The following is a 72,089-nucleotide window of genomic DNA, read 5'->3' as shown; positions in this document are numbered from 1 at the left end:
ATCTTAGAAGTGTTTTTAACAGGTTTTGAAATTTCTGGCTTAGTCCATTTTCAGGGGAGCTTCTGCCGAATTTTCGGTAGGATTTTCCTTGATTTTGAATTCCCGCAGGACCTCTCCGGGTTTTAGGGTAGAATCCGGGGGCGGTCCTGTCAATTTTAATCTCTTGTTCAAGTAATCTAGGTTTTTGACCTTAGTGGTCTAGATTGGTCAAAGAAAATAGGGTTTTAAAGTCAATTTTGCAACCCTTGGTATTTCTAGTTGTCAAATTCTATTTCTAAACAAATATATGTCAGTACTAGACCTGGTAAACGGGTCGTTTTTTCCGGTTTGGGTCAAACACGACACGACCCGTTAAGCAACAGGTGACAAAAACCTCAACACGAACACGACACGACCCGTTGAACCAGTTAAAAATTACTATTTTTAAACACACTTATAATTAATATATATCTTACAATAAATCAAAAATTATAGTCTAACATTCAATCCAAAATTCCAAAATAAATAATAGGCTTAATAGCCCAAAATTCAAAACAAAGTTCCAAAATAAATAACAACCCAAACTTTAATACAAATTATACAATGTTCCAAAATTATAGCAAAAGGAAAAACAAACAAGTAAATGAAATTATGAAATATCTGATGCACATGAACTCATGAGTCATGAAGACTCAAAATGTTCCAGGCTTCCAGCCATAATAGAAATATCTTCCAAACTTCCATACCAAAAACTACTTCTCTAATTCTTCCCTAAAACAGAACACATATGAGATGAGATACAATACCTTTCAATTGCATCAATCATCAATAGAAATATTACAACCACAACAATAGAAATGCAAGCTATACAGCACCTTTCATCAATCAATAGAAATGCTATTAGAGCATTGTCCAGATCTGCTTCCATTATCCTCATTAGTCAAATTGAAAACATCTTCAGTAAGTTGTTCCAAGTCAGCACATTCTTTATCTAAAACTAAGCATAAAAAAAAAAAAAACCAATTACAAATATTACTTTATGAGAATAAAAAATAAACATACTAGTATAATTATACATAAAATTTACCTCCCGTGCTGAAAATCCAATCTCGAGTACATAATAAAGCTTGAACAGTTTCAAATAATAATGAACTGCGATATTGATCTAGTACTCTACCACCAATACTAAAGGCTGATTCGGATGCAACAGTGGAAATATGAATTGTTAGCACATCGCGAGCTAAATGAGAAAGAATAGGATAACGAAATTGTATTTGCCACCAAGAAAGAACATCCAACTCTGCTTTCTGTCTAGCCTTTCTTCATCAAAATACTTATCCAATTCAGTTTTTGTACTTGAAGCTACACCATTGTTATAACTATTATCAAAATCCTACAAAGGTTTATAAAAAACATGAAATTATTAAACAAGCACTTATAAAAAAAAGACAAATAATTATCAAACAAGCAATTATATAAAGAAAACAAGCAATTACCTCAAAAATGATGTCTCCATCTTCTGTGTGACTAGCTGTCTCATTCCTTGGACGATTTGAATTAACAAGATGAGGTAGATTTTGTACGTACAAATAAAAAAGAGAAGACAATGTGTCACTAACACTTTTGAATTCATAAGAATCTTGACCATAAAGCTTGGTATAAGCCCATTCTACAAACTGCAATTTATAACGAGGATCCAAAATAATTGCAATTGCAAGAATAAAACTGTAATCTGACCAATACTTTTCAAACTTTAAGTTCATAAAAGTTCCCAGCCTTCTCATGAAATTATCCCTATATTCCATGGCTGATTTAATACTGTGTTGGATTATGAACACTTTAGGGAAGAATAAATTTGATGTAAGGTACTTTGTTCCACAAAATAAGCAAGTAACTTCATAAAAATATCCAAAAATTTTGAAATCTTCCCTACTTTATCCCACTCTTGTATAGAAGGGCAAAAAATGAAACTTGAATCACTTAACCTTAGTGACAGGACCGCCCCCGGATTCCACCCTGAAAACCCGAAAAGGTCCTGCGGGAATCCAAATTCAAGGAAAATCCTACCGAAATTTCGACAGAACCTCCCCTGAAATTGGACTAACCCAGAATTCGAAACCTGTTAAATAGCACTTCTATACAGCAACCCCCCTCTACCACAACCAAAATAGGGTCTCAGACCCAGCAATTTCACAGATATCCAACTTAAAATTTGTAGAATGGTTATCAGAGCTCCTATCCTATTACAAGAAAATTTTATATAATAAAGTGTCGCCTACAGAGTCCGACTAGGGAGATGGACGCGAATGCCTCGACGTTATTGGCTCGACCTCCACCAAAGCCACTACCTGGGGGACAATTTAAGACAAAACAAGAAAATGGTGAGATAGGCTCAGTGAGTGGACAAATTTATGGAAACAAAAACAAAAGTAAATTTCTTTTTCAGAAATTCCTTCAAAACCACGTGTAGTTCAAAGACCTCACGTCACTCTTGAAATTCCCCAGTTTTAAAATCATTTCCAAACTTTAAGAGTGTTATAAACTATTGGAACTCAAATAAGAGACAAATCAAGATACATTTCTCAATGGTCAACCATTTAAATTAACAAAGTCATAAAAATAATAAAGATCAGAATCACTATAAAACTCGAAGGGTATTTCTCATTTAAAATCCATACTTAAACCCTTGAAAATACCAATTTCATTTCCCACCATGCTATATACCCTGAATAACCTGGCCATACACCTGTGCGGAATTCCTGCATCGCACAGGCAGGCAATATCCTGGCCATACACACGCGTGGAGTAAATCCAACACGTGCAGGCAATATCCTGGCCATACACACGTGTGAATAAAATCAGCACGTGCAGGCAAATCCTGGTCGTACGTGCACGCAGAGCAGCCCCCAAAGGGCGAAGCATCCCGACACACGGCCCAAAGCCTATATGTGTGCCGTGATGGGTCCCAAAGACCTATGTATCTAATAATCTGGAGGGTACTGCAAAGGGTGGTTTAAAAACCATTTTTCCATAACCCAAATAAATCATTTTTCCACCAAGAATAGAATAATTGTACTTTTCCAAGAAACTTTAAATCCATAAACTTATTGCATAAATTCCAACTTCAAAATAAGTTATCCTCCACAACGAAAACTCCCAAATTAACAAAGTCAATACTCAACATGGAAATCTCATTTACAAACTTTCAAAGCTAAATAAAATCTCATATTTGGTTTTCCAATAATTAAATGTGCAAATAAAGCATTTCAAACCGATAATTCAATTAAAATCAAGGTCAATTTCACAAGTCATCATATTTAGATAAAATCATTATAAAAATCATGACTTAAATCTTGAAGTTCATGAAAATCATTTTGAAGAGAAACAAAATTCAACTCACTACTCAGAAATCAATTACTCAAGATATTAAACATGAACAAATCCATGAATTTATAAAAACGTTCAAGAAACCAAGTCCACTCACAGTGAGAATCCTAGCTCCGATCCTCCGCCGAATCGTTCCGAGCCGCGATCGTCTCGCCAAAAATAGGGATGAAATGGGCTGAGATTTGGCCGGAAATCCGGCGAGCAGTGGCGGCGGGCTGGGCTTCCTCTGGCCTCGTTCTCGCGCGTATGGGAGCTGGGCTGACTGGAGGAGGGTCGGGCCGAGCTGATCGGCCGACGGGGGAGGTCGCCGGTGGTCGGGGTCGATGGAACAGCCGCCGAAAGTGGCTGGGTTGGCTGGGTTGGCCGCGCGCAGAGGAGAGAGAAGAGAGAGAGAACTCGGGGAGAGAGGAGGCCGGGGGGTGTTCGGCGTCTAGGGGGAGCTCGCCGGAGCCAGAGGCCAGGTCGGCGAGTGGTGGTCGACGGCAAGGTGAGTGGGGGTGGCTGGGGCTGGTGCGCACAGGGGAGAGGGTGCGGGGGAGGAGTGAAGACAGGGAGAGAGAGAGATATAAAGGAGAGAGAGAAAGTTCTAGAGAGAGAGAGAAATGTCTAGAAAATCTGATTTTTAAACCCTAATTTGTCATTTTACGAAATTGCCCCTCGCTTCAAACGCCCATATCTTTCAAACTGTAACTCGGATCGAAGCGTGCTACGTGTCTATGAACTCGGGGGATCGAAACCTATTTAACGGACCCAAAGTCAAAATCGAAAACTCATTTATTTTAAAAGTCAACTTTGGGTCAAGCTTAAATTAAAACAAAATAAATAAATCAAAACCCTTTTTTTTTATTTTCCAAATAAATCTCAAAATCTTTAAAATACAACCCAACATCTTTTATAAACCTCTTAAAAACATAGTTAAATAAAAATTTAATTCTCTAGTGAGAATTTGGGTCGGGTCGTTACACTTAGATTGATAAAAGCACGCTGATAAAAAAGTGCACTATCAAGCATGGTATAGGTTGAGTTCCACCTAGTAGGCACATCTTGTCTTAAGCCTCTCCTATTACCTGCTATCCCTACTTGTGCAACACAATCAAAAAACTTTTGTTTCCTCCAGCTGAACCCTTTTTGTATTTGATGCACTCACAAATCTTTATCACAAAGGGATCAATTTCTTTAAATCCCTCTTGGACAATCAAGTTTAAAATGTGAGCACAACAACAAACATGAAAGAATTTACCATTCATTAATAGTAGATCTCTAAAGTTCAATTGATTCTTCAAATGTTCAACAAAACAGTTATTTGCAGAAGTATTATCCAAAGTAATAGAAAATAATTTCTTCTCAATCCCCCAATCAGTCAATAATGAATTAATTTTTTCACACAAAGCAACACCAGTATGTGGAGGGGGGCATACAACAAAAGTTTAAAATCCTTTTATGCAATCTCCATTCATGATCAACAAAGTAGGCTGTAAGAGTTAGGTACCCATTGGTCACAGAGGTCCATAAATCAGATGTTAAGCAAATCTTTCCTGGAACCATACTTAACAAATTATCAAGTTTAAGTTTTTCCCTTTTGAACATCCTTAAAACACATGCCTTAACAATATTTCTACAAGGCAGCTTGATATCAGGGAATATATATGCAAACAAAGCTCTAATGCCCTCATATTCAACAAAGCTAAAAGGCAAATTATGTTTGATAATTGCTTCTATCAGTAAATCCCTAAATTTCTCATGCTCAAATTTTGGGGATCACAATCCAGATTGTGATAGCATTAATTGCTGCAAATCACCATGTGTTTTCTTAGGACAATTTTTCATGTGACTCAACATATTACTCGTCTCACATTGACTATCACAGATATATATATCACACCACATTGTCTACATTTAGCACGCTTCTTTTTATCTGGACTCAAAGGCAATAGGTCAAACAAAGTCCAAGTAGGAGATCTTAATTTAAGCTTACTTACTGCCATGCCTCTACCCCTTTTGTTTGTAGGGCTTGTATCTGCTGTTGTATCATCTACATTTGCAACACTTTCATCCACATTGTTTCTCACTGAAACTTCACCAGACTCCTCATCAATATTACTTGTGGGATTCATCTGCATTGAACATTTAATAGTTATATATAAAAACAAAAATATCAAGCTAAGCAATATTACTTGTGGGTTCAGAGTACCTTTGACTCTTTGAAGGATTGAGTCTTTGATTTGCAACGAGAGAAATGAGAAACCAAATGATGTTGCTGAGAGCTTGAGGGATTGACTGAGACAGAGGGAATCGAGACTCCAGAGATCAGTGAGAGCTTGAGAGGCTGAGAGCTTGAGAGTTGAGAGACTGACTAAGAATCAAAAAGGGTTTATGCCTTATGATGTCGAGATCGAGAGAGAGAGAGAGAGAGAGAGAGAGAGAGAGAGAGAGAGTGAGTGAGTGAGTGAGTGACTGAGTGAGACAGTCACAGAGAGTGATTCTGGGTTTAAGGGTTTCTGCCTTCTGATTTTGGATTTGTCGAGATCGAGAGAGAGTGAGTGAGACACAGAGTGATTCTGGCCTGGGTTTGACCGTTTGAGGGTTTCTGCCTTCTGGTTCGCCGACGGCTCGACTCGAAGGCCTTCGACGCGACGATGGCTCGTTCTTCTTCTCCGATGATCGCTCCAGACCTTCGACACCCGAAGCCTCTGATCCGAGCTCCAGTGAGAGGCTGAGACTGAGAGCTTGGCGAGTTTGTGCTTGTACTGAGAATGAGTGAGAATGACTGTGAGATTGTGATTTGTGAGAGAAAGATAGAGAGAGATCAGACTTCAGAGATGAGAGATTGGTTGAGTGAGTGTGAGTTGATATGCTCATAAATTCACATCCTTTTATATTCCTCTTACTTAGTTTTTGTAAGTTCATTTGATTAAAAGCTTTAAATTTCATTTAGTTTTGTGTTTTTGGCTTCCGAGCAATAAAATGAAAAATTTCACCATTTATTTAATAGATTTTGACATGAATCCAATTGGAGATAGAAGGTAACACCTTGAAGTTATTCCAGGTTAAATTTCATGACATTTGAAGACTTGTAAGGTGTTTATTTTGAATTTCAAAGTCAGCCCAAAACTGCACCCAAGGAGAACTGAGTCAGCTGCATTGTGTGGGGCATAACTTTTTAGTCCGAGCTTGGATTGAGACATATAATATATGGTTTTAAAGAAGACATCCAGAGATTTCTATTGATATATAAAACGTAAATTTCTGAGTTGCTTAAGACCTCCAAATGGTTCTCCAAAGACAGCTCAGAAATCCTGTCAGCAAAAGGGTAAAGTGGTCCTAAGGCATCTTTTCATTTTGGGTAATTGCCTCTCACATGCTCTCTTTCCTTCCCCTTTGTTCGCTCATTCTAAGCAAAATTCAAAAATCACAATATGAAGGCTCTAAATGAGGCAAAGAGAATATCTACCTATCTCAACATCCTTCAAGGATCATCCATTGAGGAATAAGATGAAATATTATCAGTTTTGAATTAACCAAACCTTATCTCTTCATTTTCTTTTAATTCTAGCCACATATTCTAGACATAACAACTCACCCAAACCATAAAACACTCTCTAAATTTCTAGCTTCCCCCTCCATTCTCTCTAATTTCACTCATTTCATCATTCATTCCATCATCTCATCTTAAAAACACACATCTCATCTTCCATCTTCCAAAACTCTAGCTTTTTCTCATCTCTCTTCATCATTTCTTTTCTCCATCTTCCCTCCATTAACTCTTCCTCTCCAAAAAGTCAAACATCATCACAACACCTATTTACCATATTCACCACCATTATTGCAAGAGGAGTTTGGAGGCACTTGGGACAAGAAGCTATTTTGGGCATCCTTGGAGGAGTGACACCCCTTGGGAGCTTGGCTTCAACATCTAGATTTTTCTTTTTTCCTTCTTGTTTCCGTTTATATTTCAATTTGTGATGTTGTTTGTAACTTTTATGGCTAGTGAGTAGTTTCTTGATTTGGGGCTAGGGATGTAGCCCTAGTCCAACCATGTAATGACTTTGTGATTTGTGATATAAATGCCCTTTTGGATATATATGCTCTTATGCTAGTTTAAAGATCATGACTTGTATGTGTGAATTTACCACTTGTGCATATGAGAAATATTGTCATGTAGAAATTGGAGATTGGTAACCTTTAGTTTCTAAAGCTTGTTGCATAAGAACATGGTAATTTAAAAGCATCTTGGTTGGATTGTTTTAATTGCTTGGATTCTTCATCTTTAGAACTTTATGCACCTAGGGTTTTCTATGACATTAATCTTAGGTAGTTACCTATCACCTTGGTTGGGATAGTTGATAACATGAAAGATGATGTGCCATAATTTACCTTGATCGGGGGTTATGAGGGAATCTAATCTATCTAATTTGGCATAATCACTAATTGCATTGTTTGTTACATGGGAGGGTTAGTGTGAACCCCTAATAACCTCAAATCCTTCATCATCATTAAAATTAATTTGTACTTGAATTTGCTTGCATTTCCATTTGTTAGTTTCAAATTCTAGTGTTACTTATCATCAATCAACCAAACAACAACTCAACACTACACATTTGCACATACCATTATGTTTAGGCTTGGCTTTGCATAGTACATAGTAGGTTGTTTGTTAGTTTTATATCCCTAAAATCAATCTAGCTTGTGGTTGAAATCTCAATCCAATCTCTTGGGTACGACAACTTCCTACTTCCATTTTCATACTAAAACTTGACAATCTTGCACTTGAGGTAGGACAACAACATGAGTCGGGGGGGGGGGGGGGGTGGGAGGCGACTTAGTGCTGATTTAGTGATTCTGCTGAATGAGTGATTGAATTAGGTTTAGCTGAACTTTAGTTTTGTTAGGTGTCTAAAATTACTTAAATGCCCTTATTCTTAACGGCTGTAACGGGTTTCGCGGGTTGGCACTGACACGACCCGTTCTCTTAACGGGTTGTTATTGAGTCAACATGATTTGACACGACCCGCTAACCTCCAACCCAAACCCGCAAATTTAAGGATCGTTCCGGGTCGTGTTAATGGGTCGTAGGGTATTTTGACAAGTCTATATGTCACAAACACATATTTGTACAAGCAAGAGTGTGTGTGTGTGTGTGTGTGATCCGAAATGATCATTTAAGTATCTAATTAATTATTTAAAAACATGTTATTTAAAATAAGTGCCTTAAAACAATTTTTTTGGATGAAATTAAAACATACAAGCTCTTGGCATTCCTTTGAAATTCGAAATTACCAAATTAGTAAACAAAGTCATGTTTATAATCCAATTAACCAAGTATAAGTAATTAAGTCAAAGTGTTGTGCATAATTGGTCATTTAGTCAATTTAGGCAAGTATAAGTGTTTATATGCCTTAAATCTGAAATCACCACAAATATGTGAAAATAAATATGGTTCAAGCAAGTGACATAATTTTAAATAAAGCATTTAGATAAATGAAATTCCATAAACTTGTCTATGTGGAATAAATCCACATTTGTGTTTCAAAAGAAGTAACAATTAGTTTCTAACTAATTTCAATTAGCTAGTCTAGTAACACTAAGGAATAAAATTTCGGGTTTCGAGGAAATTTCGACGGAAATTTAGAAGATTTTTAAATTTCAACAGAAATTAGACGGAAACGACGGAAATTGCTATCAAAATACATAAATTTTGAATGAAACTTTACAATATGTTTATTTAACATATTATTTACTACATTGATAAAAAATATTGAAAAAACCAAATTATATAGTAAGTTTCATGTGATATAAGATGAATATAATGCGCGCTGAAGGCAAATACTGTTAAATGAATTAGTATAATGAATAAATGAAATTAGTATATTCTTTATATTCTATAATCTATACACTAAATCTTAATACTAAACTCTATATACCCTAATACTTTTTATATTCTATAATATATATATTAAACCCTATATACTTTATAATTTATACTCTATATTGTTTAAGAAATCGTATATGATATTATTTTTAATTATTTTTTATATAAAAATATATTAGAGTTTATTAGTTTAAGGTTTAAAAACAATTAAACAAAACCCCAAAACGGCCAAACGAAATCCCAAACCATTTTTTTTCTTTTCAATTGCCCAAAAGTCCTAAACCCCAATCAAAGAAAACCTTTTATTTTATTTTATTTTTTCTTTTCTTTTCTCTTTTTTTTTTTCTTTTTTTTTTCCTTTCCTTCCTTTTCTTTCCCTGTGACTCTCCTTTTCTCCTTTTCTTTCCTTCCTCCCCTTTCTTCTCATTTCTACTTCTTTCCTCCTTCCGCCTATGCAGCACTGCAGATTCTCTATCTCTCACTTTTATTCCTTTATCTCTCTCTCTCTCTCTACATCACCATCACCAACTCACCCTCACCCTCACCCTCATCTCTTTCTCCCTCATCTCCCCCTGCCGCCGCTCACTGCAGCCGAAACCCACCGAAAAGCAACTGCTTCCAAGCTTCAGCCGCTCATCTCTTCCTCCCTCTATCTCTTTCTCCCTCATCTCCCCCATGCCGCCGCCCCTGACCGCCGCCCTCTCTTGCTCCCTAGATCTGAGATCGTCGAAAATTTTGAAAATTTCGGCGAAATTATCACTAAAAATTGACGATTATACGTTTCGATTTCGAACTCCCCTAAAATCGAAATTTAAACCCTTGAGTAACACCCATAACCCAAAATTAATAAAATTTAGAGTGTTACATGTGTGAACTGAGAAGAGGTGAAAATTGTGAGATAATGTGAAAAAGACTGAATAAATCTTAAAATATTAAATAAATATAAAGTTTGTTTATTAACTAATATGTCTGTTTTAGTCAATTTGTATTAGGATAAAGTATGAGATTCTATTTTAATTAAAGTGTTAGGGCTATTGATAAAAAAGTTAGGTCCGAATAGTAGCACCTATACCTAAAATATAAACATAACATCATTAAATGAAATATTTTTAACAAAATTAACAGTTAGTTGGGAGAGAGTCCAGTCCATTTTATGAGTCTTTTTTAGACTAAACCAGTAGTGATTTAGGATTTTTACTCAAGTCCTTTTATTTTTCTTCTTTAACAGCTTTATGTTAGGTTTTAACTCCAGAATTTTGGGCGGAACTTGCAGCTTCTACAAAACTCACTCTACACCCTAGGAGGGGAAATACCCTTCAAATTGGGAGAGAACTTTACTATAAATTAAAATAATTTTATTATTAATTAATTTTTTTATATATAAATTAAAGGATTTTATTATGAATTAAAATGATTTTCTTATAAATTTTAAAACTTTCTTGTTTTCATCTAAAATATATTTTTTTAAAAGATTCAAGCCTAATTATCTCTAGTTAGTTTAGAGAAATTGTTAATTGTTTATTAGACTAACGAATGAGCCAAATATTAATTATAAATAAAAATGAAAAAATGACTTAAATTGGATAGCCAAAAAGCTACATTACTGGAAGGTTTTGCCTCCTATAGGTGTCGAGAACAAAGTCTACCCAAATCTTACATTAACTAAAACAAGAACAATAGCTCAACCAAGGAATGAAATTTCGAAAATTTTGGCAAAATTTCGCCGAAATTTTCATTTTTGGGGAGCCCCGAAATTTCAAAGCTGCCACACGTGTATTTTTGTGAAATTTCAGCGAAATTTCACCCAAATTTCGTCGAAATTTCGAATCCATCCATTTTCAACATTTCCCAACCCTCCCCAGTGATTTATCTACACTTCCCAGCCCCCCCGGCGACTTTTCTACATTTTTCAGCCCTCCTCCGTCGACTTCTCTGCATTTCCTAGCCCCCCCATCCCGGCCGACTTCCCCCCGTGACCCCAGAACAGAGATTGACGGCGAAAGAGAGTGAGGTGACGAAGATGCAAGAGAGAGAGAGGGGAGAGAGAGAACTGAGAAACAAAGATGAGGAAGAGAGAGGGAGGGAGGGAGAGAGAGAGAGAGAGAGAGAGAGAGAGAGAGAGAGAGAGAGAGAGAGAGAGAGAGGGGAGCGGCGGCACAAGTATGAGTTATGAAGATGACTAGCAGACTAGGGTTAAGTGGTTATTCACTTATTCAAAGGCTTTAGTGCTTTTTGGCCAAAAAAAAAAAAGGCTTTAGTGCTTTACTGCTTTAGCTTTTTTATTTTGGGAAAGGCTTTAGCTGTAAGCCTTTAAGTGGGGGTGCGTGTATTACTATTTTTTTTTTTGGCCATTAGCATATTGAGTATTACTATATTAGTATTAGTGTATTACAAATTGGTGGAAGTAATAGCCTAATAGGTTTTATAATTTTTTAGAGTTCTAGAGTTTTAGGAATATCGAGTATAAAAAATTTAATACTAAAAAATATATATATAAACTAAACAACTATATAAACATAATTATATAATTTTTGTACCAAAAAAAACATAATTACATAATTTATGGGTATTAACTAGTTTAATTAAAAACTTTGTACTAAAACTATATACATTACATATTTAAATATGGTTTTTTGTCAGACATTAGGGTATTAAAAATGTAATAAAACCTAATTAAAAGTTTAAAACAATATAAACTATAATATGGGTTTAGTAATTTTATATAAGTTTATAAACTAAATATCACTATGGAGTATTTAAGTTTTTAATTTTATATAAGTTTGTAAGCATATAAGTTTAATATAATTTAGTGTTTAGGGAGTGGTTTATTGTTGATGGTTTATGGTTTAGGACGTAGGGTTGAGTAAATTTAATAATATACGGTATAGGGTATATAGAGGGTATAGCCTTACATGGTATAGGGTATATGGAGGGTTCTAGCCTTACATGATATATGGTATATAGAGGGTATATAGTTTAAGGTTTAGGGTATGATGTGTTATTTTTATATAATTATTAATCAGTAACTCATTTTTCTAATAGTATTTGCATCCAGCGCGCATTATATTCACCTTATATCACATGAAACCTATTATATAATTTGGTTTCTTCAATATTTTTTTATCTATGTAGTAGATAATATGTTAAATAAACATATGGTCAAGTTTCATTCAAAATTTCCGTCGTTTTTGTCTAATTTTATCGAAATCGAAATTTCTGTGAAAATTTCCGTCGAAATTTCCATCGAAAATTTCCTCGAAATCGAAATTACACTCCTTGAGCTCAACCACTCAAAAGTACCAAGGAATTAAATTTCGAAATTTTATGCGAAATTTCGGCGAAAATTTTGTTTTTTTAGGGTGTCGAAATTGAAACACATGTTTAATAATTTTTCGAAAAAATTTCGCCGAAATTTTCGAAATTTTGCCGAAATTTATCGAAATTTACCGAAATTTATCGAAATTATCGAAATTTTCATATTTTTTATTTTCTCCAACTTCAGAAATTCACCAAAAATTGCTCGAGACTCCAAATAATTCACTGAAAAATTCTACGAACTCGTATTGATGAGTACTAATTTCCTATAACCTCAAAATAGTCAAATTGCTTTGAAAAAAATTATGAAAAATCCTACTCTTATAATTTAATTCTGAAAAAAATAATAATCGTCAAATTCTTGAATTTTTATTTTCTAAAATTCATTTCCACACAACTAAGCTCTAGAAGCACAATCAAAGGTCTAAGTTAGTTAAAATAAATTTCTAATTCTTTTAAACAAACCTTAAAACAAATTTGAAAAATTTAAGTAACAAAATTATCATAAGCCAAAATTTGGGTTGTTACACTTAGTGAAGACAAAGCTTGGCTAAGTAAGAGACACGAGAAAAAAGGAAGGAAAAATAAAAAATAAAAAAAAAAGATTGAAGAGAGAGGCACGGGGAAAAAAAGTAAGGAAAGAAAAAAAATGAGGGGGGGTTTGGGGCCTTTAGGCAATTGGAAAGAAGAAAAAAAAGTTTGAGATTTTTTTTAGTTATTTTAAACCTTAAACTTTAATACATTTCTATATAAAAAAATAATTAAAAGTATCCTGAAGGGCTTAAAACTTAATATCCTAAAAAATATAGAGTATATAGGGTTTAATGTATAGATTATAGAGTATAAAGAGTATTAGGGTATATAGAATATATAGAGTATTAGAGTTTAGATTTTAGTGTATAATTAAATTATACAGTATAAAGAATATACTAATTTTGTTTATTCATTATACTAATTTTATTTAACAATATTTGCTCCAGCGCACATTATATTCACCTTATATCACATGAAACCTATTATATAATTTGATTTTTTCAATGTTTTTTATCAATTTAGTAGATAATATGTTAAATAAACATATGCTAAAGTTTCATTCAAAATTTCCGTATTTTGATAGTAATTTTCATCATTTTCATCTAATTTTTGTCGAAATTTAAAAATCTTCGAAATTTAAAAATCTTCAAAATTTCCGACAAAATTTTCTCGAAACTCGAAATTTTATTCCTTGCTCCAAACACATACTCAAAATAATTAAAAGGAATGATTGAGTTTCACTTTCACAGCCGTGTATTTTGTGTAACAACTCTGTATCTTCCATTTGGGTTTGACATTCACACCTCCATTGAAACTGGTTGGCATTTTCAGCTACACAAAATGAGTAATTCGAAGAATTCCTCCATTATCACCTTGCCAATTCCATTGGCTTCCAAAAGCAAGGCAAAGCACAGCAAACCCAAGAAAAATCAAATCAGATCTTAAAAAAAAAAAAATGAAAAGACCAAGAAGAGTGCGATTCACTGACTGATTCATCAATTTTGAGCAAGAGGAGAGTCGGCAAAGTGGAGAAATTGAATATCCCCATTATGCTGCAACTTCATTATATTTCTTTTAATATAAATCTATGATACGTGGTAGCACGACTATTATTATTATTATTATTATTATTATTTTGTTTGGGGTAAAGTCTGTATACAGTCACCGAGGAGTCGTGTTTAAGCGGGAGAGGGGAGAGGCGTGATGGTTTTAGCTGTTGTAATTTTGGTTAGGCTAAAGACTAAAGACTTTTTGGTTGTCTTGTGATTTTTCTTTTTATCCCCATGTTTGTCTGTCTTGTCTTTTCTTTGTGTATAAATACAGTAACAGCGTAAAGAGTGTAAGATTCCGTTTTTTCTTTAGGATCCCATGATCCCTCCCAATTTTGAAAGATGTTGTATGGGTGCTTGCTTCTGGCGTTGACTTTATGGAAAACAGCAACTAGTGTGTGCAAATGTAAGCACACCCACAATTGCAGAGTTTGAGTGATATGATGAAATGGGTGATGCAGGAGGAACGAATTTAGAGAAGAGAGATTGGTGTTGATGATGATGGATCAAGAAAGTAGTAATAGTGGCAGCAACCCTGTCCACGGTGACATCGAGAATTTGAAGAGGACATACAGCAGCAGCGAAATCAGAGAACCACTTCTGACCAAGAGGACCAACACAACTTCCCAGATTGCCATTGTCGGTGCCAACGTCTGCTCCATTGAGAGCCTTGACTACGAGTAAGCACCGTACCAACCCACTTTTCATTCTTCCTTCAATCATTCTCTTTTAATTCAATTCCACCCGTAATTTAATTACTTTCGTCTGCACATCTTTAAATAGTTACTGCTCTTGTTTTCAACTTTCAACTAGTAACCTACTAAGGTGGGTGCCACTTCTCTCTTGTGGTCCTTTCAATTATAATTGGTTTTGGCTGGGATTGAGAGAACTGACATTGGGAAGGATAAGGGCAAAGCTCTGGTTGTACATCACCTATTTTTGCACTGCAAGTAGATAAATCAGATATGGTTGCACTTGCCTTGCTGTGGGTGTGCCCTAGTTCTTGTTTCTCGCTCTTGTTGGGAAGTTTTTGTAGCTGGTGCTAATAAGGAATATGACCATGTGGAGTCGGATTTCTTGACTTTGCTTCCGAACAACAAGGGTTTGGAACAAGATGGAGGAACTGATCAGGGGTTGTTTAAGTTGGAGGATTAAGGCAAGGTGACCCACTGTCACCTTTCCTTTTCACAATTGTGCTGGATGTAGCAGGCTAGTGCAAGGCTAGAGAGATGCACCTTTTTCACAATCGCGGACAACACAATATTCTCTGTATCAGGGAATGAACAGAAATGGCAGCATCTAATTTCAGTTCTGGCTTGTTTTTGTGCATTTTCTCGGTTAAAAATTAACAAAGCCAAGTGTGCCTGGTTGGGTAGTAATTCAAATGAAGGTATAGTGGAAAGGTTGTCGGCATCATTGGGTTGTGAAAGTGGGGGAAATGGCCTTTGAAGTATTTGGGGCTTCCTTTCGCTTGCTCTACCCATAGCCAATTGGTTTTGGATTGGATACCTAGATTACTTCATGGATATCAAAGCCAGGTTACCCACGTGATAAGTCAAGTGGTTACATGTGCTCTACGTCACCCATTTTAAGTTGAACACTTGTTGGCTCGAGTCTTGCCACACGGGAAGGGGCGTGTGAGAATGTGTAGTTTTTTCCCACATTGGAAAAATAAAGTCATTAGATCTTAGGCCTCTCCATCCATAGCCAATTGGTTTTGGGTTGGATGCCTATATTTCTTCAAAAGCTTCAACACTTATATAGGCTGTGTTGCAGTGGAAGTTAGAAGCTGAAGGGCCATTTTCTTATAACTCTTTTTTTTAAGTTTCTTTGACTTTGAGGAGTTCTCTCCTTTTCATCCAGCTGGGACAATTTGGAAAGTAGAAGTGTCACATAGAGCCGCCAATGACCATTTGGTCTAGTGGCACCCAGTCTCTGCTTTGTTGGAGGAGGTCCTGAGTTCAAATCTCATGGACGACAGTTGTTGTCAATAACAAAAATGACACATAAGGTCAAGGTATTGGCATAGATTGCTGCTCTTGGTAAGTTAAACACTTGTGATATGCTGCAAAGGAGGTCACCATTTGATTGTATTTCTCTGCACTGGTGTATGACATGGAGAGAGAAGGGTGAAAGCATTGTTCATGTGCTTGTTCACTGTCCAGTAGCTTTATATATGTGGCAGAAGCTATTTAAGGAAGCTGGGTTGAGTTTGGCTATTCCGCAAGGTTGTTATGCACTGTTAAGCGAAAGGCACAAGGGCTTTGGTGGGAGGAAAAAGGCAAAAACTCTATGGGGTTGTACTGTGTTGGCTGTTATTTGGGTGATTTGGAAGGAGAGAAATAGGAGAATATTCGAAGACTATAAAGAACCTGGATCGGAGGAGTTATGGGAGAGTTAGAACCTCAATGTGGGCATTGGTTTTGACTGAGTCTAGGGGCATATCTGTGTCTGTGATTTTATTAGATGGAAAAGAAGCTGTGAGATATGATTGATGTTAGATTAGTTTTTTAAGGTGTGCTATAGTTGTAATTTTCTGTACTTTTTTGGTGGATAGCTTGTCCACCATGTTGAATTGGTTGTTATTCTAATAAAAGTTTCATTCTTCTCCAAAAAAAATGAAAAAGAAATATTAGAGGATCATTACTCTTTGGAGATGTGCTATTTTGGCTATCTTGTAGTGTGTGTGGTTGGAGCAGAACAATAGAACTCTTGAAGACAAGAAGGAAGTTTTGGAATTTTTTTGGGATAGGATTAGATTGTTAGCTTCTCTTTGGGCTTCTGTGTCAAAGCTTTTTAAAGATATTCCTTTACGTTCAATTCTTCTTGACTGGAGGGGTGTGATGTACTAAGTTTGTCTTAGATTTTGTGTTATGTTGTGGTGGTATTTGTTTGATGGACCTCTCGTTCATTGTTTCTGTATTTCCTTCATTTTCTTTCCCATTCCTGTGGGGTTTGTGCTTGACTTTTTTGTCATTTCTCCTGTCTTTCTGTTATGTCTTCATTTCCCACCTGCTCTGAGTAACATTTCGGAGTGATATTTGATGCCTTGGGCAGTTCAAAACATTTTGGAATTACCTTAGTTTTATTCTGTGGATTTGTTTTTGGTAAGTGCTAAGTTCTTACTCATTTGTTTAAATGTATTCCAGAATTTTTGAAAATGAACTATTTCAGCAGGACTGGAGGTCAGCGAAGAAGATTCAAGTATTTCAGTATGTTGTGCTAAAGTGGGCATTTGCACTTCTCATTGGGCTTGCTACTGGACTAGTTGGCTTCTTCAATAATATTGCAGTTGAGAATATATCTGGGTTCAAGCTACTGTTGACTAGCAATCTCATGTCTGATAAAAAGTAAGCCTTGTTTCCACTACCTGAATCTATTATATCTTTTGGTATTTTGACCTGCTCTTTTTTGTTTAAACCTTTGTCATACAATTTTCTGAGGAAAAATGTGTATTCTATTAATGTAATTTAGCTGTCACATTCTGTAGTACTAGCATGAAGGTTGGCGATGATAATGGGTTGTAATGAAACTTTTTATCTGGGAACTAATTGCTGAAAAAAAGTTCCACGTGCAAGAATATCCCTTAATAATTAGCCTACTTAGCAGAACTAAAAAACGAAAAACTTCATATTTATATTTTCCTTTCCCTTTTTACCATCTTATCTTCTACGCTGATCATTATGATAGGTCATAGGTCATAGGTGGAATGGAATAGGAACAAGATACCCTGCTAACCTCAGAACATGGAGCAGCTGGTGTAGTCTTATATTAATTCTATAGACTGCTTCATTAGAAGTTGTTTTAAGGTAATAAGACAATCTTAAGTTCAATTCATTCTGAATGATGTGGAAGTCTAAGGTCCCTAACAAGGTTCAAATATTATTGCTCATGGGAGGGTCAACACATGTGATAGATTCAGACAAGGCAGCCTCACCTATTCCTTTCACCTGCTTGGTGTGTTAAGTGCAAGAGAGGGGAGGAAATAAATGATCATTTATTTCTCCATTGCCTAATTGTTCTAAGATTGTGAAAAAAGAAAAAAAAAAACCTTTTTGAGGAGGAAAAACTTTTTTCTTTTGTGTCTTTATTAGTTGACAAGAATTGTGTTTCTTTCTTTTTTCTTTTTTGGGTGTGTGGGGAAGAAGGCAAAATATTGAATGGAATTGTGGTGCGTTGGCTGTATTTTGGGTGGTCTGGTTAGCAAGGAATGCTAGAATTTTTGAAGAGAGGCTAGGAGATGGATGAGGTTAGGTTTTGGCTTCTTTATGGGCATCGGTTTCCTCTGTTTTTTAGAGACATTCCTTTTAGTATTCTCAGTTTTGGTCTTTTGTAGTTTGGTTCAGGATGTGATAGGTGAAGCTTTTTATAGTTGGCCTCGATTGTGGATCTCTTGTCCAAGGCTGTGTAAAATTCTTGTAATTTTTGACTTCTATATTTAATAAAGTCTTTGCTTTCTACCCAAAAAAAAAAAAAAAAAACTTAAACTTGACTTCTTCTATGATTTAGCCTTTTTCCCCAAACCATCAGAATCTATAAACATTTTGTTGGCTTTCTCTGTTGCAGATAATTAAAATTCATATAAGTTGAATTCTTCTATGATTTTCGCCTTTAGCGGGGCTGTTGTGACACAGAGCATACAAAATACATCAGATGCTTGCATAAATTTGTAAGATTTGATCGTGAACATGTAAATGTTTTATAGGAGCATTCATTCTTTATTTTCCCAAGAACGCACTCCGAGCTTATTTTGGTCATCCTTAGTAACCTAATGCTTGTGCAACCCTTATTTAAATTTACTTGCCGTCTTTCTATACTAAATAAATGTGACATTAAAATGGTTTTGGTACAGATATTACAAGGCTTTTGCAGCATATGCTGCCAGCAATGTAGGTTTAGCAGCAGCTGCTGCAGCTCTTTGTGCTTTCATTGCTCCTGCTGCGGCAGGTTCTGGTATACCTGAGGTGAAAGCTTATCTAAATGGTGTCGATGCACATTCAATACTTGCTCCAAGCACTCTCTTTGTCAAGGTACATTGGTTTACCTGGTTTCATGTTCTTTGTGTTCATCATATTTGAAAGTTTGGGAATTTTCTGATAATATTCTTCTCTCTTGGAGGTATGAATAAATAGATACAGTCTAGGTCTAAAACAGGACTAAATCAGTGAATAAAACAAATACAAGAATTAAGCCTAAACTATTGGGATTTACAATTAAGAGAGTGTTGATGTAGTTTGAGAATTAAATCCTAATTCCCACCTTCACGGCGTACAAGCAATAATTCGATGAAAGATAAATAACAAACACAGCCAAGAAAACAGAAAATAATAAACCAACAAGCACACACAATCACACCGAGATTTGTTACGAGGTTCGGCAAAATTCCTGCCTACGTCCCCGGGAGAGATCTCCGTTCTTCACTATGAGAATAATAAGTATTAAGATTACAATTGGACTAAATCACATAACCCAATCCCCAAATCCCTTGTACACCCTTTCACAAAGTGTTTCCCAAAACCCTAGATCTCTCACCCAAGATTAATTACCTAATCTTGATCTCACCAATTCTAGATTGTGTGCCTCCCAAGAATCCTAAGGACTTGCTCACTCTAATCTGATTCTCTCACATTTTTCTAAGCCCCTAAGGTCCTATTTATAACCATAGGCCTTATATTACAATCCTAGATAAAGTAGGAAGAAAGTTAACTTTGAGTAGGAAATAAGTTTCCTTTATACACAAGGAAAACCTCAAAAACTTGCCCAAAATGAAGTCCAAAACGCACCAGGAATTAATAACCTTCCAACACCTATTTGGACTCCTAACTTCATCCTAGAATACCATGGAAATCCCCCATGAACCAGGAAATCTTCAAATGCGAGCCAAATTAACAACAATCTCCACCTTGGCGAGCATATCATGCAAATTACCTTGCACCAAATACCATTGGCCTTGACCTTGTACCAACTACACATAACCCGAATCAAGAAACTATGGTCCACCCTTGATTCGCACGGCCAATACCTATGTGCAGCTGCATCGTGTAACCAATTACCGGTTAGCACCGAAGAGGGGCCTCGATTCACCCCCTCCTCCAGTAGGATCTCCTTTCTCACCATCGTTTGAACCTTGGAAACATGTCACAACCGTCTCTGCTGTACCCGCAAACGAGACCTTCCTCAAGCGCTTGATTTCTTGTGCATTTCGTTTCCAACCAACCATCGAGGTTTGAGTTCCTATCAAACGATATAAACCACCACACTTCTCTCCCTTCATTAGGACCATGCTTCCATGAGTAATTTTCATGACTCCACCTGCTATCAAAACCAGGTAGCCCTTGGAATCCAACCTACTCAAGGATATCAAATTCCTTTGTAGCTTTGGGACATAAGCGACTCCACCCAAAGTATGTTCCACCCCATTGAACATCTTGATCTTCACCGTTCCAACCCCCATGACGTCAACTTTGGACCCGTCAGGCAAAGAGAAAGATCCTCCCTTTGATTCTTGAAACTTTTCAAAATATTCTTTCCTAGAGCATATATGGTGAGTAGAACCCGAATCCAATATCCAATCACCATGAGAAGAAGTGTTACCTATAGAGACTGTGAGAAGTTCTCCAGATTCATTATAGTCTGCTACCGCTGTAGAGCCATGACCATCCTTCTTATTCCAAGTCGGACAGTCCTTCTTTATGTGTCCCCACTCTTTGCACTTGTAGCACTGCCAGCCCTTACCACTACCCTTTGATCTAGCCTTGCTATTATCACTAGAACCCTTGGTAGTTTGCCTTCCTCTTTGACCATGAGCAACAAACAAGGAATCTTTATCCTCAACTTTCTTTCTCCTTTCACTAGACAAGAGAGTTGACTCGACCTCCTCCATCTTCAGTGTATCCTTACCATACAAGAAGATATCCACTATGTTGTCATATGTATCAGGAAGTGAGGTTAGAAGTAAGAGGGCTCGATCTTCTTCCTCAATCTTTACCCCAACTCTTTCGAGTTGATTTAGCAGTCCTTTGAACACGTTCATATGATCCATGAGATTTGCACCCGCTTCCATCTTCAGCTTATATATGTCCCGCTTCAGATTCAACTTTGTGGCCATAGACTTCTGAGCTAAATAAAGCTTTTCTAGTTTCTTCCACAATTCCGGGGCAGAATCTTCATCTATATTGTTGATAATATTATCAGCAATATAAAGCCGAATTGTGCTCACACACCTGCACTCCAAGTCTTCCCAGTCATCATCTGTCATCTTTGCCGGTTTTCCTACTTCCTTTCCCTTCAAGGCGCGTGCCAAGCCTTGCGAAACTAGGACATCCTTCACTCTCTTTTGCCATGGAGTAAAGTTACCTCTTCCATCAAATTGCTCCACCTTAAAGGATGAAACACCACTACTTCCCGCTGCCATGACAAACTACCCTCGATCGATAAACACGGAACCACGATCGATGGACACGAAACCTGGCTCTGATACCACTTGTTGATGTAGTTTGAGAATTAAATCCTAATTCCCACCTTCACGGCGTACAAGCAATAATTCGATGAAAGATAAATAACAAACACAGCCAAGAAAACAGAAAATAATAAACCAACAAGCACACACAATCACACCGAGATTTGTTACGAGGTTCGGCAAAATTCCTGCCTACGTCCCCGGGAGAGATCTCCGTTCTTCACTATGAGAATAATAAGTATTAAGATTACAATTGGACTAAATCACATAACCCAATCCCCAAATCCCTTGTACACCCTTTCACAAAGTGTTTCCCAAAACCCTAGATCTCTCACCCAAGATTAATTACCTAATCTTGATCTCACCAATTCTAGATTGTGTGCCTCCCAAGAATCCTAAGGACTTGCTCACTCTAATCTGATTCTCTCACATTTTTCTAAGCCCCTAAGGTCCTATTTATAACCATAGGCCTTATATTACAATCCTAGATAAAGTAGGAAGAAAGTTAACTTTGAGTAGGAAATAAGTTTCCTTTATACACAAGGAAAACCTCAAAAACTTGCCCAAAATGAAGTCCAAAACGCACCAGGAATTAATAACCTTCCAACACCTATTTGGACTCCTAACTTCATCCTAGAATACCATGGAAATCCCCCATGAACCAGGAAATCTTCAAATGCGAGCCAAATTAACAACAGAGAGTTGACTAGAGAGAGCTATACAAGGTAAGTCAGAGAATAAATAAATGGAATTAATGAGGTTGTCTAACACTCCCCGCAAATCCGACGAGCCAGGTGAGACGAGATTTGAAAGAAGAAGCTGAAAGCGTTGTGTAGACAGACCTTTGGTGAAATGTCAGCAAGCTGATCCGGAGAACGAACAAATTGAACTCGTTGAGACCCAGAATGGATACGCTCACGGATAAAGTGATAATCAAGTTCAATATGTTTAGTGCGAGCATGAAAGGGTTATGTTGCCTTATTGCAGTATACGCCTCTCTCTGTAATATATGCTCTTTTGATATATTTTGCTGAAAGGGTTTTGTTGCATGCAGATTTTTGGTTCCATTCTTGGTGTTTCTGCCGGATTTGTGGTTGGTAAAGAAGGGCCCATGGTACATACAGGTGCTTGCATAGCATCTTTGCTTGGGCAGGGGGGTTCTCGCAAGTATCATTTAACTTGGTCATGGCTAAGATACTTCAAAAATGATCGCGACCGACGAGACATGATCACATGTGGTGCTGCTGCTGGTGTGGCTGCTGCCTTTCGTGCCCCTCTTGGTGGTGTTCTCTTTGCCCTTGAAGAGGCAGCTTCGTGGTACCCCTCTCTCCCTCTCTCTTGTAACCATAATGAGTTAGAGTATAAAAGAAATAGAGAACAAGAGAAAAAGAGAAGAAGAAGAGAGAATGACATTGTAGAAGAGAAAAGAAAGAGAAGCTTAGGGAAGAACTGGAACAAGGAGAGAGAAAATTGGGGTAAATTTGGTAATTCAATTAATAAGCAAAACTGAAATCCCCTTACAAGAGAGATGTATTTTTATAGACAGTTTATAATAAAATCCCACTAGGATAAGGAAACTATAGTATTTGTAAATCCCCTAAAATATTAATGATAAAAAGTAAATAAACAAATCTAGTTTCCATCTTTTGTCTGCGCCAAATTTCTTTAGTTTGTTCCCTTATGCTTTCATTTTTCTATTATTTCATAGTTTTTTACTTGCCATGCTAAAACTTGATAATAGCCAAACATTTAGACTCATAAGTTAGTTGCTCAGGTTGCAATATAAGATGATATATTTCCTACATAAGTGGTCGACGTGATGGACATTCTGAATACATTATGGTATAAAGAGAGGGAAAGGGCTTATAAATTTGAACTTTCAATTTTTTTTTTTCTGCCCCTGTCGAAACAGAGATGGTATTTCCATTATTATGAGCCTTTATGTGGAATATACTTGCATGGATTGAATATTCTGCAACATAGCAACCGGTTTGTCAAACAAATCCTGTATAAGCTGTTAACATTTTTATTCTTTTCACAATTGTGTTATGAGTTTATTAAGACATCATAGAAATATGGATGAATTGGTAAGTCTAGTGTCACACCCCAAAATCCGTATGTAAGAAGGCGTGACTTTAACATATGTTACTTGTACTTAAGCCAGTTATTACTTTTTATAACACTTTGAAGGAAAAACCTGGAAAAATTATTTTCCTGCAAACTTGATACTCAAAGTTCACAAAATAGATAAGGATAAAGACCTAGGACTAAAATTCAGCTTTTTAAAATCCGAGAGTTGAAATCTAAAATCTAGGTGATGAAATAGTGCTTATCGATTTGCAAGAGAAAATTACACTATCACCATGAATCGATCGGCAGTTGCATCTAGAGGCAAAGCCGTATATAAACATCCGGATAAGAGAATTCATGTATATATATAATATCCGTTAGTTCCATCGCTTGGCAGCCGCCTTTTTCACTGCTAGAAGTTTCATGCATCCGTCGGTGCCAATTTTTTTTATCCCATTCTCGACAGGGTTTACTCCCTTAGGGTGCAGAATCGTTTTCGGAGCTTAGATGGTAGGTTTTAGGTCTTGGCTTTTGGGTAGAGCCTAAAACCTGAAAGTTAAAACCTAAAATCTGAGCAACTAACAGATTGCGATTTTTCATACTATATGGGCTGCTGGTCCACTTTGATTGTACTTCCCATTTTTCATCAATATAAGCATTAAGGTGCCGTTCGGTAATGTTTTGCAGCACCGTTTTCCATTTTGCAAAACAGAAAATATGCATAATTTGCGCTCGGCAACCCAAATTTGAAAACACAGGAAATGGTATTCAGAATATGGATTCAAAATTATGCTTAAGTTGCAAAACGTCCCAGGGATGTTTCCATTGGTTTCAAGAATGCTGGATACAAAATTAAAACACAGACAATTGCTTGCTGACATGCTCTCATCTCTTTTTGCAATTCGTCTGTAATTATCATATGGCCAAAAATGACAGAAAACAACTCCATGATTACCCAAATCACCATCCCTCCGCCCACAACAAACCCACATCTCCTCTCTTTGTAGGTTCTGGCGGGCTCCATGCATAAAATTTTGAACTGGGTCTTTGCATGGTGACTGTGGAAATGGCTTAGAGGTGTCGATTTTGACCATTTTGATGGGGTTTCTATGGTCGGTTGAGGTTGTTGTTCTCTCTTGCATTATGGGTCTCTCTTCAAGCTTCCCCAGGAATAGATGGCATCCACTAGAGTTTTAGGTCTTCTAGTTTATTGTAGTTGATTATTTTTATTCTAGAGCCTTCTAGGTTGTCCAGACATTGATGTGGACAAGGTCTATATATATATATATATATATATATATAGGAAGCTTCAAATACGAATGTCCTTACTTTAAGAAAAGTAAGAACATCCTCAATGGGTACCACCCATCAATGAAGTTCAATGATTGGAACGGTCCATTTTTTAGGTCCCTCCTCAAGGGTTGTTCCAGTAAAAAATCAGCCAAATCGGTAATTGTTTGGTCATCTAAATTGTGCAGACAAACATAGTCCGTCAGATAAAATTGTTATGATGTTGACAGTACTAAACTGGCTAAACAGTTTCCGATTTGGCTTTCTTTGCAAGGGTGATCTTTGTATGAAATATCAACTTTACATATATATATATAGAGAGCTTCAAGTGTAGGATCTCATATTTATGGGATGTATATATATATATATATATATACATATGAGTTGATAAAAATCTAACCCAAAACTCTTTAATTCGAGTCCTTAATTTTCTAAGAATAATATGTCAACTCATTCATAAGTTTATTAATTATCTTTTTATATGTAACATGTTAAAAACAATGTTTCAATTTTACATATTATTGCTGGATACATAATTATTGTTTCTTTTATTAGTACAAGACATGGTTTTACTGTTTTTGTTTCAGAAAATTGGTTTAGGATTATACTGCCAGACGCATTCTCATATCTTGGGATTGGAAATATTGTTTCAGTACCTTAATTATTGTTGCTTGGAATGTGTAACATAGGTTCTGAGAATTTGTGTTCTCTTTACTGGGCATACTTCAGGTGGCGGAGTGCTCTTCTTTGGAGGACTTTTTTCACAACAGCAGTAGTTGCAATAGTTTTGAGAGGGTTTATACAATATTGTTCTACGGGAAGATGTGGCCTATTTGGGCAAGGAGGTCTGATCATGTATGATGTCAGTGCAGCCAACGCAACATATAGTGGCCCTGATGTACTGGCAGTATTATTCGTAGGAATTGTTGGAGGAATTTTTGGAAGCATATATAACTATCTTGTGGATAAGGTCATTCGAACTTATAGCATCATTCATGAGTATGTTCTCCTAGCCAATTGTGACTGCTGGGATTTTTCACTTACCTATAAAATAATTCACCAATAAATTTGTTAGTGACATGATAACATTGGTTTGATTACTCACTATCACTGATGCATGCATTACTGTTTTTGAAAGCATGCAACTATGTGGACCCCAATCTTGCTATCACTACTATCACATGATGACATGATCTTATTTGAGTGCAGTGATAAGGCATATGACATTATGATGATAATCAGTTGCTCACTTGCTCTGGTTTCGTTGCCTTTTTTAAAGTTTTCCTGTTTTGCTGCTAAATTTCTCTGGTTTTCTTTTGCTGCAGAAAGGGTGCTGCTCCCAAAATCTTACTTGTTATCACCATTGCCCTCTTGACGTCATGTCTTTCTTATGGCTTGCCATGGCTTGCAGAGTGCCAACCATGCCCTACTGATCTGTCTGTGAGTTGTCCTACTGTTGGTCAATCTGGCAACTATAAAAGCTTCCACTGCCCATCAGGCTATTACAACGACCTTGCCTCTCTCTTTCTAAACACTAATGATGATGCTATTCGTAATCTGTTCAGCACCAGTACAAAAAACGAATTTCACATTTCCTCTCTTTTCATCTTCTTTGCTGCCATTTACTGCCTTGGAATTATTACATATGGCATTGCTATTCCCTCTGGTCTCTTCATCCCTGTCATATTAGCTGGAGCTTGCTATGGTCGTCTTGTTGGAAGGTTGTTTGAATCAATCTCCACTCTTGACACAGGTCTCTTTGCCCTACTTGGAGCTGCCTCCTTCCTTGGTGGCACTATGAGAATGACAGTTTCCATATGTATTATACTGCTTGAACTCACCAATGACTTACTGTTGCTTCCCCTCGTTATGTTGGTTCTCCTTGTTTCGAAAACTGTAGCTGATAACTTCAACAAGGGTATTTATGACCAAATAGTTAAAATAAAGGGATTGCCTTATTTGGAGGCTCATGCAGAACCTTACATGAGGCAATTGGTCACAGGTGATGTTGTTTCTGGTCCATTGGTTACCTTTTCTGGTATTGATAAGGTAGGACGTATATTGCATGCTTTGAGGACTACAGGGCATAATGGATTCCCAGTGATTGATGAACCACCTTTTTCAGACGCTCCAGAATTGTGTGGTCTTGTTTTAAGGTCTCATTTGCTTACTTTGCTTAAGGGTAAGATTTTTTCGAGAGAGAGGGTTGTTTGTGGAGAGATCTTAAGCAGATTTGCTGCATTTGATTTTGCTAAGGCAGGATCAGGAAAGGGAATCAAATTGGAGGATCTTCATATTGAAGAGGAAGAGATGGAGATGTATGTTGATCTCCATCCTATTACAAATGCATCTCCCTACACAGTGGTTGAGACAATGTCACTAGCCAAAGCTGCTATTCTCTTCCGGCAACTTGGTCTCAGGCACTTGTGTTTGGTACCAAAGAGCCAAGGGGTAAGTTTCTCTCTCTCTCTCTCTCTCTCTCTCTGGATTATTGATTAGGTTGATTTTTGCATTCAGTCTAGTAAGAGAACCATATATATAAATGATCACTCGCTCATCATAGAGCGGAGAATTCCACACTCTCCTAACCACCCAGCAACCACAGATCGGAAAATTCAATGATCGGGACCGTCCATTTCTTAGGTCTTTTCTTAAGGGTCGTCCATGTAAAAAATCAGCCAAATTCGTAATTGTTTGGTCTTCCAAACTGTGCAGACAGATACAGTCTGTCAGATAAAAAGGTAAATGATTTTGATAGTAATATATTGGCTAAACAGTTTCTGATTTGGCTGATTTTTTGTAAGGGTGATCTTTGAATGATGCTCTAAAATATGAACGGTTTCAATCATTGAAATTCGTTGCTAGGTGGTTAGGTAAGCGTGGAATTCCCCGCTCTATGATGAGCGATTGATCATTTTATATATATATGGTTCTCTTACTAGACCCATATGCAACCTCTACAAATCTCATTCTACATCTTAGGAGGATATGGGGTAAACTATCGGGGAAGTACTCTAAAAACTCGGCGGAGGAAGCGGTGCCGAGCGCTTGTTGAAGCGCTCAGCTATTATAAAAAATGGACTATCAAGCGCTCAGTACAATCACCGAGCGCTTGGCGACAAGAATCCGCAAAAAAAAAAAAAAAAAAACGGACATGTCCGCCCTAGAGAAAACTTGCATATGTATATACAGATTTTCTCTTATCTACATATAAATTTCGAAAGCTGGCTACGGATTCCGGCACTGATCGATCAATTGGCCTTATTAAATTGTCTTTCCGAGATTGGACACATGTTCATCACTTAGATTTTAGGTTTAAACTCTCGGATATTGGGAAATCCGAGAGTTTAAACCGAAAACCTAATTTGTAATATTGATTTTTCACCCTTAAAGTAAGCAAAATCATGTCAGGAATTGAATCAAAAAGTGGAAAAAATTGATAACATTGACTGTTGATCGAAGCAATGTTGCTTCTCGCAGTTGAATTTGTACCACGCCAATCGATTAGCGCTAAATCCAGAACTTACCGGACCTGAGAATAATTTTATGCATATATAAAATTATCAATACCTTTTTAGACATTGCTATAGGCCATTGCTTGCAATCTGTTTATCTTTCCACAGTGGTAGGCTGCTTTTGTCATTAAATTGAGAATTGAAATATTTTGTAGGTATGTGTGTATTTCCTTCCCTTTTTCTCTTGAGAACTGAGTGGATGATTGTCTACAATCTTTATTATATTTTGATAGTTGAATAACAGCTCCAAATACTCATAAAATCTCTGCAAGCGCATTTCTAAGAAACTTTATGGTGTCTTTCTTTACACATGGCAGAGACCTCCAGTCGTTGGAATTCTGACACGGCATGACTTCATGCCAGAGCACGTTTTGGGACTCTATCCTCATATTAATCCTCACAAGTAGACCAAGTGGTGGAAGTGGAAATCAATATATATGTTGGTCTGTTTTATGCAATCTTTGTTTCTGGATTGATTTGGTCAGTGTGTTTAGAGGCATGCATATTGAATGGGCAGGTTTTGTTTCAAGAATTATAAAGAATGAAGAGAAAAAGAAAAGGAATGTAGAGCTCCTGTGAAGTGAACAAATCCACTGTAAATTTGAACATCAAAGAATATCATTGTCATTGAGATTATCCATCCTACGGTTGACGGTTGGCTTTCCAGACTTGAACTAAGACATCAATTTGAAAATAGTTGCAAAATAAGATAATAAATCATTCTTTTCATGGCATATGTAAATGATATTTTTATTTTTATAAATGAGAATTTTTTTTCTTAGAGTAATAAGTCTGTAAGATAAGGCCAAATTTTATTTTGGTCCCTATAGTTTGGGTTAAGTTTTACTTTGGTATCTGTAATTTCAGTTGTACCAATTTTGTCCATGTATCTTCTTAATAGTTGCAATACAAGGACATATGCTTAATCTCCTTAATTTAATCAACAAAAACAGTATCTGACGTGCACGATTCATAGGTTTTTTTAAAGGTGCTGCTAATTAGACCCAACTTTTTTATTCCATCCTTATCACTTTCATAAAAGTGATGATGATGGAATAGTATTTTCAAGTATTTAATTAATTAGTATTTCTTCAAAATATTACACTAATTAATTAAGCTCGAATATTAGATGAAATTCAACTTTTTTTTTTTTGTTAATTAAAATAATAACTTAAATCCAACTTAATCTCTACAATAAAAACTTGCTAAACTTAACAAGTTATTAACCTTTAATTAAATCTTCAAATTAAGGCTACAATTATTATGCTTAATTTACCAAATAAATTAAGCAATTAAATCTCCAAAATGAATTTAAGCATGCTTAATTAATAAATAAATTCTACTTAATTAATCTAAGTATGTAACTTAATATTAAAACTTAATAAAAATAAATAAAGCAGAAATAATAAAGTACTTACCCGGTTGTAGATCTCTAAAGTTAGACTCCACTACTAGGAACTCCTCCTCCTTGACAAGTTCTTCAAAGAAAACTTTAAAACTATGATAATTTTTTTCCCTTTTGGTATGTCTTTTCTTAGAGAAACTCCTGAAGAACCAAGGAGTGAGTAACTCTAAGCTTCACTTGGTGGTGCAAGTGAAAATGAGGCACAAAAGTCTTTATTTATAGGCACAAGAAGGTAAGAAGAAGTTGTAAGTTTCTAATGTGGGTCAAATTGCACTGAAAATGCACTAACAAGAGAGAAATCACGAACCGGGTCCGGTGAGTAAACGAGTCAGAAAAATGGATATTTTGTGAGAGAAAATGGGTAATCCTGCAGGTCAAACACGCGGGTCACCCACGCGATCAACGACCAAGATTATTTAATGAGGCCGAACGAACCAGATTAAATCGTGGGCGAATGATTCCGTGTCGCGCGGCACGTCTTCCTTCCAAGCGCTCGCTTTGTCAGCACTATGTCAGCACCTCCGCCTAATCGTATCGTGCCACGCGTTGCTGCTGTCAGTCCAGTTAGCTGCTCCAATTAATTTTCGAATTTCCTATTTTCTAATATTCTCCAAACTTTAGAAATTCACCAAAAATAGCTCGGGACTCCAAATAATTTCCTGAAAATCCTATGGACTCATATCGATGAGTACTAATTTTCTATATCCTCAAAATGACAATTTGTCTTCCAAAAAACTTATGAAAAATCCTCCTCTCATAATTTAATTTCAAAAAATGAAAATAAATAAAATAATCACCAAACTCTTGAATTTCATTTTCCAAAATTCACTTCCTAGCAACTAAACTCTAGAACTAGAACCAAAGGTCCAAGTTAGTTAAAACTAAGTTAAAGAAAACTCTAATCCCTTTAAACAAACCTTAAGAATAAGGTTAGAAAACTTAAGTAGCAAAATTACCATAAACCGAAAATTCATGATGTTACACATTAGGCGTGCCAATTTATGTTATGGTCGAAAATGTCTCTGTCATGTATAAGGTTAGAATCTGATCCATATCATTGGTTCTTTCTGGACAAAAGGCGTGCCACCAAGTAAATTCGTACTTGGACTAGTACAAGATGATAAAAAAGAATACAAATAGAAGTAAAGTAAAAAAAAAAAAAAAAAAAGAACAAACGATTGTTAACTAAGGAACCAACTCAACTATAGCTCTTTTCTTTGCCTGGGCATTTCAGGACTTTCAGTGTTCAGAATCGATTGTTACTGTGTCTGCAAATTCAAAAGTGCTAATCGTATTTGTAGGGCTTAGATAAAAACAGTAAATCTTGGTAAATAAAGTAAATCTGATCACATTCAATAAACAACCGTAGTTCTTATTACAAATCTAGCCATAAATATGAATGAGAGATCATAATGAGCTGATGATTAAATTAAAAGACAAAATAAATGCTAATAAATACTAGAAAGTAACCAGATCTGAGATTAATTGCACTCGGGAACAAAGGTCATTAATATTTCTTAAACTTAAAATAAATACAATCATAAAATAAATACTGAGAATAAATGTAAGGAAACTGAAATTAATAAAGGCCAAATGTCCAAAAGAGACAAATAGTACATGCATGCAAAATCAGAGCATAATAGCTGTGAGAAGAATTTGCAGTGTTGCAGGTTTTTGGATGTGTGTATGTAGATGTCTTGAATTATTCTTTTAGAAATGTATTTATTATAGCAGGGAATGACTCAAAACTCTAGTCTTTTTTTCTTGAATGGCTAACAAGTGTACGCTTGTGAGTAACCTTTGCAAAGAAACGAGTGCAACCTTGACAGCTGAGGACAGCTTTTGGACATCTGATCTGGGACGCGTCTCGTCACATTACTGGTCCTACTCCTTTTGCCTCACAGATTCTCTTAGCAAGGTCCTGCTGAGAGCTTTTGTTTGCTCGCCGGGTTAAGTGGGCCTTCCATTAAATGGGCTTGGACTTTGGCCATTTGGATGAATTTAATAAGGGGGAGGCTATTCCGACCACTCTAAAATACTGAGTTGGCCACCCTAAGATTTTTTTTCCCATTTTTTCCTATTTTACCCCTGCATTAAAGAAAAAAAAAACACATCCCCATTAACAACCCATCCACTGCCACTACCAGACCTCACCACTGCCACCACCACCCCTCCCCATAATTGGTTCAAACCAATCTAACCAACAGCAAAAACACAAGGAGAGGATCGAAAACCATACATGGATCGACCCAATTCGTCACCGGAATCTGTCAGAATCGGCGACGAAAGCCGCGGAGCTTCACGACGTCGATTAGCCATGCACGGTGGTCGGATGAGCAAGGGAAGACCCGGGTTGGACTCACCGTGACCTAGAGAACAAAACCCAAGTGGTCCGGCGTCTCAACTCCGCCGGAAAAGGAAGATCGCCGGCGAAGGGGCCGATCGGGTCTTCGCCTGGGTTCGAGTTTTCTAGGCTTTCCTGGTTTGAAGGCTACCATGGGGAGAGAGAAGAGAGGCAGGCGAGTTGACTGGTGGTGGTCTCGCCGCCACTGATCACCGGATGACGACATACCGAGGAGAGAAAGAGAGTGACTGGTCGGGTGGGTGGGAGGGATGGGGTTTTGTGGTTTTTTTTTTTAATAAATTTTTTTATTTACATTAAGGGTATATTAGGAATATTTGTAAAATAAATAAGAAGGGTGGTCAATTCAGCATTTTTGAGTGGTCTGCATAGTCTCCACCATTTAATAATTAGGCTTTTGTGCTTTGTGCTTTGGACTCTAGCCTCTATGTGTTGCGCTGGTTCTTTGTGGAAAAAGATTATAAGAGATTGGGCGCTGGAGAGAAAAGAGAGCTAGAGAAGAAAAAGAGCTGGATACGGAAAAATAACTTAGGGATAGAGAGATAGGGAAAACTACTCAGGGCTAGAGGGGATTTCAGAACTGTAAAGGGTAAATTGTGTATATAACTTATGCTGATGTAGAGAACTAACTTAAAATATGGTTAATTTCAAATGATATGGCAAGGTCAATAAATAAATTAAGGTAGCTCCTGTAGATTGCCTTACTAAGGCAGCCTAGCATAACCAAACAACAAATATATTTGCAGATTTTCACGATACATATGAGTGAACTAAGAACTGAAAAAAAACTGTTCTAACTACTAACTTTGTAGATACTTCATACACACACACAAAAGCAAGGAGAGGATTTGGAGAAGACAGTAAATTCACCAAAAAAAATGTAGACTTAATTAGGAAAAACTTTATCCAGAAAAGTTATCCAGTGAGTCATATTCCCGTGATAGCAATTAAATAATGGTCTATAACAATGCTAAAAAACCGAATTCAGCTAGAGTTTTCTACAAGGAAAAGAAGTATATAAAAATGCAGAATGAGCTGCTGGACATGAGAAAACGTTGTCAATCATCAGCTATAAGGGCAAACAACACGTACATACTGTCAGTTACCTCATAATGGTTTCTGTGGTCACAGTTTCACCAAAAACAGCCAGTTTCTGGAAACATGACAACAGTATGTATTCCATAACTTGATTTGGCGAAGAATTTGCAGCAAGTGCATGAAAACAGGCAGTGCAATGAAGAAGACCCATAGATGATATCTTAATAAGCCTCCTATATTTCATTTTCTTTTCAACTTCTTCCTTACAGAGGCTTGTTTAACAGTTTTATACTGAGGACTGGCAGCAGCATATATTCTAAGCTTCTGAATGATTCTCTTCTCACTGATACGAAGCATCAAAGAATGGTACAACTTTTTCTCTCTTATGCAACATAACCTCCCAAGGGCTTCAATATCATCTTCTATTGAATTTGTACCATAGAGGCTCTCCCGCATATCTGCAAGGGACAAAAGAGCATTGCTTACAGTTTTTGTAAGCAACAGGTCCTTGCTCAATCCTGCAGTTTTTCCGCACAATATTTTGCTTTTATCTGAAAAAATGATGTCCATAGGTTCATTGAAACTTCCTGCTGTTGCTAGAGCAAGATCCATCTTATAATATGCATCATGTGGTAACAACATTATGTACAATAAACTCAGCAGATCAATTTGGGGTTCTCCATGAAATGAAATCTCAAAATATTCAGAGTTGTGGCTGACACATCCAGAGTAATCTAATCTTCTCCAGAGGGATAGCCTTGCTCTACGATGCTGGCCAGAAAACAAAGTTGAACACCACTGGAGTACGAGTTCCAAGTCGATATTGACAATGTCATATGGATTATCTGGCTCTGTAAATCCGTATCTGTGAAGCAGTGCAGCGTTACCCAATAACCCATATGTATTAAAGACCTGGGAAGAAAAGAAAAGAAAAGCAGTAAGAAAAATGGTTTGAGCGAATTAGCTTTTCACATCATGAGTTGCCAGTTCTGAGCTATGGATTTCATATTGTATTTAGTACTGAAAGAAGAAGAGGAAAGAGAAAGTTTGAGAAATGGCATCCTCTTGTCATAGCTGTATCCTATGATAGAACTAGCAATTTTAAGAAAAAAAGAAGAAGAAATGAAACTGAAAATGTGAGTCATCACCTCAGCTCCACGTTTGACATCTTTCACCATAATCATTTCCAAATCATCATCATCATCAACATCATCATCATCATCATCATCAGTATTACTAGAAGCAGATATTATATATTCATCATCATCATCAGTACTAGTAGTAGTACTAATGCTAGTACTAGTACTATTAAGAGCAGATGATTCATTATTGGCTTGATTGGGGTGAGGCTCAGTGTGAGGAGGAGATGGAGACGGAGAGGTCATCAAGTGCACATCCTCAGCTCCGGTTTTGTGATTAAAGCTGAATGGAATGGAATAAAATTGAATTGAATGAAGCCCAATAAACAATAAAAGCGGATAATAAGTAAGAAGAAGCAAGCAAGCATTTGAGTTAGACTTACAGGTCAGCCAAAGGAACCATTCCGACTCCATGGTAGTGATCAATCTGAAAAGAGCGAGAAGAAATGAGCGTTTTTGCGGCCAAGAAGTGTTGGAAGGTGAAAAAGCAATGCCTACTAGTAATAGTACAAGTAGTAGAAAGAGAAAGCTTGTGCAGCAGCGGGAGAATGGTTTGGTTCCACTCCCTAACACAATCAGCTCTGTCTTCCTTGACGCAGGCCTCCAGCTCCGTCCCCTGCAGCAGCCTCTCCACCTCCTCCGCCCTCCAAAGCAACGGCAGACTCTCTTCCCCAACCTCCGCCACCGCCGACAGGTATGGGGCCCACCGAGAACGCTCCCCCAAGCTCCTCTCGTACATCAGCGCCACCGCCAGCCCCCCACCTCCTTCGTTGAGCTCACGTGCGCAGCCGGTCGTCCTGATGGTCAAGCACGTGAGCTTTGGTATTCTTGCCACCACGTCCCCTTCCTTGAGCTCGCAAAGGGCTCTCACGCCCATTCCTTCTCCTTTCCCATCCGTCAATTCCAGGGCGTCGCTGCATTCGATCCCCTCCGCCTTCATCCACCGCTTCAACGCCCTCACGCGCCTCGTTCCCATTCCCTTTTCTGATTTCATTTTCTTTCCTTCTTTCTTTCTTTCTACAACCAAAATGGATTCTTTTTGGGCCTGCAGTTGGACCTAGGCCCGTCTACTTTGCACTGGGCCTTTCGATTCATGGCCCATAAATTTACAGTCCAGTCGTCCACCCACGCCCAAACCAATTATCAAATCATATCACATTATCACAGCCGTGCATCATGGATGGATGGCCTGCTGCTATGCGTTCTGGTGGTTTATACTTACGATTTACGAACGACAATAATAATGGGAAGGCCAAAGCACGCAACCTACTTTAACATCAACACATCAATCAATTATCAAACGCGCGCACACAGAGACAGAAAAGGGAGAGATTGAGACTCCAGACCAAGAAAAGAGAGACACAGAAACGAAAACAGAGCGAGAGACAGAGAGAGATTGCATTGCGGGTAATCGAGAAACAAGTTAAGGTAACGAAGCTACCTCACCTTTCTTCTTCCTTCCTACCTAGGGTTTTATTTATTTACTCATTTTTGTTTGGTGAGAAATGAGGGTTTTGTTTTTTTAATGCCATCTTTCAATATCTCAATTCAGAAGTTTCCATTTTTAAGATCTTTAACAAATTATGAGGAATTCCACCGTGTCTTTATCTCAAACCCTGATTTTACTTTAATTTTTATTTTGAGACTAAAATAATTGGCATTTCTTGCAATGCTGTGTTTGGTGACTGCGATGTATGGTTCATGCTCTCACTTTCTCTCACATAACTTAACACAGGTTTGAAGATTCAAATTTGGAACTAAACACAGGGTAAAAGTTTCAAATTTGGCTTTGCTTTCGTTGATGTATTTATTGGCTAATTTCTCTGCCCCTACTTTTTGTTCTTTTCAAGCTGGGATTTGGAATTGGAATTGTTTCTTCTCCTCAGGATAAAACTTTTTGTTCTCGTTCTTTTAATTTTCAAGTGAATTGGAATTGTTTCTTCTCCTTGTAATGAGAAAGAAAGAGAGAGATTGTGAAATGTTATGCTTCATGATTCTTTCTCTTTATTGGGCCAAGTTTTATGGTAATAATTTGACTGAATTTTAGTTTATTTTTCATTCTATTTCTTCTATTTGAAGTGTGTAGTTTACACTTCTCTCTGTCTGGATGCTGTGAATTTGTTTGCATTCTGAACGCTTTGGGCTACAAATCAGTTTTTTTTTTTTTTTGCTCAACAGTTTCAACACCTGTTTTTGCAGGTTAATCATCCAGTGCCCCAGTTATAAGAGAGGGTGGTATTGTTTTCTTTATTGTGTTGCAAACCAATTGGGTTACATAAGATTATAGAACCATAAGCATGAGTGGGGCGTCTAAGAGATCTCATGAAGAAACTGGTCATTCCTCATCTTCAAAGTACCCACACGAAGATTCAGGAGCATACCCCAAGATGTCATCATCAGTTTCCAATGAGTATCATCCACCCTATGAGATGGGTCAAGATGCTCGCTTGGCCAAGATTCCCCGTACAGAATCTCGAGACGCAGATAGAAGATCTCCCCTGCATCCAATGTATCGAATTCCATCAACTTCAAATGATCTGCATGTAGATCACCCTGTTGCTTCTGAAAACAGGTTGGAGTCCAGGGATTCCAAGGATACTAGAGATATCCGATTTGAGAACCGAGACACAAAGACAGAGACAAGGGAGTTGTACAGTGAGGCAAGAAGGGATACTCAGAATGCTAAGGGTGAAAAGGATGCTAGATATGACAGTAGAGGGGATGATAATAAGGAGACGAAATATGAAAGAGAGAGTTATAATGATGCGAAGACTGACATGAAAATGGAAGGTTATGGTGTAGCAAGTGGTCACTCTAATTGGAAAGAATCAAAAGAGTATCATAGAGGAAAAAGATATTCTGATGCCCCGGCTGCAAGTACAGACAGCTGGCATCGCAGTAGTTCACAAGGCCACATTGAGGTTGGAAAGGAGGTCTCCACTACTGAGGAGCGCGATCATGTGGAGGCACATGAGGCTGTTGGGGAGAACAAATTTGATTCTAAAGGTGAGGATAAATTCAAAGAAAAGGATAGAAAAAGGAAAGATGCGAAGCACCGGGATTGGGGAGAAAGGGATAAGGAAAGAAGTGATCGTAGGAGCAGTATGCAAGTAGCTAACAGCAGTAGTGAGTGCAAAGAATCAGCAAAGGAAGAAAGAGATGTGGAGAGGTGGGAGAGGGAGAGGAGGGACACTGCAAAAGACAAGGAAAGACTAAAAGAGAGGGAAAGGGATCATACCAAGAGAGAACCATGGGGTGGAGTGGAGAAAGACAGTTCGAATAATGAGAAGGAAGTGGGAGATGGATCTATTAGAATGCCAGAGCATGAAAATTTGCCACCAGAGCAGAAGAAACAGAAAGATTTTGATAGTTGGAGAACTCTTGATAGGGAATCTAAGGATAGGAGGAAAGAAAGAGATGTTGAAGTTGAAGGAGATAGACCTGAAAAGCGCAGTAGGGGATATGACAAAGAATCAGATGATGGATGCGCAGATGGTGAAGGCACAACAGACAGAGAAAGGGAAGTTTATAATTATGGAGTTCAGCAGCGTAAAAGGATGCAACGATCTAGGGGTAGCCCTCTAGTGGCAAATCGTGAGCTACGCTTTAGGTCTCGTACTCAAGACAATGAAGGGTGTGTTTTACTATTTTCCTGTTCTCTTTCTGATTTTATTGCAAGCATAATAGCTTTATGACCAATTTCACATTTTAAGAAGAATATTTGAAAATGTCCTCTAATTTTCTAGATTTAGAACACTAAAAAAACATATGAATCCAGCACAAATTCCATATAAATCTATACAGAAGCACAATGAAACTTTGAAATGGTGAAAATACAAAAAAACATGACGTTAATATAAAATAAACTAAAAATGAAGGAATACCAGACACAATTATTTATTAGTGTGGGTATGGTGAGATCTGAAAATGATGCAGACAATGCCGGTTTGAGGGGGTTATGGCAATGGTTCTCGGCAGTCTAGTGATATTGCAGAGTCCTGTTGGTGTTTCAGGTCTGGTTTTTTTTTTTTTTTTTCCGAGGGGTGGGGGGTGGGGGTTGTGGGTTTGGGTGATGAGGGGCAGTATTGGTATCTTTCATGGGTATAGTGAGCAATTTTTAAACTTTTAAAATTGATGGGGGAGTAGGGAGTAAAGGTGGGTATCAATAGAACCACCCCTGTAAAAATTTTAGTTGTATGAATTAGATAAACGATAAACATTATTTATTAAAATAATCAGTTTAGTTTGTCATTAAAAGTCATTTACAAAATGTATTGGTTGCCTAATGTAATAGCTTAGTAAAGCATAAATCCTATAATAGCCATAAATTCAAACAATAATATTAATTGAAAGGAACACTTTCCCTTAAAGGTGTGCATATTATAATTTCTCAAAAAAAAAAAAAAGGTGTGCATATTATTTAAGCGAAATATCAAAGTGTGGCTATCCGCATCTTTCTTAAGTAAATGCCATTTGTCAGCATACAGTCAAATTCTGTTCAATGTTCAAATGAATTGATATTCATTTGTCTTGCGATGGAAATGGTTTCCTTGGTTCATACACAATTTAATCTTCTTTATGTGTTCTTATATTTTGCAGATCCCAAGGTGCGCTGTTGTATTCTATTGTCTTGCAACTGGAATTCTTTTCTTGGTGAAGTTCTGTAGATTCAAAATAAATCACTTTTGTTTGTGTTCCTCACTTCACCCTCCAATAAAAGCATACTTGTATATGTATTATGTATATACACACATAAGCATAACTTTGGTTCATAAATAATCACTTGCATTCATGTACATGGTTATTATACAGACAAAATTCTATATTTGTAGTTTTTACTATGGCCATTACTTTTTGATTAGATACACAAAAACTAAAGGTGTTTTGTCTAAAAAAATCATTCAGTCTTGATGTGATTGAGGCTATTATGTTACATATATGCAGTAGTTTTGGGATTGCAATATTGTTGTTATAGGCCCAATTATATGTTCTTGGAAAGACGTTTCTCAAAGTTTGAATTCTTTCTATCCCTATCCTTGTTTAGTGTGGGGGATGGGATACACATCAGCTTTTGGGAGGATTATGGATAGGGTAGTCTCTCCTTTTGCAACTTTCTTACGACTCTAGACTTTCCAACTCGCATAATGTTCCAATTGCCAACATGGCTGGGGATGCCTCATTTCCAATAACCTGGTATTTTAACTTTGGTAGAAATCTAAATGGTTTGGAAGTTGGGGAGCTCTCATCTCTACTTTCTTTTATTTAAAATGTATCCTTTCATTTGGGTAGACCGGATATAAGATCTTGGAAACTTGAGTCGTCCAAGAAGTTTACCTGTAAATCTAATTTTAGTTGGTTGATAGATGAGCCATCTCTCCCCTTTAAAATCCTTCTCACATATTTTGGAAGGTTAAAGTACCATGTAAGGTACATATTAGCAGGATTATTGCTCATGGAAGGACCAATAATTGCCATGTTATTCAAAGGGAGGAAGCCTTATGTTAGTTTATCCCATAATTGGTGCATTATGTGTAAAAGGGGAGGTGAAGGTATAGAACACTTGTTTCTACAGTGCTCTATTACCCAAAAACTTTGGCGTAAACTGTTCTTGAAAGCAAATGTGTTGTGGTGACTCCCAAATTGTGAATTTCCTTGTTTGTGGAAAAGCATCCTGCTTTTGAGGGGGAAAGAGAAAAACCATTGTGGAATTGTTGTAGGATGGCTATTGTGTGGGTGGTTTGGATGGAAAGAAACAAAAGAATTTTTAAAACTTGTGTGTGTGTGGGTGTGGGGGTGTGGGGTGGGGTGGGGGGGGGGGGGGGGGGGGAGAGTAGAGGGATTGTGAAGTCTTTTAGTTTCTTTGTGGTTTTCTCAGTTATCATCTATTGTATTTCAATTTCTTGGACTTGTGCCTGGTAGATATAGTCCACTGTGTTGCTACTTTTAAAATTTGTGTATGAAAAAATCTGTGTTTCTTATCAAGAATTAAAGTGCTCCAGTTTGGAAATCAATGTGTTGAAAATTCAGAATGGTTTTTGATGACTACTGTCAATGGGTACCTAAAACATTCAGCCTTGTTTTGATTTTGATTGCTATGAACCTGAAAACATAGCTGGACGAACCATATATTGACTATGGGTCTTGTGGTTTTTGTTTTGGAAGGCATTTGTCACGATGAGGAAGAAAGTTGTGGATAGTTAAGGATTGTCATTGAGGCCCAAAAATAAACTGTCATTCATAATTTAGAAAGTCTTACCCTGGCCCCCTGTTGAACCAGAGAAAAAAAGGAGCTCTTTACCATCTTCATTCGAATTTGGAAAGTAATAAGCAATATGAGTGATTTGCTTGTAGGTCACATGATACATTCAAACTAAAGAAATAAAGAGCCATAAATAAGCATTTTTCTTAGGTCAATGTACTTTACATTGTTATAGAAGGCTGAACATGATTAAACATATGAGTATGTTCTTAGTCTCTGACAATTTATTTTTTGAAAATAGATCCCATTCTAGTTATTTTCTAACAGACGCACACACACTTAGACACACTCGGGGAGAGGGGGAGAGAGTCACAGAGTCGTGTAGTCACGTATGTCATATGCTAAATGCTGCTACTGTTTCAGGTAAAGCTGAAGTATCTTCTGTGATTTATAAAGTTGGTGAATGCATGCAAGAACTGATAAAGTTGTGGAAGGAACACGAAGCATCTCAATGTGATAAAAATGGTGAAAGCTCTTTAACTGGTCCAACCCTTGAAATTCGGATACCAGCTGAGCATGTTACTGCAACAAATCGCCAAGTAAGATTGAAATTATGTTATACAAATCTGACTTACAATGTAATAATGGTCTTGCATTTTGGTTACTATTTATTTTGCTGTGTTTGTTCTCTTGTGTTCCAACTTTTTGATATATTTCTTTTATGGTTTCCTTACAGAGTCATTTTCCATGTTTTGTGCATTCCTTTGCTCCATATGTCACATGTAAACACATTTCCGTAGATATTTCACAATTGCAGCTGATCTAGGCAATATTGGGTTCACCGCTAGATAAGAAGAGATGAGAAAGTCTAATTCTCTCTCTCTCTCTCTCTCTCTCTCACTATTTGGATTGTTGATGCAAGGAGATTCAAAATAAAAAATGAAAGAGGTGGTGAGCTGAGGAGTAGAGATTGAAATTCTTGCTATTCAAGGCAAGCCTCTTACCCTCAAAATGGGATCAAAACAGGATCCTAAATGGCAGGAAGGTTGTACCAGTTACAGGGGTGGATTGTGGTGGAAGGGTTGTTGCTTAGTATGTAGACTAAGATAATCTTTAAAGAAATTGGGAATGTGTGTGGAGATTTCATGGAGTTGGATCACAGAACTGAAACTTTTAACAAGCTTTTTGAAGCCTGTATTGATGTTAAAAAGAATGATAGTGGGTTTTTGGTGAAATTCATCAATCTGCTGGATGAGGGAGGCGGCCGATTGGTGGAGGACGGTCGAACTGAGAAATAATAATAATAATAAAAATAATAACAACAGAAACAATAACTATAACAACAATAATAATAAAACACATGTTTCTACTTCGCATTCTTCCCAGTGTAGAGACTACTAGTTTTCATACATGTTTCTGTAACACATTGCTGTTACTATGTGCTCTTATTAGTGTCGTCACTTTTTATTTTCTTCAATTAACTAATTGCCCCCATAATTTCACAATTTTCTACATTTTTTTTGCCCTTGTGAATCAATATGTTGTAAAAATGTTTTGTACGTGTTATTGTAAAAGTGTTGGGGGTTGCATGAAACCTTAATATTTGCTTCCTGTTTTTGTTCTGTAATTTTCTTTTGATTCTTTTTTATGCTATTGCGTGCAGGTTAGAGGTGGTCAGCTGTGGGGAACAGATATATACACAGATGATTCAGATCTTGTTGCTGGTATGTGGTTTTATGGTTGGTTTGCAGTAAATATTGAGTCTGTATGTCATGTAACCAAGGATAAGAATTATGGAAATATCTGTGGAAATATCAGTATCAGTTGAAACATTGGTGAAAAATAAAAGAAATCATGAAATTTCCTTTAAAACATGGAAAGTTTGAATGAAACTTCTAGAACTAAACCAACCATTAATTCACCAATTGACCATTTCCCCGTTATGGAGTAGTATTTCTTTGATGGAAATATGACATGTATGGTGGAAACAATGGGTGTCGCCGCTGACATTAATAATACTTTGAATCTTGAATACAATGTGCAAAAGCATCTTTGTTCCATTCCATGTTTATCACATTATAACAAATCTTGATGGTAAGAGGTAAATATTATTAATAAAAGAGTAGTACACTGAAGCAGGAGGGTGGCAATGAGCCTTACCCCTCAAGGAAAAGGAATATGCATAAATTCTGTACAACATAAAACATATATTAAAAAGGCATGAAATATACATACATATAAAATTCTAATACCACAAATAACCGTGATGAGGTTCAATCACAGTCAATTGGATTCCTTTTTTTTTTTTTTTTCCCTGAAAGAAACAGATACTTTATTAAAATGAAAACAAACAAAGTACAGGTTGTGGACAAGGTGTCCACATCAGCGGTGCATCTTACATCTGAAATAATCCACCCCCTAAATCAGAACAATACAATCCCCTAACTAAAACATTAACATACAGAAGCTTTCAAATCTATGATGATAGCAGAAAAAGAATTCCTCCTACATTCTGAAGACAATGATGCCCAAAAAGCTGACCAAAATCTGATCTTCTCTTGGAGTTCCTCCTCTCCCACTCTTTTATAGTCCTTGAAAATCCTCCTATTTCGTTCCAGCCGAATGACCCAAAAAATTGCTAACACCATGCACCTACATAAAGTTTTTGCTTTCTTATTGCTTCCCAATACCTTTTGTTGTTCACAAAGTAAAGCATAACAGCCCCTAGGGATAACCCAACTTGCATTGGCCACCTACAACAGCTGTAGAGCAAGTGGGCAGTGAAGATAAACATAAGTAAGCCCTCCCCTTCTTACACATAATGTACCAATGCGGAGAAAAAGACAAGTAAGCTCCCTTTCTCTAGCTAGATCACACGTGTTAACCCACCCATGTGCCACAAGCCATGCCAATACCTTGACCTTAGGGGCAACCCTGACTTCCCAATCTGCTCCCAATGCTGAAACAAAGGGAATTCTGGCTGATCACGTCGATAATTGCTGTACGATACATGAGAACGCCCCCAAGGGCTCAAGACTCCAATTTCTAACATCCCTCTAGCGGGAACAAGCTTACATCCTCTAGAAGCATCATCAGCTTAGAGAATTCACCCACATCCGTCTTTGACCAAACAATACCGGTCCCTACTCATTGAATTTGAATTTTTTATATTGTAGTTCTACAAATGTCATTGTTATGTGTCTCTATCACTTTTTATTGTCTCTCCAAGAATTGGATAGCATACATTCACCCAATCCTAAGTTGTATACGCTTGATTGTTCAGAGCTCCATATAAAAGTGGGGATGGAAGATAATTAAAAAGAACTTCCACTCCTCCAACTACTTTTTTGTGCTTGATGCCACTCCATAAGCAAGGGATTTTTATCATGGGCTGGGTTGGAGTTGTCACTTTAGTTTGTTCATCGAGCCAAATAGGGGTGGGCATGAAACCGTGTAACCCGATTGAGTGGGGTCAGTTGGGTTTAAAGACTGAAAAAGTGTTGAGGGCGGAAGAAAATGGTGAAATCGATTTCAATTCGCATTGGGGGTTTGGGTCCACTTTCCCTAATCAGACTAATTTCCCTCACTCTCTCTCATTCTCCCCTAACTCCCACAAACTCCATCCCCATCTCAACTCCCACTTTCTCTTCTCTGCACCAGTGCCGCACTAACCTATCTGCGCAAGTGTCACTGTAACCCGTCTCTCACTCTCCATCTCCTTTGCAGATCTTGCGACGCTGCCTTCTTCTCTTCTTTTCCACCTCTTCAAATCTGCGACTTGGTGTTGTCATGTTGCACCAGCGTGATGGCCTCCTCTTTGGCTCGTCCTTCAGATTTGTGACTTGGCTTTGCACCTAGCACCGGAATACATGTGGGATGTTATGGTTTGGTTAAGCCGCAAACCGAGCCCTTTTGTGTGGTTGGCAGGTTGAGCCTCAACCAGACTCAAATCGCTTGATGCTCACCCCTAGATCCAAAACCCAAGAGATGGACTTAAGAGTCATATTGAGGAAAACCCTCATTGTACCCACTATGCCTCCTTGTATATTTCTTTCCAAGAACACTAATTGGAGGACCTACTTCTTTGTTACCTTGATCTTTGTAACTTACCAGTAATGGGTTCCATCTCGATCGTTGATGTTGTAATTGACCGTCCGCTCCCTCTATCATTTCCAACACCCCCTCCATCTTCATTGTGAGTTTCTTCATCAAAAGTAGACCTATGAGATGTTGTTCCTCCTCGCATTGCCCTTGAATCTGATTGCGTACTTCAGCACTTTGACTATTAACTGATTGGCTAGTTGCGAGCCAAGTGGCGTTAGGTCGCATGAAATCATCTCTACACACCTCTCGCATTTGTGCAAGTAACCAATCATGGTTGTTAATGTAGTTGGTTAGGGATCTAGCCTGAGTGTAATCACATTTGCCACCCCATGTTAACTGATCTGATATACCCACTGTGCTGATATTACCAAAACTAAAATTTCGGTGTATCATCGAAAACTTTAATACTTGCATATACCTTGGTCATGTTTGGAAACCAGTATTAATGGTTCAATGCTTTTTCCAGTTCTCATGCATACAGGATATTGTCGACCCACAGCATCTCCTCCACCTCCTGCTATCCAAGAGTTGCGTGCTACAGTTCGAATACTCCCTCCACAAGACTGTAAGTCAATTTCTGGCTTTACCCTTCTTTTGTGCATACCATGGCCATGTAATATGAGCGATAATATATACTAAAGCTCCATTTATATCTAACACTGACACGCTTACTGCAATACTACATTGTAAATTTGGTAGCATGCTGGAATAGAAAAAGGGTGGCGTTTTATTTTCTGTTTGCTTTCTCAATTGTGTGTAATTAATGTGATTACTCCATTTATATCCAACGGTGACGCTCTTCTGAACTATATTTTTTTGCTTTTTGTCTTTGGTTGACATTACCTCTGGTGCTAGTTGCAGTTTCAGTGACACTGGGTTGATTTATTAGGTTACCAGATATAGCTTAGAATATTGGATGGTTTTGGGGATCAACAATTGAGATTGGGTTGTAGATCTAAAAGTCCAGTGTGCTTAAGTCCTATTCTTTTTTGATAGTCAAATATAATTTTTTATATGATTAATTAGAAGGTTTATGTTTGAGGGAATGGATTTATATAATAGTTTTAGGAAGAAATAAATAGACCTAGATCAGTTGTGGTTGGGTTTGAGATTGTGGTTATCCATTCGAATCGAGTTCAGATTGGGCTATTCCAATCCTGACCCAATTCTTTGCTATCCTACTTCTTCATATGCATTTCAGTTTAATTGTAATATTAATGAATGTATAGGCTTCTTTATTTGTATTAGGAAAGGCTGGGAGGATTTCATTTGTTTCCTCTTGTAAGGTTCGTGGTGGGAGATTTATGCCCATGTGGCATGATGTATTATATGTACTTTTTTTATTCTAACCTTTCTGTTGCTCATCAATTTGGCTATACCGCTATGGAATTTGATGCCTTGGTGAGTTATTATGTGGAGAGAGCTGGGATTACTGAAAACATGCTTTAAATAAGAACTTAATGACTGGGAATTTGTGATTACTGTGGATGCTTCATACATGTGCAATGTGAATCTGTGAGTGTGAGGAGTTGATGAATGTGCAGTGCATAAAAGCTAGTCATGACATGGAAAACAAGATGTCAAATCATTTAACCTGGCTTTATTCAATTTATTGTGATCACTAGAGGAAAATCCAAAACCAAATAGAAAACAAGAAGTGTATCTACTCTAATACATAAAGGTCCCTTCCCGGTGCAGCAAATAACAGACAGAAATTCGTTAAAACACTTTTTCATGGAATGAAATCTTGCATTCTAATGCTCCTTGGAGTGTGGAGTTCTTTGCATAAACTGCTTTTGGGAAGACGATACTTTGATAGTTTTAATAAGAGAGTCTTGGCAAACAATGCTACATGGGCATTGGGTTTTTTTATTTTTTATGACTACTTTGAAATCTGTTAATCACTTTTACATAGTTTCTTGGGTTTTTATGACTTCAGTCAGTGAACTTTTTTGAAAGATTCCATGGGTGCATGGCAGGATTTGAGAAGCAAATGCTTTTTTCATTTTTTGGTCTTTAGGGGTGGCTAAAAATAGGCATTTTCTTGAAGTGGGTGGAACATTTTTTCCCTGTATTAAAGATAAACTTTTTCCAAGTACATGCATGGACATTGAAGACCATTCCCACCTATTTTTCCCTTCTTTCCTTACATTGAAGGCCATTCCCACATCTTTCTTTCTGGTTTGCATTCTTCTTGTGTAGGTCAGTTGTGCCCCCCAATCCCCCATCATGCTAATTGTTAAAAATTTTGTTCAGACAAAAAAATATCAAAATTTTTTATTGGATAAAGCATTGATGTTGAATGAGGTGGAAGATTTTAACATGTGGCTTTGTGGAAGGTTTATGGGCTGCCTAAAAATCACATGCTGTTAGAATGGTGGGTTATAGTTTATAAATACGAGAGTTTGTGGAAGTGACTTGAAGTGGGTGAAAGTTATGGAACAAAAAAAGAAAAAAGAAAAGTTAAATGTTAGAATGCACCAATTAGGAGAAATGCTCAAAACTAAAGCCACTGGGCAGTGAAGAAAAATGATCTACAGTTTGCCCCCATCTTCTTAAACAGAATACACCAGGCTTTAAGTTTGTGGTGGAAGTTGTTTAGGGAGGCTAATGTGAGCTGGGTAATTCAGGGGAACAGCTTTTCTTTCCTCTGAAAAGCATAAGGTGCTAGGGGGTTGCAAGAAGGCGAAAGTTCTTTGGGGATGTAAGGTGATGCCTGTGTTTTGGGTGATCTGGTCAGAAAGGAATAAAAGGAACTTTGAAGACTATAATGGGGTAGGGATGGAGGAGCTTTGGGGCAATGTCAGATTCTGGTCTTTCCTTGGGACTTCGGCTTCTTCAGAATTTAGGGTCAATTCTTCTTCTGCTATATTATCAGATTGTAGTGCAGCTGCGCTAACTTATGCTTAATCCATGTTTCCTGTTGTAGCTTTTGAGGTTTTTGTGCTGTAAATTATGTGATGCTGTAGAATTGGTGTGGACTTCTTGTTCACTATCATGTAAATTTTTGTGTGATTAGCAATAAAATTGCATTTCTTCTAAAATAAAAATCCTTTGTTTAATTCTAATTCTAACATTTTTATTAGGTTACATTTCTACTCTGAGAAACAATGTTCGATCTCGTGCCTGGGGAGCTGCAATTGGTTGTAGTTACTGTGTTGAGCGCTGTTGCATTGTCAAGGTGACTCAATTTATCTCCTTTTAATTTCTGTGTGTGTGTGTGTGTGTGTGTGGGCGTGTTCTTTTCCCTTTTAATGAATATCAAATATTATAGTGCTTCATATAATTTTGCAGATAGTAAGTATATATGATGCACAATGCGTAGGAGATAAAATTAGGGACATAAAGAATTACAGAGAGGGAAGAACACAGAGAATGATTATTCAATATTTAAATCTGCCCAAAAGAGTTACAAAGGTTCAATTTATAGAAGCCAAAACCTAAAAGATAAAATGAAATTAACAGTAAGATAAATTCTTGAATGTCTTAGATAATTATTTATGAAAATAATAAAAAGATGATAAGCATAACTAAACTTTTAAACATATGAAAGATAAATGTTGAAGCTGGACGGTCTCTAGCATTCTCTATCAATATATTTATGGACTTGGATTGGCTAATGTGTTACTATGAACTGGAAAGTGTTTTGTAATGATACTGCTGGGCTTAGATGGCTGATGTTTCTTCCTAAGTTGTTTTGTTTCAGAAAGCAGGAGGTAGCATTGACCTTGAGCCTTGTCTTACGCATACTTCTACAGTCGAACCTACCCTTGCTCCAGTGGTTGTTGAGCGTACAATGACTACAAGGGCTGCAGCTTCGGTATTATCTGACATCCTCTGTTCAACAAATGTTTTTGATTTATGCTTTTAGTTGAAAATTTTTTTCCTCTTGGATTATATGCCCTATTCCATTTGTCTGTACTGCAGCAACAGTAAGAACTAGTGATTTTCTTTAGATATTGATGTTTGTGATCCTCAATATATTTATGTTTGTGATTGTCTCTGTCAATTCCTTATACAGTTATACTAGCGTTGCACATTTTTACTAATAGGAAAGAGAAAAGTATACTGAAGAAAAGAACTTATAGATTGTATGAGGTTTACATTATTGAGGCATGCTAGAAATAAAGGTCAGGTGATAAGGAAGTAAGTATGCCCCCTCTGAGACAGGGTGGCAAGTGCAGACAACCTGAAATGTTATTTGGTTTAACCTATAAACCCTGTTAAATAATGTTCACAATTTTTTCTGAAAACTAATCAACTGTGAGCAACAATGGGCCTATCCCTCCTACCTTTTTCTGGTTCAGCCTTCTTTATGATTAAATAAAGAAATCGTGCAACTTTATTGATGCAGCGTAATATGAATAGAAACGAGAACCCACGATAAAAAGTCACAGAAACATGAACCATCTTCAAGCTTTGTTGAATTTAAGAATACCCAGAACAAGGAACACAACATATAGAACAAACACTAAGGCTTTTGATTCTAAAAATACCCAGAACACAAAGCTGTGCAATTCCTCAATTAGAGGAAAAACACTTTTAAGAAAGGTGAACAAAGTTCAATTTTTATTTCAATATCCAGGTTCTGCCCCAAAAATAATTATTCAACTTAATGCTAAAAACTGAAACTGGAGAACTCCAACAGGCTAAGGAATTTAGTAGAGAATTCCAAAAGGCTAAGGAATTTATTCAGTGATTATGCAATGGAGGCCCAAAAGTTTTATATGAAATTCTACTTCATTGCTCCATAAACTTAAAGGGCAGTGCTTGGGTACTCAGAAATGAGTACAAGCTTGTCCTCACAACCAATCACATTAGCCCATAATGGGGTCCACCATGAGAGAGAAGGTAGTGGGCTCCATCATGGGCTCATGTGATTGGTTGTAAGGACAAGCTTGGTACTCATTTGTGAGTACCCAAGCATTTTCCAAAATTAAATGCCATCTATCTGCATTCCCATTTTTCACCAACACATGATGTATTAGTCAGTACATGTCAACTTCATCTTTTGACTGCTCTCTTTTTTTTTCCCCAAGTTAACCTAATTACTGTCTCTTAAAATCATTGTAAATTGTATAAGCATTGCTAGGCAGCGTCACTAGAACCAATTTTGTAATACATGTTCATGTAAATACTCTTGACAAATCTTTCTTAGTTAAATGTCAACATCATATGATTTTTTGTTTTGTGCTTATGTTTAAATTCCAGACATTACTGCATTTGTATAGTTTCAGACATTGATAGACTTTATGTATGATATCATATGATTTAAATTTCTAAAACAGAAAATACACATACATGATTTTAATCACCATTATTTATCAGCATATGTGATGACTTTCATTGTTCAGAATGCATTGCGGCAACAGAGATTTGTACGAGAAGTTACAATACAGTACAACCTCTGCAATGAGCCTTGGTACACTTCAAATCTTCTTTTTTATCCTTAGATTGTGCTGATCTTTTGAGACGTGAACGGGGTTTTCAGTGTTTATATTATCTATAATTTGCTCACTGTGTTGAATGCATTTGAGACAAGTGCTTTTATTTTAAAAAACGATGGCATTCTCAGCTTCTATATATATGCAAAAATATCTATCATACAATAGTGGGGGTTTGTCTGAGTGCTTAATGTTGTGCACATGTTCATCAGATTTGCAACTGATCCCTTAGAATCCCTTACAAAGCCTCTGAGTAGCTATCAGATTCAATATAAATAATTATCCAGTTTACATTTGTTGATGACTCTCCTTTATATATTCATTTTGAATACTTTTTTTTTGGAATAATATTACAATAGGTTGATTCTCATCTATTCATTTATGGAAAACATTCTGTAGGTTTTGCTTGAACTCTATCCCATGTAGGGTGTTTACTTACTAACACCCTGATCCTTTAAAATAAACGTCAATGGGCCTCTGTTTTTGTTTGAATCTGATATGAGTTTATTTATTTATTTTTATAGCCTTGATTTTCAAGGCTACAGAAATTCTAGAAATATAATGAATAATCCTCTAAATTCTTGACTACGTGAATACATCTTCACTATCTTCCCTAAGTAAGTTCATATTCTCTGTTGTCTTTAATGTTAATAAGCGCCTATTGTGATCACATGTTTGCTATGGAATTTACATGAATTTAGCTTTTCCACTGTTTGCAGTAGTTTTATGTTCCATGTGTAAATATTTATTCATGAGGCGAATACGTATTTGGTATAATTGCTGCATACACAGTTCTGTAGCTTTTTTCTCCCCCCCTTTTTTTTTGTTTGTTTGTCAAACATTTCGTAGCATTCAACTGGTCTGTTCTCATACCACCATTGATTGTATGACCAATGGTGTGCTGTAGCTCAAGAAGTCTCGGATATAACAGTTGCAGTCATTTGCTTGTACATGTGAATTTAAATTGCTTATAGAAGTTTTTGCAGTGGTCTCTTTCATGTTGTCATTGTCATTGCTGTACTCTGTATGTATAATGAGGATATGTGTGTGTGCCCCATGTTCCCTTTCTCCGTACATTGGTGTGACCAAAATCTACTCTTTTCATACATACAATGCTTAGTTTTACTTAATCTATTGTTTTCTGCTGCTGATGCCGTTTTCTTTTTCTCCCTCTGCATCAATCATTCTTGTACCTTCCTATGTTCATGTTTGCGATTTTCTTCAGGATTAAGTACAGTATAAGCATTGTTGCTGACAAGGGTTTGAAGAAAACCCTTTATACTTCTGCACGTTTGAAGAAGGGAGAAGTTCTGTATTTAGAAACACATTCATGCAGGTATAATTGCTAATTATCTGTATTCGGGATTTGATCAAGATCTCTTTTATTGAGGAATTAATATTTGATTATTACCTTTTCTTTCTTCATTTGTTGTAGCTATTGAATCTTACATAACATAGGGACTTAGGAGATTGTTTACTTATGAAATAGAGAACTTCTGCCTCTGTCTTTTATTTTCCTGTTATTTTCCCTCATCCTGTTTGGTTTCATGACTATGTGCTCCTTTGGGATTATGCAATGTTATTGTGTAGTATTTATTCTTTTATCTGTGTTTGGATTATTATCGCCTTTATCAAGAAAGACTGAATATTTTATTTGTACTTTTTTTTTTTTTCATTTGTTTTAGGTTTTGAATTTTACATAACATAGTACATGGTTTACCTATAGAAGAAAGAACTTCTGGCGTTTTTTTTTTTTTTTTTTTTTTTTCTACTTATCCTATTCTGTTCATGGTCATATATTCTGTACTATTCCTGTTACACTTCATCAAAATCTAGCCTTTTTCTTTATTATTTTTATCTATTATTATTAGATCATAAAGATGAACCATGAGAAGACTTGAGAAAGTTAGTTAACAACATCTAGCTTAGGGATAAAAAAATACAGATTACAGAGGTGGTGCAATAAGAAAAATACAGATTACAGAGGAATAGATTGAGTAGTTTCTACATGAAACTGGATGTAAGATGCATTGCAAAATTTGATGTTCCTCCATCATTGTTGATGTTGCTCAAGACAATAGTAAAAACAAACTTTTCAGGAAGTACCTTTATTTCAAAATTTGGGGTCTGTAGTGTTCCCGATGAACACTGAAATGATCATGATGATAATCAAATGGTCAACTGAGTTCCGGTTTTACACTTTAATATGTGATGTTTGGGCTTCTATTTGGATTCTTTGGATTGAAACGGAAAAAAGAATCTTTGACAACATGATGGAGGATCTAGGCTCCCCTTTTAGGTATTTTAGTGATCTTCCTTTTAGGGAATTCATCTTGATTGGTTGGATGTAATTTTTCTTGTTATGTGGTGGTTGCCATTTTTTCTTGATGAATTTTTTATCCATTTTCCATTATATCTTTTCTTTGTTTTTATAGCTCCTGTTCATATTAAAAAAGAAAAGAAAATAATATTATACACTGTAATACGTGTATTAAAAATGGACATATTACTTAATTTGGTCTTTGTGTAATTTTGAGAATGATTTTGTTTAACACATGTTCTGGTGATTGTAATCTACTAGGGAAAATATGTAAACTATCACCCTAAACCCCAGCTGAATATAAAGTGATCTTTACCTTAGGGAAAAGGAGAGTAATTTTCCTCTACTTATCGTAATTTGACATATGATACATTACTTTAAGGCATTTAACTGCGCCCTAAGCAGGTTATATATTTTAAAAGAAATATATGGAGACTTGTGATTATCTAGAATTAGAAAATATGCTGCATATGTTTCTTTAATGATCTTGTATTTTCTTATCTTTTGAGTTATTATCTGAAGGTATGAGCTCTGTTTTACTGGGGAGAAGATGGTCAAAGCTACGCAATTATCTCAGATGCATGAAGGCGAGGCAGAGAAGAGTCAGAATCACGTTTCACATTCCACGAATGGTGAAAGAAATGATGTTGATAACATTATAGTTGATGTATTTCGATGGTCTCGATGTAAAACACCCCTTCCCCAGAAGGTCATGCGGTCAGTTGGGATCCCACTGCCCCTTGAATACGTGGAGGTACTATATATTGTTATATCCTTCATTTTTAGATCCTGCATATTTTGAAATTGGATTGAATAATGGGTTGCTCTCTAAAGAAAGTTTTCATCATTTTAAAATTCTCTGTAGTAGATTGCCATTCTGAAAACTCTTTCTATGTGTAAATGTTAAAATATCCCTTTGCTCTTTGAATGAGCCATGCTCCTTTGCCCATGTGAGGTCGGGACACTTAATTTGCCAAATTCTTTCCTACTGTTGTATGTCCATTCTACTACCTTGTTTGCTTGGGCCTTTGTCAAATGGAAAATATCAGTGGATGGTGTCTTAAAAAGAATTTATAAGTTAAAATTACTCCGGAAGCAGATAATCTTTATATTGAAATACTATGACTTTTTTCTTTTTATTTTTTTTCACTGTACGAGGTGGGGGTGTAGAAAATCTTTATTGTGTGCAATGCGGCTTGTTAAAAATCTTTAGGTGAATATGCATATGTTCTGGTTACCAAAACTGCATTTAGGCAAAAAATTTTGTTATCTCCACATTCTGTCTTTAGGTGAACTAGAATTCTGATCCTCTCTGTTTTTAGATGCATGTTGCTGCTAGTTATTTTGTTGTTAAATTTCTGTGTTAACTGCATTAGTAGTTTCAACAATTTCAACTTATTCTCACATGAGTATTTGAAATTAATGATAATCATAGTAAATTTAGGAGGTGCACACACACACACACACAGCATGTTGCTGCTAGTTATTTTGTTGATAAATTTCATTGGTCACTGCATTAGTAGTTTTAACAAAAGCTCAACTCATTCTCACAGAAGAGTTTGTAATTACTTATGTTAAATTTAAATAAGGGCACTGTGAAAGTGCTCTTACAATTAAACTAAAGTTAAATTTAGTGGCTTGATTCTGCTTGCAACCATACACGTTTGTATGTCTGTTTCTGAGTGCACTTTGAAAATAAGGATTTCATAATTTTATCGGGCCTTCTGCCTGGTTAGGTGTTGGAGGAGAATCTTGACTGGGAGGATGTGCAATGGTCACAGACTGGCGTTTGGATTGCTGGGAAGGAATACACACTTGCTCGGGTGCATTTTCTGTCAGTAAATTAGCCAAGTGTTTTCTATTTTTTTTCAACTTGTTTGTACAACATTGTATCTTGAATTATTTTCCCGCCATCCTGATTTGGTGCATGGGTGTAGTAATATATTTTACTTAAATGATGAGGTTTTAAGTTATACTTATATTAAACTGTTTAGTTCCATTTCTTGAGAACTTGTGGCTTTATAAGCATTGTGGCTTTGTTAGTTTACTTTTTTAGTCCATTAGGAAAATATATAAGCACTTGTGAATGGGCATAAATTCCTCTCATAATTTATTCAAGGAAGCTGTTTCTGTTTTCCTGCTCTAATCTTGTCACTTGCCAATTAAACTATGGAGGCAATTTAAACACTCCACTTTTGGCTCCTACACTCTTTTCTTTAAAATGGTTTCTCTAGGTTGGAGTACGAGGTTTACGCTCTTATTCAACTTAGTTTCGTGCTACATGGATGCCAAGTATTCCCCACATTCTCTAATATGCACATGTTTGATAGTGGACCTTTTTCTACTGTTAGGAGCAAGGGTTAAAAATTTAGTTAAGCTTACTCAAAATCTGTTTAGTAGTTATTGAAATTTAGGTAAATATATTTTAAATTTTATTTAATCGTATAGCAACTAAATACATTACTTTTTTTTATTTGAGTCAGGGTATGTGAATTTGGGACCTCTCCAACAACGTGGAGAGACATACCACTAAATTGTAATACATAGTGAAATATTTGTGAATATTTGTGACTGGCATGTAGTGAATCACATGCACTTTTTATTATTAATGGCCGCATGTGTTTATGCTTCTAGCATAAATTAAAGAGTCATTCAAAATTCTAGATCTATATACTATATTAGTTTATAAGAATCAGTTGAGGTTTAAAAATATTGTTCAGCTGTCACATTGGTGATTTGTATTAAAAAAATGCCCATAATATTATCTTATAATCAAAGACATTTCAATCTCAAAATGTGGGATTTAAATTTCACAATTTAAGGAATTTAAATTCCACAAATTATGAAATTTAAATGTAGAAATTTCACAATAAGATTTATTCACCTGCAAAAATTCAAATAAAAAAATATTTCAGTTACACAAACTGAAAAAAAATAATTACACGATTAAGAAAACGAGTACTAGTTGGTGCATTTTAAATGTACGTAAACGCTGAATCTAACTTAAACTTGAAACCTCTACCCTTAACCTTAAATGTAATCGGTTAAAATTATGGGTTGGTACATTTTAATTGTAGCAATAAATGGATTGATGCATTTCAATTGTACTAGTATGTGGGTTGACAAATTTCAACCAATATATGGGCTAATGTTGTAAATACATTATTAAATGTGGCTATTTCTGTAATTAGTTGTAGGGGCATACTAGTAAATGTACAAAATCCTAGTAAACTCTACCTCTATATAAGGATGTTTATAAGATGAATGAAATATACAAATCATATTATCTCTGCCTCTCTTTTCCACAAACCTTATTTTCCACATACTTTTACAACGCGTTATCAGCATGAAAAGCTCCAAGGATTGTGGATCTCCAAACAAAAGAGAATCATCATTCAATCTGTTTTTCAACCAAGTAGGTTTTATAAAACAATTTTATGTTCATGGTTATTTAATCTTGATTTCTTGAAAAATCTTCATGAAGTATGAACCCTAAATTTATATGATTCATTTATTTGAGATTATATATTTTGTACATGTTTTCTTGAATTGAATGATTAAAAAAAAAAGGAGAAGAATTTTTGGGTGATCGAAAAACCACCCCTCGTGGCCAGCAGCCGCCATGTCGCTGCCACGCAGGCAGCCACTCCCACGCTGACAAGTGGCGAGCCTCTTGAAACTCTATAAAAAGAGACTTTAATTCCTTGCCATGCTTGAGGTTTGAACTTGGGACCTCTTGTGCACCACCTTGCACCTTGACCACTGTGCTGCTGATGAGTTCTTGATATATATTCTCTAAATGCTAGAAACCTTTATTCAAACAATTTTGTGATATTTTTCTGTTCTACTTGGGTATATGAATATTTTACTTATTTAAATTTTTGCACTAGAGTATATGTGTAGAAATTGCAGATAATTAATGAATCAATAGTTCAAACATAAACATTGAACCTATAACTTCAATGATGCCATGTTCCAAAGTTTCCTTCATAAATTCACCATACATGATAAAACCAGTAGATTTTACATGCTATAGAACTTGAAGTTCTTATTTGTTGCTTATGGATGTTATTGCGCAAAGCACTAATTATGATTATTTGTTCATTTCAACCAAAGAATGTTAAATCTCAACAAACTTAGATTTTGTCGCTTTGGAAGCTTTTGGAAGAAACTATCTAAAGTGGACTTAAGATATTAAGCTTCATTTGATTGCCAAGAAGATGAGGTTGACAATCAATGCTGACAATGTTGTCGTAGAGTTCCTTAAGGAAAATGCCATGATCTTCATTAGGAAACATATGGAGGAAGCACTCCAAGTTGAGTACCTCACTGAAGAGGATCGACGAGCTCTTTGGATCGCTCTGGAAGAACGGTTTAACCATCATAAGACCATTTTCTTGCTTAAAGCAAGACATGACTGGCAGAACATCCGTTTCCAGGACTTCAAATCCATGAATGAGTATAATTTGGAAATTTGTCGGATTCGGTCACTCCTCAAATTTTGTGGGGAAGAGCTCATCGAAGTTGACCTAATGGAGAAGACTTTCTCCACCTTCCATACCTCATGTTTGGTCCTGCAGCAACAATACAAGGAGATAAATTTTACCAAGTTATCGGCATTGATCACTACTCTGTTACTTGCTGAAAAGAACAACAACTTATTAATGAGAAATGATCAAGTCCGACCTGTCGGTACTAAAGCAGCACCATTGGCTAAAGCAAACACTGTTGCTCATCGCAATTCAAACCGTGAAAGAGGATACTGAGGTCATGGAAAGGGCGCAAAGTCCGACCGCCCGACATATGGAAGGAAAGGTTCTTAGAGGAATGGCTTGTATGACTGAGGCCAACGCGGCCAAGGCCCACACGGTCATGGCCCACGAAACTCGAATTCTCGTGACCAAGGCCCAAGTGGTAGGAACCACGGTCCCTCAACCCCAAGAACTCGAAATGAGAGGAATACTGGTCTGGCCGGTCGCCACCAGAATCAAAATCAGAATGATCTCTGTTACCGATGTGGAGGAACTGATCACTGGTCCCGCACCTGCCGTGCATTAGCGCAAGCTGTAGATGAGTATTACGTCAGTCGCGGAACTCGAGAGACCAACCTCGTTGAGGGATCATTTCCTATAGATACCACCTTAGAGGTCACTGATTTCCAGGCTGCTACTGGACACTTCGAGGACTAGAAACTCGATGACATAGATATGATCGGCACTTGTGCAGTATTTATTTTTTGAATAATGTTTCTTATTCGGATTATTTTGGTGATTTATGACTTGGATTATTTGTTTTGAAAATTTGGTTATGCTCGAATATGATTTAATTCAATAATGTTATTCATACATGTGATCCATTGAAATAAATTTATGAATAAGCATGTTTAGTGAGGAAGTTTGTTGTCTGGCAGACAGTACTACTACGCACACCATACTCCAAGATCAGAAGTATTTTTCAAACTTATTGCTTACTCATTCCTCTGTGACAACCATATCAGGCCAATCCAACCTGATAGAGGGCCATGACAAAGCCCATTTTATGTTGTCCAATGGTACTGAATTTACCATTAATGAAACCTTATATTCTTCATGTTCCAGAAAACCGTTGTTGAGTTTTAAGGATATTCGAGCCAACGGTTATCACGTTGAAACCACTGAGGAAAATGGAGTGGAATATCTTTGCATAACCTCCAATTTGTATGGCCAGAAACATACATTGGAGAAATTAAAATGCCTTTCGAGCGTCTCTACATAACCACCATTAGATCGATTGAGGCCAATCACATAGTTAACCAATTCGAGCAGTTTCTTACTATGACATGATCGATTGGGATACTCAGGTCAAAGTATGATGCGCTGTATCCTCAATTCATCACACGGGCATCCCCTTACTATAAGGATCTTGTGTTTAGTGACACACTATGCCAAGCTTGCTCGCTTGCTCGGAAAGTTGAATACTAGACCATCATATACAAAGACTAGTAAAGACTCAACCCTTTTCCTGCAAAGGATATAAGGGGATATTTGTGGACCTATCCAACCACCATGCGGACCATTTAAATATTTCATGGTTTTGGTTGATGCATCGACAAGATGGTCACATGTTACACTATTGTCCACAAGAAACGCTGCCTTTGCTAAACTCCTCGCCCAGATCATTAAATTGAGGGCTCACCACCCAGATTATCCAATAAAGTCCATAAGACTTAATAAAGCCGAAGAGTTTACATCGAAAACTTTCGATGATTATTGCATGTCCCTTGGGATTGATGTTGAACATCCAATTTCCCATGTTCACACCCAGAATGGTCTTGCAGAAGCGTTTATTAAAAGATTACAAATTATCGCACGAACCTTGATTATGCGCACCAAGCTTCTAATTTTTGCGTGGGGTTATGCAATCTTGCATGCAGCCATGTTGGTCCGATTGAGACCCACTGCTACCCAACCTTATTCCGTGTTATAGCTGGTGACTGGGTACGAACTTGACATTTTGTACTTACGCATATTAGGGTGTGCAGTTTACGTGCCAGTTGCGCCGCCACAACGTACCAAAATGGGTCCTCAACGAAGGATGGACATATATGTCAGTTATGAATCCTCATCCATTATACACTTTTTAAAGCCCTTGACAGGCGATCTCTTTACTGCCTGATTTGCGGATTGTCACTTTGATGAGACAGTCTTCCCGCCGTTAGGGAGAGATAAGAACGTCACTGTTCTTAAAGAACGACGTGAATTGACATGGAATGTCCCCACTATGTCTCATCTCGATCCCCGAACCGCACAATGTGATAGCGAAATGCGGAGAATTCTAGATCTACAGAGTGTAGCTCATAATATACCAGACACATTCTCTGATCTAGCTAAAGTGACAAGATCACATATACCTGCTGCAAACGTGCCTGCAAGGATATTCGTCCCCGAAGGAAGTGTCGTCCCATATGGACGAGGTACGACCATAGCGGCTAACCAGTCATATGTCCCTGCCCAGAAGCGAGGTAGACCACTAGATTCGAAGGACTCTTATCCCCGGAAGAGGATAAATATGGCACAAACGAGTCCCTTTGACATTACGATCTCAATCGATCTATCTTACGAAATAGTTTCGGATTATGGGTCCGTCCCGAAAGAGAACAACGTTGAGGGACGCTCCACATCTGAACCTACTCCCAAGAACATAAAGATCTCTATAAATTATGCATGCTTAAGTGAGCTCTGGAATGAAACGAGATTATCATTGATGATATATTTGTATTCGCGGTAGCTACCGAAATCATAACTAGCGATGACATCGAACCTCGCTCCGTTGATGAATATCAACGTCGAGACGACTGGCCAAAATGGAAAGAAGCAATCCAGGTCGAATTAGATTCCTTGAAAAAGAGAAAGCTGTTTAAGCTTGTTGTTCCTACACCTCCCCATGTTAAACTTGTAGAATTTAAATGGGTATTTGTAAGGAAGCATAATGAGAAAAACGAGATTGTGAGATACAAGGCTCGTCTAGTGACACAAGGATTTTCTCAACGTCCTGGATTGATTACGAGGAAACGTATTCTCCCGTAATGGATGTTATAACATTTCGCTACCTTATCAGTTTGGTAGTTTCTGAAAAACTGAGTTTGCAGTTTATGGATGTGGTCACTGCTTATCTCTATAGGGATCTTGATACAGAGATATATATATATATATATGAAAGTTCCCAAAGGACTTAAGATACCCGATGCAAATAGTTCCAGACCACGGAACACGCTCTCTATCCATTTGAGGCGTTCACTTTATGGATTGAAACAATCCGGACGGAGGTGATATAACTGTCTAAGTAAATATTTGATCGGGATGAGATATGTGAATAATGATCTATGCCTTTGCGTGTTTATTAAGAAAACAAGTTCCGGTTTTGCTATTGTAGCTGTTTATATCGATGACATGAATCTAATTAGTACTCCTGAAGATATCAAGAAAACCGCTAAACACCTGAAGTTGGAATTCGAGATGAAAGATCTTGGAAGAACAAATTTCTGCCTGGGCCTGGAGCTCGAGCACCGTGCAGATGAAATTTTGATCCATCAATCGAATTACATCCAGAAGATGTTAAGGCGTTTTAATATGGATAAAGCAAAACCTTCGAGCATGCCCATGATCATCCGTAGTCTAGATCCTCCGAAAGATCCGTTTTGTCCCGTAGATGATAACGAAGAGATATTGGCACCAGAAGTCTGATATCTAAGTGCAATAGGTGCATTATTATACTTGGCTCAATGTACTAGACCAGACATCTCATTCGCTGTGAACTTGTTAGCTAAATATAGCTCTGTGCCAACACGCCGCCACTGGAATGACATAAAAGACATTTTTTCGCTACCTTAAAGGTACGACAGATATGAGCTTATTCTATCCCTACACATTAAGTAATGGATCGAACCCCTTCGATCCTCGGAATGATGCCCGCCTTGTTGGATATGCTGATGCAGGTTATCTATCAAACCCGCACAAGGCACGTTCCCAAACTGGTTATGTCTTTACCATTGGGAATACAACAATATCTTGGAGGTCTACGAAACATATCCTTATTGCTACCTCTTCGAATCATGCTGAGATTCTAGCCCTTCACGAAGTAGTTCATGAATGTAGTTGGCTAAGAGCAGTTTCCAAGCATGTTCAATGTACGTGTGGGCTGCATTCCACCACTGATGAACCAACGATTATCTATGAGGATAATGCTGCTTGCATCAAGAAGATAAAGACGAGTTTCATGTAAGGAGACAACACCAAGCATATTGCACCCAAGTTCTTCTTCAATCAACAACAATAAGAGCATCAGATGATTGAAGTCAAGCAGATTCGATCTCAAGACAACCATGCAGACCTCTTCACCAAGTCACTGCCAAAGTCCACATTCTTAAAGCATGTTTGAGGTATTGGTTTGCGTAGATTGGCTGATTTACCTAGTATGTAGTCTTCAGGGGGAGTATCCCGAAGCATACTCGCTTGACCATCGTGTACTCTTTTGTCCTTCGTCCAGGGTTATTTTGTCCTTCGACTAGGGTTGTTTTTGTTCCCACAGGGTTTTTATTACCTGGCAAGATTTTGACGAGCCAACTTAGAAGCGCATAGCAGGGACAACACTAATGACATGGAATATCCAAGGGGGAGTGTTGTAAATACATTATTAAGTGTGGCTATTCCTGTAATTAGTTGTAGGGGCATACTAGTAAATGTACAAAACCCTAGTAAACCTTACCTCTATATAAGGATGTTTATAAGATGAATGAAATACACAGATCATATTCTCTCTGCCTCTCTTTTCCACAAACCCTATTTTTCACATACTTTTACAACAACTGATACATTTTGATTGCACTAATACGTGGAATGTACATCATGACACAACTAAGAAGAATTCTAAATAGATTCCGAGCAAAATCAAAATCACCCAATTTCATCCAAAAAATTTAGAGCGAATTCTAACCCTAGAATAACTATACTATGGCCAAATGAAATTTGTTACTATAATTGCCAAAGAGTAAGGTATTTAAAACAATTTTAAAAAAATAGAAAATTAGGGATACCCCCATCAAACTCAATTTTTCCTATTAAAACCCATGCCTTTTTATTTTCATGTGTTAACCCCTTTGACCATCTGCCAACTCGGCCACTTTTTTTTTTTTTTTTTTCCTAGTCAGCATTTTATAAAAATCAAATTTTCTAAATTTCTTTTATGCCCTTTCATCACCTAATAGATGATTTTCAATGTTGACTATTTGTTTTTTTGTAATGGCTATTACTCGTCCCCTCAATTTTAAATTTAAGAAAATATGAAAAAGAATTCTCCATTGATAACAAATGCTATCCATTAAGCAGGGGAAATCCTATTTAAAAAAGCAGAAAAACCTTAATTTTGGCTGCTCTAATGCTGAGTATCTTTTGTAATGAATATTTTCTTTTGAAGTCCAGGAATGAATTCCAGAATTGTTTCCTTCGGATCTGTTATGGCGTGCCTCTCCATATTTGATTTTCCTGGGTTTTTGTATAAATCATCAAACGTCTAATTTAAGCCCTTCATCTTGAGTTCTTTCACCAAAACAAAAAAGAGGTAATTCAAAGAACTCACAACAGCATCAAGAACCTCCACCATTTTAAATGTGTAGGTACAAAAAAATACAGTAGGTAATTCAAAGAACCTACAATAATACACCTATAACATATTGGAGAACCTACAACAACTTAATCGAGTAGGTACAAGTAATAAAGGGTAATTCAAAGAACCTACAACGAAAGAACATGAAGGAATAATTTAACATTTGACGAGTAGGTACTATACATGAAGGGATATTCAATGAACTTACACTTGAATTATTGACCTTAATGACGTAAAATGGAAGTAGGCACAAATAAACGTTTAGGAGCTAATGAAAATAAAATGTTTGAAAGACATGAAAATAAAGCAGACCCAATCAGGCAAATCATTGAACACCTACTTGGCGCAAAAAAGAAAAAATCCAATACCCACGCACTACTACAAAAAAAGCCTTTAATATCACTAGATATATATCAATTTGTAACAAAACCAATATTATATAAGTTTAGATATCAGTTGATTTTTCTAATGATATCTATAACCTATTACATATCAGCTGTTTTTAAAACTGATATCTAAACGTTTACCCATTAACCAAAAAATCCTAAAAACTGATATCTTTAATTTCATTAAGTGATTAGGCATTGAATTTTCCCCCAACTTAAATTTTTTTTTTTGTCTACCTCCTACATCCCAGACACAACCCCCCATGACTTAGACTCACTTTACCCATTCGAAGACCCCCAACATTTAGACTTAGACTTAGACTCACTTACCCATTCACAATCTCCATCGATCTACATCCTGCCATCATCGTTCTTGATCTGCATCCTGCCATTCTCATTCTCTCGAAGCTCAATCTCGTCATCCACAAACACTGCGCAAAGCTCTATCGATTTATGGGTGTACGGTTGCGGCGTCGTCCACTGAATATTTCAAAAAAAGGTTGGGTGTTCTATCTCTTCCTCCCCGTCTTCCATTCTCTTGGTTATATGACTTGTGCTTTTATGGTTTAGGGTAAATAAATTAGGGCTTCGGTAGTTTGGGAGGTTCTAGTTTTTTCTTTGAGTTCCTGAAATTTCCCACATTAATGGTTTGAGTTTTTCTGATTAGGGTTTAATGTCTGATTTAAGCAGAAATGAATTGGTAAATTTCAGGTTTGCAGAATGTCACAGAACAGGACAAATATGTATATATTAATACATTAATAGACTAACATGCAATTCACAATGTCTGATTTATGTATGTTTTTTAGGGCAAAATGTCTGATTTTTCCTCTAATTAAAGCATGAGGTAAGCTTATGAAATGACTTTTGTGTTGGAAATTTATGTAATGAGTGAGCTTATGTTTAGGGTTTATTGTAAAGAGCTTGCTGATTAACTAGAAATTAACATAGAGACGTATATATGACTATGTTAGCTAAAAACCTATGCTTATATGGCAAATTGTCTAAATTTAGGGTTTTCTGTCTGCTTATATGAGTTTCTGTCTAAACATGAATTTAACCTATGCTTGTGATTTGATATCATGGATGATTTGAGGCATTAGTTTGACTGCTTATTTGCTAGCCTATGATCATTTGAATGCTTGTTTGATTGATAAATCATGGATGATATTGTATTTGTTTAACTCATAAATCATGGATCATTTGATTGCTATTTAGCTTAATTAGTTGGAAAAAGCATTGCTTTTTGAGTTTTGGTGCTGTGGCTTATAAGATTGAATGATATGTTATTGCTTGTTTGCAAAACAAGTTTGAGTCATATATAGGGGGAATAAAGGAAATTAATTACCTCTTCCATTCTTAGGACAAATAAGTTGTTTAACCTGTTTGTTTTTTATGAGCTAAGAAAACTGCTTATTTTCTTTATATGTTATATTGAACATGTGTATCTTTATGTGAAGTTCATATTTGTAAGAGCCATGGATAAGGCTTGGATGCATGCTGATAGATGGACCAACACAACAACAATACTGTCAATAGATATCGCCCCTTTTATATCAGATATGAAATCAACTGATATTGTAAAAATTATAATATCAGATAATTTTTTGACTAATTTCTAAACTCTATTAGAAATCACATGATTTTTTTCAACTGATATATAATATTTTCTTTTTTTCTAAGAATTTATAAAGATATTGATCTAAACTGTCAACAGATATCTTAACACACTACTTATAATTTTTTTGTCCTACCACCCAAACACACCTGATATGTAATGTTTTTTTCCCGCTTAAAATTTTTTGTCTAACCTAGCTCCCAACACTTAAGACACAAATAAGCCCAGATGAGGCAAATGTGGTAACAATGCTTTCCCTTTTTTGCTGCTGTTTTTTTATTTTTTTATTTTTTATGCTTCTATCACTCAATCTCTTTGTCCCGATCTCACTCTCACTCTCTCACAAATCGCTTTAACCCCCATCGATCCCAGGACGCCAATTGCAAATTTGCTCCCTCAGCCCATCATCATCATCTCATCGTAACCCAGAAACCCGTCATCACCATCGCCACCACGAGAGTACCCAGAGATTGACATCGCCATTCAATCTAACCCAATATCCCTATCACTCTCACTCCATCGATTGCCATTGTCACCATTGATTAAGCTATTTGGGTAAGTATGTTGGTATAATTTTTTGGGGTTAGGGTTTGGATTTCAGAGTCTTAAACAGAGAGATTCAATTTGGTTTGATTGTTTGATTTGTTGGCACATGTACTAAGGTCTTCATCGAGCCATCGACCCTCAGCCTCCACCTCTTCGAGTTCAAGCCCAGAGCCGCCACACCTCTCCTGTCTCATTGGGTAAAGGCTTTTGAGAAGTTCTTTTATCAAGTCTTTAATTTGTTATTGATCAATTTTTTTTATTGATTAAGTTTTCAATTTGTTAGGTTTGGTTGAGGTCTACCCCTATTTGTTCATTCAATGAACCCAATGGATCGATTGTTCATTACAAAATTAGGTGTAACTATGTAAGAAGTGATTCATTTGTGTGATAGTTTTAACCAGATAAGAATGTCTAGTGCTTTTTTTTTTTTCTTTCCTGATGATTAATTGGCTTGCTATTTACTTTGCCCAGGTTCATATTATTTTACTCTTGAAATTTTTCTCTGCTTTTAGCTTTACCTATTCAGAAAATGTTCTACTTATTCATGTTCTACATCTTTTTGCTCTTAAAGGGACTGTTCATTCTTCTGGAAATTTGGAGATTAGCAAAACAATATGCATGATATGGGAGCCTTTTTATATGTGGTGAGTTATTACCAGTTATAATATTAATAGTCTTCAACTTAATTGCTCTAATTTATTAATTGTCTGTTTAAATATGGTGGCAGGAGATGTAACAAATATAATTTTAGATCCAATGTTTATATTTGTTTTCCGGCGAGGTGTCAATTGCACAGGTTCTATCTCAGTAAGTTTAATTTAACTGCTGCTCCAATAATTCTGCTTGTTATTTGTCCTCTCTTGTGTGATTTTCTGGAATGCTCTACATTGTGTGGAAGCATGCCTCATATTGTTAAAATTGTCATTGTAAGTGCTTAATATCGATCATACTCTTGTGGGAATTAATGGCTCAGGTTGATCTCAAACATCTCCAATTTGGTCGATTTCTAAAAAATGGTGAGAACTTTATGAGGCAATGGTGACTCTTGCAGTTATATACAATCTCAGACTTCACTTTTGTTTTGAGGATCAATACTCTTTTAGCCTTACTTTTAGTGAGCAGCTTCATTGGAAAGGTAGCTTAAAAAAGGTGAAATTACTGTAAACATTATCTAGGAGACCCAAAGAGTGAAGATACCAGCTAGTCAGCAATCGCCATAGAACGTGTGAGTAAACTCTGATGAAGTATTTGATAACATGATTGAAATACCAAGTTCTTTCTAAGTTACATATTTCTAAATAATTTGATTTTTAAAAGATATATAGCATGGATAGCATTATGTAGTTGATACCCCATTACTCCTTTCTTCACTCCAGGTTTTCTATTATTAATTAGAGTCATTGCTCTTACATTCTGTGTGACTCTGACTGCATCATTGGTTGCATGCGACTTGAGCCGACAACCATGGCTGCATTTCAGGTCTTGCAGATTTGGTTGGCAACATCCCTTCTAGCCGACAGGCTGGCTGTTGCTGGACAGGTTGGGAAACATTTCTTTAATGAATTTACCTACTGCAATGATGTTTACTTCTTAGTTTTGAGATGATTTATTCCCTATATTTTAAAATCATTAAAAAAAACCCCTTGCCAAAGTGCATTGCTTTATTAAAATCATAAAAACACTTCTTATGAGTGAAACTGTTTTGTCTTATGAGTGAAACTGATTTGGATCCAAAGTTTCTTTACTGTATTTCATGTGCAGCAATTTTGGTTTACTATTAAATAAAATAGCCTAGAGTTGTAAATTTTCATTATAATAGAAAGTATAGCACCACCTTTACGTACATGTTCCAACCACAAATTAAAGGGCGTCTCCGCTCCTCCTTTACATGTAGAAGTTAAAGCAAGCTATATTTTCAATTCCTATCCGTACAAAGATTTTCTACTAAATTAGTATTTGTTGTTATAGTAATTGAAAAACTGATGTTTGGTTATGTTTCTTCTTTTTGTTGGGCATGTATATTCCTTCCTTTTATTGTCTATACTTTCATAGTTTAGTGTGAAATTATTTAACACTTTGCAACATCTTGGGTTTTTGTCTCTTCATTTATTTGTAGGGTCTGGGATGCAAAGGTTTTCTTCTCTTTGAAAGGCCATTAATATATGCTTTTAGGGTCTGAAATCTACTACTCAAAGAAATTGAGTAAGTCTTATACCGATTTCTATAATTGTCCATGATCCATGGTTCTAGACTTGAGATTGTACAGTTTACAGTTTTCATTCCCAATTGTTATATTATTTTATGAAAACATATAATTAATTTTTATATCACATTTCTTCTGTAACAACACATTAATGTTATTGAAGTTTAATAATGTTACATCAGTGCTGTGTTCGATTTGTTTTATGGAAAACCATCTAGCATGAGATCAACTAGCTAGGACATGGTTTCTTGTAGCAATGTGGTACTTCGAACAGGTTTGTTCACATTATGTTACTAACAGTAATTTAGGATATTTATATGTACCCTTTCCTACAAACTTTTCTGCTAGTCTTTATCATTTTTATAGACTTTAGATGCACATTGTGTATAAATTTTGCTTGAAAATTTGGTTTTGACCAATTAATAATATCACATTAGCAGTTGACAATTTTGAATATACAAGTATGAAAGTTTTGGTACTCTCTCGAGGAACTAAAGAGTTCCCTTACCTAGTCAAAACTATATTTGAGCATTGCAGGACAATGGCATGGCTTTTCATACCTCCAAGCTTTCATTTATACATTGTGCATATATCTTTCTAATTAGTTTCCAGTTGCTTTGGCGGACTGTTGAGCTTATTATCTTGTTGTTTTTCTGTTCTTTGGTTCTTGTATGTTTATATCACCATTTAACTGAAACTTCCAGATTGCTATATACCATTTAATTTACAATTTAATTTATTTTGAGTTTTCTTAATGAAAATTACGTATTGTAAATTTTGCTCTATAGGGTTCTCAATAGTTTTTTTTTCTTTCTTTTCATATTAGGCCTTAGGTTCTTAGGTCGAACTGCATAGGAAATGTCTTAAGAATATCTTCTTTCTACATACTTTCTGTATTTATGTTTTTTATTTTTAATCCTAAAAGATCTTCTGGTAGTCCTACATGTATATTAAGAATGTTTATAACCTATAGTTTAAGAAAGTTTATAACTTGCTTGTATGAAGCTTCATAACCCTATTAAATAAGCTAAAAATGAACTTTACTTATTTTTACTAAGAGAACAGATTAAGAAGAAATTTTGTTGAATATACTATGCAATTTGAGATGGTAAATTTGGCTTCATAGTGTTACATTTATTTGTAGGCTATATTACTGCCCATGCTCATTTTTCTTCTGTATATTATGCAGTTATCCATGTTATTTAACAATTCTTAAACTTGCAGTGCAGGGTATGAGAGGAAAGCTTAACAACTGCAAGTATGAGAGGAAAGGTTAACAATTTGTTTGTCCAGCTTCGGAAGAACTGCTATCATCCTGACCTTTAGAGTCAGCATTTGATGGCTCATGTACGTCAGTTTAAAAGAGCTAGCTTTTAGTAAGTTGAAGCTTGAACATGTGGTGATTAGGAAAGGGCAGTTCCATCAAAAGAGAAATAAGAGCACTGATGTCTTGGAGGTTTGCTGTATCCACTTTTCCTTTTAAATTGTTTTGCCAATGGTACCTTGTTGGCCCTTCATAAGCAAATCATGCTTTGGACAGAGTTTGCAGTATTTCTGCATATTGCAATCATGCACCTTTAAGATGTGAATGATTCTACTCCACTAGCTAGATGAACTTGTCTGCTTCGGATCTTCAAATTAGTACAATCAGTCATACCTTATTAATTCCTTATGTATTTCCTTAACTATAGAACTACTTGTTGGATATTATATTGTAATCCCTTTTTGGGTACTTTGAATATTATTGGTGCTTGGAATATGAAATATATGGGAATAGAAGATTTTATACTTGCGCAAATTTCAGGCCATTTCAAATTACAGGCACAATTGTATGTTTAATTCATTGATATCCCCTTTTAGGTGAAAAAAAAAAACTGATATATATCTTACATTCCAAATCCCTTTTTTAAAATTGAAATAATAAACAATATCATTTTTGGTCTAAAACTGAAATGTTATACCATTTTGATATCAGATTCTCTCTCAGACCTGATATATAAACAATGTTTAGATATCAGGGCTTGTTCAATACTTGATATTGATATCGAGATTACATATTAGATTTTACCATATACCTGATATTGATACCATGGTTTTACATCATATTCTATCTCAAACTTGATATTGATATCATGATTTTATATCATATTCTACCTCAAACCTGATATTGATATCGGGTTATATGTCAGTATTACTGTCAAATACGATATCTATTGACCAGAACTATTGATACTCAGATTTTGTAGATATCTGAAATAATATAAAATCAGATATCTATTTTGTATTTAGGACATCAGGTTGAAAAATAAAAATGATATATAAAAATATTTGGCATAAATTCAATTTAGACACATAACTATATATGTTATGTAAATTGAAAAACGAAATTTCGTCCATCAATTTATTGAGAGATCAGTTAAATGTCAGCTTGGCTTTTGCTAACGGAGATTAATTGGCGACGTGGCACCAACTCAGCATACATTTTCCTCCAAATGAGCAACACATGTCCACTTGACACGGGCCCACACACCCATCACCTCTTTCTCGCTCGTCGAACGCTGTCCTGACTATTTAGTCTCCCAAAAACATCACGTTTTCCCCCAAATTCGAATATAAATCTCTCACTTGTGTTCAACGAGCGAGAAAGAGATGATAAGTTTGTGGACTTGTGTCAGGGATTAGGTGGACCTGTGTCGCTCATTTGGTGGGAAATGAGCGACACGGGTCCATCTAACCCCTGACACGGACCCACAATCTCTCTCTCTCTATTATTATTAAATTGTGGGCCCGTGTCGCTCATTTGGCGGGAAATGTTTGCTGAGATAGCGCCACGTCGCCAAGTAATCCCGGTCAGCAAAAGCCAAGCTGTCATTTAACTGATCTCTCAACGAATCAATGGACATAAATTCATTTTTCAATTTAGATAATAGATCGGGTGTATATTTGAAATATTTTAAAGTTCATGGACCCCGTTGAAATAGCTTATATAGTTATGTGTCTAAATTGAATTTATGCAAAAATATTTACATATCAGTTAAAAACTGATATCTAAAATGTAAACATTAGATATCATGACTCGCTATATCGGATGGCTACCCAATTAGATATCAGTCCACGACTGATATCTATTGACAATTTTGTTGTAGTGCAAGGAGTATTATGATGGAGTAGAGACTTTTTTGAGGTTTGGTTTAGGGAATGCTAACAATCCTGAGTACTTTCATTGTCTTTGTGAGAAATGTAGGAACTTGAGTAAGTATAATGTTAGGGTAATAAGGGATCATCTTTACTTTAATGGTATTGATCAACGATATAAGAATTGGATATGGCATGGTGAAGCTACTGTTAAGCATGAAGGGGTTATGGAATATGGTGTCTTTGGGTCTGAAACCGTTGATATGTGCGAGGGTACGTTTGATAATTTCAACGATGATGCGGATGAGTTTAGAAGTTTCGTTGATGAGGGAGTGAGACCCTTATATGATAATTGTGATAGGTATAGCAAGCTATCTGCATTAGTTAGGTTGTTCAATTTGAAGGCAAAACATGGGTTGAGTGACAGTAGCTTTTCTGACTTTTTGGTTGCTTTCGGAGATATGCTCCTAAAGGGAAATATGTTGCCCTTGTCTATGTATGAGGCGAAAAAGAAACTTTTTGCTTTAAGAATGGAGTATGAGAAGATACATGCATGCCCAAATGATTGTATATTGTATAGAAATGAGTATGAACATGAAACAAGGTGCCCGAAGTATGACCTCTCTTGGTGGAAGGTCAACAAGGACGCAGTTGAAAAGGAAGGGGTGTCGGCAAAGTCTTGTGGTACTTTCCACCTGTTCCAAGGTTTAAACGAATGTTTAAATCTTGTGAGACATCAAAGAACCTAACTTGGCATGTCGATGAGAGAGTGAGTGACGGCATGATGCGTCATCCAGCCGATTCTCCAATTTGGAAGTTGGTTGACCATAAGTGGCCAGATTTTGCAAGTGAACGTAGCCGATATAGTTGTTGGCTCGTCATCTTGGTGACTTATAACCTTCCTCCATGGTTGTGCATGAAGCAGAAGTTTATGATGTTAACTTCATTGATTTCAGGTCCGAAGCAGCCAAGAAATGATTTATTTACAACCATTGATTGATGATTTGAAAGCACTTTGGAAAGGAATTGATGAAGTGTACGATGGATATAAAAAAGACTCATTCACTTTGAGGCTGCTTTTTTATGGACAATCAATGATTTCCCGGCCTATGGTGACCTGTCTGCCTGCACAGTCAAAGGGTACAAAGCATGTCCCATATGTGGAGAAAACACGGATAATGTTAGGTTGAGGAATGGTAGGAAAATCAGTTTTCTAGGCCACTGAAGATTCTTGCCACGCCACCACCTTTATAGGAAATAAGCAGCTGCCTTTAATAACTAGGAGGATGATCGAGAAGCTCCTACACCTCTAAGTGGAGAGGAGGTCTTAGAAAAGGTTTCAGTTATCAATTGTAACTTCGGGAAGCAAGTGGCAAAGAGCAGCTTAGGTAGTGAAACCCATGCTCCGTGTTGGAAGAAAAGATCAATATTCTTTGATCTTGAGTATTGGAAGTCTCTTCACATTCGGCATGCCCTAGATGTAATGCACATTGAGAAGAATGTGTGCGATAGTATTATTGGAACTTTACTAAACATTCCAGGGAAGACAAAGGATGGGTGGCTGCCTATTTGGATCTTGTGGA

The 72,089-nt window shown here is 36.6% G+C and overlaps 4 protein-coding genes and 1 long non-coding RNA gene across 12 annotated transcripts; 4 read left to right on the top strand and 1 right to left on the bottom strand.

The window, feature by feature from the left end:
- The first annotated feature begins 13,873 nt into the window (after positions 1 to 13,873).
- LOC147285914 (chloride channel protein CLC-c-like) lies at positions 13,874 to 29,244 on the top strand. Of its 6 annotated transcripts, none has more exons than XM_086239907.1 (9): positions 13,874 to 14,813; positions 17,311 to 17,483; positions 17,831 to 17,942; positions 18,700 to 18,802; positions 18,986 to 19,163; positions 22,647 to 22,909; positions 25,682 to 25,951; positions 26,278 to 27,403; positions 28,785 to 29,244. In XM_086239907.1, the coding sequence occupies exons 4-9, from the start codon at positions 18,732 to 18,734 to the stop codon at positions 28,872 to 28,874; spliced, it is 1,998 nt and encodes a 665-aa protein (XP_086096033.1). In that variant the 5' UTR covers positions 13,874 to 14,813; positions 17,311 to 17,483; positions 17,831 to 17,942; positions 18,700 to 18,731; the 3' UTR covers positions 28,875 to 29,244. The 6 variants fall into 6 exon arrangements, with proteins under 6 accessions (XP_086096033.1, XP_086096037.1, XP_086096035.1 ...); XM_086239911.1 differs by having other exon boundaries at positions 17,308 to 17,483; XM_086239910.1 differs by lacking the exon at positions 13,874 to 14,813 and adding an exon at positions 15,067 to 15,294.
- A 4,247-nt stretch (positions 29,245 to 33,491) lies between these two features.
- On the bottom strand, positions 33,492 to 35,387 carry LOC147285913 (SET domain-containing protein). Its single transcript, XM_086241817.1, has 3 exons — positions 34,795 to 35,387; positions 34,421 to 34,694; positions 33,492 to 34,184 (listed from the first exon to the last, which is right to left on the bottom strand). The coding sequence occupies exons 1-3, from the start codon at positions 35,385 to 35,387 to the stop codon at positions 33,513 to 33,515; spliced, it is 1,539 nt and encodes a 512-aa protein (XP_086097943.1). The 3' UTR covers positions 33,492 to 33,512.
- Positions 35,388 to 35,640: 253 nt separating this feature from the next.
- On the top strand, positions 35,641 to 54,477 carry LOC147285912 (zinc finger CCCH domain protein). Its single transcript, XM_086241363.1, has 12 exons — positions 35,641 to 35,839; positions 36,611 to 38,045; positions 39,011 to 39,018; positions 41,034 to 41,209; positions 42,274 to 42,334; positions 45,181 to 45,279; positions 47,801 to 47,895; positions 48,421 to 48,534; positions 50,069 to 50,136; positions 51,384 to 51,494; positions 53,001 to 53,232; positions 54,215 to 54,477. Exons 2-12 carry the CDS (start codon positions 36,709 to 36,711, stop codon positions 54,323 to 54,325), a joined length of 2,412 nt encoding a protein of 803 aa, XP_086097489.1. The 5' UTR covers positions 35,641 to 35,839; positions 36,611 to 36,708; the 3' UTR covers positions 54,326 to 54,477.
- Positions 54,478 to 56,698: 2,221 nt separating this feature from the next.
- Positions 56,699 to 57,244, top strand: LOC147285911 (uncharacterized). Its single transcript, XM_086239245.1, has one exon. It carries the CDS (start codon positions 56,699 to 56,701, stop codon positions 57,242 to 57,244), a length of 546 nt encoding a protein of 181 aa, XP_086095371.1.
- A 7,641-nt stretch (positions 57,245 to 64,885) lies between these two features.
- LOC147285910 (uncharacterized) lies at positions 64,886 to 69,160 on the top strand. Of its 3 annotated transcripts, none has more exons than XR_015121951.1 (6): positions 64,886 to 65,365; positions 65,452 to 65,532; positions 65,896 to 66,393; positions 66,545 to 66,707; positions 67,285 to 67,370; positions 68,596 to 69,160. It is a non-coding gene; the product is annotated as an uncharacterized LOC147285910 (long non-coding RNA). The 3 variants fall into 3 exon arrangements; XR_015121950.1 differs by having other exon boundaries at positions 65,740 to 66,393; XR_015121952.1 differs by lacking the exon at positions 65,452 to 65,532.
- Positions 69,161 to 72,089: the final 2,929 nt, after the last annotated feature.

Source organism: Dryas octopetala, chromosome 4 (genome assembly GCF_963921425.1).
Source record: "Dryas octopetala chromosome 4, drDryOcto1.1, whole genome shotgun sequence".
NCBI lineage: Eukaryota > Viridiplantae > Streptophyta > Magnoliopsida > Rosales > Rosaceae > Dryas > Dryas octopetala.
The sequence above is the reverse complement of the archived record's forward strand: the minus strand, read 5'-3'. Positions and strand labels throughout refer to the sequence as shown.

Bases quoted from the DNA above. Each gene is read 5' to 3' on its own strand.
- LOC147285912 (XM_086241363.1), top strand. From the start codon at position 36,709: ATGAGTGGGGCGTCTAAGAGATCTCATGAAGAAACTGGTCATTCCTCA. The intron at 47,896-48,420 runs GTGACTCAATTT...GTTTTGTTTCAG, and splicing joins AGCGCTGTTGCATTGTCAAG to AAAGCAGGAGGTAGCATTGA. The intron at 53,233-54,214 runs GTACTATATATT...CTGCCTGGTTAG, and splicing joins TGCCCCTTGAATACGTGGAG to GTGTTGGAGGAGAATCTTGA.
- LOC147285914 (XM_086239905.1), top strand. From the start codon at position 14,629: ATGATGATGGATCAAGAAAGTAGTAATAGTGGCAGCAACCCTGTCCAC. The intron at 14,814-17,282 runs GTAAGCACCGTA...AATGTATTCCAG, and splicing joins ATTGAGAGCCTTGACTACGA to AATTTTTGAAAATGAACTAT. The intron at 17,484-18,985 runs GTAAGCCTTGTT...GTTTTGGTACAG, and splicing joins AATCTCATGTCTGATAAAAA to ATATTACAAGGCTTTTGCAG.
- LOC147285913 (XM_086241817.1), bottom strand. From the start codon at position 35,387: ATGGGAACGAGGCGCGTGAGGGCGTTGAAGCGGTGGATGAAGGCGGAG. The intron at 34,695-34,794 runs GTAAGTCTAACT...CATTCCATTCAG, and splicing joins ATGGTTCCTTTGGCTGACCT to CTTTAATCACAAAACCGGAG. The intron at 34,185-34,420 runs GTGATGACTCAC...TTTTCTTCCCAG, and splicing joins ATGTCAAACGTGGAGCTGAG to GTCTTTAATACATATGGGTT.
- LOC147285911 (XM_086239245.1), top strand. From the start codon at position 56,699: ATGAGGTTGACAATCAATGCTGACAATGTTGTCGTAGAGTTCCTTAAG.